Source organism: Setaria italica, chromosome IX (assembly GCF_000263155.2).
Source record: "Setaria italica strain Yugu1 chromosome IX, Setaria_italica_v2.0, whole genome shotgun sequence".
Lineage (NCBI taxonomy): Eukaryota > Viridiplantae > Streptophyta > Magnoliopsida > Poales > Poaceae > Setaria > Setaria italica.
The window spans coordinates 4,608,395-4,676,947 of NC_028458.1; the positions used below are offsets into that span (position 1 = coordinate 4,608,395).

Here is a 68,553-nt window from a genome sequence, read left to right on the forward strand (position 1 = left end):
TTGGCTCTGCCAACGGAGGCCTCGCCACCGCCAGCGCGTCACAAGCAGCGGCTGACGAGGCGGCTGGTGGGCTTATCCCGAGGGAGAGATTCGGCAGGTTCCTTTGCAGCATTGGAGGATCTCAAGCAATGGAAAGTCACAGCCTTGCAGCTACCTCAACGATCAAAATGGAGGACGGAATCAAGCTCCTAGCCAATCCACGACTTCTTGCTTCTTGGGATCAGGCGATCATATACTTGTTGAATCAAGCGGAGGCCATGGAGGGGTAGGAAGTAGTTATATCAGCGGTGGTCCGGCCGGTGATCAAAGAAGAGGAAAGAAGGTAGTAGAAAGAGAGAGGGAGGGAGAGGAAAGGAGATGAGGAGAGAGATGGGCAAAGTCTGGACAGTGGTACAGTCACTGAGAAAGAGAAAGAGAGTGTGGGGAAGGGATGGTGGATTTGAGCAAAGTGGCAAGTGAAAAGGAGCGAGAGAGAGCCACAGAGGGGAAAGGAGATGCTTAGAGCCTGGGGGTAGTGATGAGGGGCAAAAGAAGCTGTGGTGATTAGGTCATGAGTGGTGTATGATTTGGTCCCTTGGGAATGCTGCTTAAAGAAGGGTGTAGCATGTAAGCTTTGGAGGGGCAGGGGCGCAGGGCGCATAAGCTGAAGGCACTGTACTTGAAGGCCATAATGGTGCTACAGTCGCTGTTCCTGGCCGCCTTCATGTGCAATCTGACATTGGAACGTATGTACGGTGGTGGTATGTGGTGAATGTTCAAAACGTAGCTCGTCCCTCGTACCATGATGTTTCAGGTGGGCAAATTACTTTATACTCTACCTGTTGACTGGAGCTGGGAGAAGAGAATATTTTTTTTATCATGAAAAACAGCTTTTTCAAGAAAATTTATTTGGTGCTGCTGATCACTTACCGATGAAAAAACATTTTGTTTGTTCATGATCTATGTCGCCATGTGAGAAGTGAACAAGTGCAACGTCATGGTTTGACCGGGACAGTTCATTCCACTACACTGACCGTTATTTTCCCCCATTATATGCTAGCAATGTATCGGTTTTTTTTTCATGAACTCTCAGAACATATTTCATTAAGGGGTCGGGGAGGAGGAGCGTAATGTTAGGTTAATGATATGTAGGTTATTTTGGATGCCAAGAGGTACTAAAGTAATTTCCATGCAATAAAACACATCGGTGGTCAACAGTCTAAGAGCTGGACACTATGTTAGTAGGACAATAAAGCACAATAGACAAAGTGTGTGGGCTCCAATTCTGGTTTTCACAGTCCTGCCAGCATATATTTAGTGTGGTTTTAGATATCCTATCTAGTAGGAGTGCTACACATAAGGGGCTACCATATATGCTTATTTAGCCAAAACCCAACAGTTGATGAGTGATTTTAGAGCGCTTGTCTAGCGCTTGACTTGAGATGGGTCTTCTTATCTGCTGGTGACCGGTGAGGGAGCGAGTGCAAGCAAGCCACTGAATTGAATAAACATGGTAGGGTCTGAGTGTCTGACACCAATCCAAGCCAGCCAGGGCTACCCATTGTGCTAGCTGCAAAGATAGGTCTCACCTTTTGATCTGAAGGATGGTCTTGGTCTGCAGCTGCAGTGCAGGACCAAGGAAGGTGTGTAAAACGGGCTGACGCCGGCCCCTTTGGGGGTGGACGTTTTCAGCAAAGCAGAAGCATAATGGCCCCCGGGCGAGGCCGCTGGGGATCTTTCCATATTCATGAAAGGGAAAAGGGTTCTCCCGTTCGATCCCGTCCGCCGTGGCCGTGTGGGACGCCGGACGCTGCCCTGCCCGCTGCCCCGGCTGCAGGGCGTAGTGAATGTGGCGGAATGCGACAACACGGTGCGGAGCACTAGCTGCCGCGCGCTCTGCCCTGCTAGCTGGTACGAGCGAGAGCGAGAGGCATGGAGAGTGACACCGGAGAGAAGAGTTGTTGCTTGCATCGTCTAGCTAGCCAGGTAGCAAGATGATGATGATGGTGACAAGGTGTAGCCATCTATCCTTCTTCACTCGCTCACTCAGCAAGAACAAAGGCTGTCCTGTAATGTTTCACATAAACAGGATGCAGTGGTTTGTTGCTGACAGTTGAAAGTGTCAAACATGCCATATTTGGGGAACCTAAACACCGTCCGAGAATCGCAAGCATTTGTGAATTGTGCGCCTGAAGATATCATAGCAGCCGACGAGCAATCCACCCTGCCGAATCAGCACGCACGTGTGTCAGTCACGTGAGCGCGCGCAAGGGATCGCCAATATACTACGGCCGATCGATCGCCCAGGAGAGAGATAGCAGGGGGGCAAAAAGTACGGCTCCTACATTCCGATCTCGTCGTCTTCGCATAACCTAATCGCCCAATCAGCCGCCTAAGCAAGCCCCCCCCGGAAACAACCATCGGAAGAGAACAACAAGGACTCCTCGCGGCACACGAAGGAAAAGGCGCCCGGCGCGGCGCAGTACGGCGACTCCGACCGCCCCGCGCTGGGCCGTAGCGCGGTGGCACGCGCGCCGGGCGCGCGGCCGGGGAGATGGCAACAAGCCGGAGGAACTTCTCGAGGCGGCTAAACAAATGGGGCGAGGGGAATTTTGATCCGCCCCCGGGTCAGCGCCTAACGCGGCGTGTTCCTCGCGCAAAAGGCTCGCGCGGCTTTTCGATAGATCGCCACTGCCGCGCACGGGCCCCCGTGCGCGCGCGTTTAATGGTGGTGGCTCTTAGCCGCATGCATGCGCCTGTGCGCGCGCCGTGTTGGTATGTGCGTGCCGTGATCTTGGTCCGGGGCGCCGCGGGTACGCCGCTTGGCTTTCTTTACTCGGTGACTCGGTGTTGCGAGTCGGTAGCCCTGTCTGCCCCTGGCTGCCTGTATGCATGGCTGTGTGGTCGTGTCTAGTGGAGTAGTTGTAGCGTGTACTGACAGTACTGTACTTTTCCAGTCTACGATGTCACGTTGTGTCGAGGAATACGCTCGTACGTATGTCGCCAAACCGATGTGTATATGTACGTACATGTACTGATACATATGCAGGCCCTACGTGGACCTAGCTACTGCGTGCGAACACATGTCCGGGGCAAATGGCATTATTCCGAGCAGTCAAAAGTCGGTACTGAAAAGCGCTACAGCAGGGAGCCGCGGGGCCGACGACCCTGACTGCCGGCATCTTCTCTTAGGTAAAGGTAAAATCTATGCGTGTGCTACATGCATGTGTTCACCAAGAGGCAACGCAATAGCAAGCGTTGGGTTGGGCACTTGCGGTGTACCAAAAAGGACCTTGGTAGTGGGAGGACCATACTAAAATCAGAGAGCGCCGCTCGCTCGTGTTGACTCCACCGATTAGTTCGAGACTCTCCGTACACACACCCAGATGGCATGGATATCCAGTCCATTGTTTTTTCACTCCTGCACGCATGATGATGGATTATGCGGACCATCGTGCATGGTGATCGTGTGTCCATCGTGCACTGGAGAAGAACCTGAGATCCCAGGTCGCACGCTAACAATGCAAGACTCCTAGGGGAGTAGCACACACGCCCTGCGCTACGTCGCAATCGTCTCCCCCCAATTATTCGCGCTGCGCACCGCTGCACCTGCACGTACTCGATGGCGCGCGTGGACCTCGCCTAGGACTAGGAGCCTTGTGTGGTCTCCCCCTTGCTCTGCGCCCTCTCCTTCCTTTCTTCGAAAGCCGCAGTGGTCGGTGCCGGGCAGTGGGCACGTACTGCTGGTCGAGCGCGACGTGGTGGTGGCCGCCTCCTCCAACCAAAAGCTGCCGCGCCGAGCAGCCCCGCGCGCATGTGCCCAGCCACACACGCAGCGCGGTGGGAGCGCATGATTGATCGGCCAGCTCGTCCGGCCGCGGTTCCCGGCGCGGAGGCGTCCAGCAACGGCCAGCCGGCCGAGGGGACCGTGGCCCCGGGGCGTGGCCGCGTGGGGTGGTTTCGTTTTCCGGCCGTTTCGGTGGGAGGTCGCTGCCTTTCTCCGCGCGATCATTGCGAGTTTCGCTTAGCTTACGTTTTGCCGGCTCGAGGGGTCGCGGCGGTGGGCGGTGGCCTCAGGATGGACGGGCCGGGGTGATTGGGGCGGACCACGACCCGGAAATCCATGATGATTTCCCCACCACTGCTGGTGCTGGTGCCTGGTACCCTGACGGGTTTTGGGGGCACGACTGCGCTAGCCGAACTACGGTGTCAGCTGACTGACGGAAGCCAGGCGAGCAACAGCGGGTGTGAGTGTGTGACAAGGCCACGGAGTTTTGTTGGGTTGGGGTGGTCATGCGTTACGCGACAACAGGCGCGCGTCCAAGGAGTAGCGGCCGAGTTGCAGGAGAGGAGCTGTTCGTCAGGTGTTTCGCAGAAGACACGTACGTTGCCATGGACCGTTCTTCCGAGCCCAGCACTGGCTTTTGTTTTCCCCAGACCCGGGTCAATTGTTACATTCAGTCCCCAGTGCGGGTACGGGTAAGCATTTTTCATCAGGGTAGCCAACTTTTTTGTTTTCGAAGGAGCTCAACACCCGATTGCCCGATTGTACCACAAGAACAAGAACATTGAAGAACAGAAAAAAAGAGAGTAGAATACAACAAAGGAAGTACAAGTTATTTACCTCGATAGCCTTGAAACCTTCTCGATTTGTATCTATCTGATATTCTGATGATCTGATAACACGGTAAGTCTTCGGTGATGTAATGTTGTCGGATGCCCAGTTTCACAAAAGAGGCCTTTGTGCTACGCAAGTTCAGGCCCATTAATTAGCCCATCACAAGTACAAAAGCCCATTAATTCCCCAACATACTTAGCTCGACCTGGTCCGACTCGAGCCCAATTTTACCCCACAGCGCGTCTCCCCCAATCGTCTCGCACGTACGGTCTCAGGCGCCTCGGCCTCGCCGCTGCACAGACGCTGGAGACGACGGCGGCGGCGAGATGACGGTGTTCCACTTCCTCAACTGCGCCTTCCTCACCTTCGGTCCCCACGTCGTCTACTACTCTGCCACCCCCCTGTAACTCCCTTCCCTTACTTCCTTTCTCTCGTGCTCTCTCTCTCTGAGATCCGTATGCTAAACACGCGAGATCTGCGTGTGTTGCGCGATCTGGGAGCTTTGCCGCGTGATCTGCACCGAGGAGCACGAACGCCTGATGGTGCGCGTTCTTGATGTGATCCGGGCCTGTGGGATGTGGTTTTAGTCAGTACAATTGCAGTGAATTTTGCTCAGTTGAGTTGGGTTGGCATGAGACACTGAGACAAGTTCCGTGTGTGCTGGCTTACTTATGTTGCACTGTTCGTTGGGATTCATAGCTTAGCTTGAGTGGATTGTGGTGTTCGAATCGAAACTGGTTAGCTGACCATTTTTACTAGCAGTACCTGTTACGTTAACTTCATGCCTACACTCTTTTGTGTGTTGGGAGGGGAATATTAGGTGGAAGATGCTGGTGAGCTGCACCAATATGAAATGATGCTACTGACTGTATGGAAGAACACTTCAATCTTGTGGAAGTAAATTCTTATTGGATCTATATTGTCAGTAGAGAGTAACCACATGATAATAATATAAATCTGTCAAGTGAATTCTGGAGGGGAATGGATTATTCAAACAACGTAATAACAGGGTGACCAAGTAAATTATATCAAATGGTTGTTAGTATGGCCTTTCTGTCGGTGTTTCGTACCGCCAACTAGTGATTGTACGCCGCTCTCTCCTCACTTCCAATGGCTAGCACACAAGAGACAAGGAGTATATACTGGTTCGGGAAGATCCTTTCGTCCAGTTTCGGCAGGAGTCGTGTTCCTTGGATCAAGCGCACTGGGCTTACAACAGGGTGCTTGCAAGCAAGCGTTCGTGCGATGTGTGGCTGTATGCGTCGAATGCGAGAGAGAGTGAAAGGAGGCCTGGTTCCCTTTATATAGGCTAGGGACCGGGCAACAACGTTGAGAAATGGAGGGGGTCCCCGACCTCAGAGGTTGGGGGTTGTGGCGTGGTCAGGTCTTCCTTGCACCAAGAGGCCTCCTTGTCCTGTCCCGTTGGCTGGTCGTGGGTTTCGCACGCCTTGTACGGTGGCTTCTGCGCCGCGTGGGGTGCTTACGCACGGCCCGACCTACTCCGTGGCGTGCTCCTGTCCTATCCGTCAACTCCGTGGTAGTGAACGGGACGGGTGCTGTTGCTGTCGTCCGTACTGGTGATGAATGGGCGGGCCTTGATTAGTGGCCTGGACGGGGCGTGCCGCTCGTCCCGGCTTTCCTCGACCTCTTTAGTGTGCTCACGGCAGCTCCTCGCCGTAACGTCTGTCACTAGGTCCCACCTCACCTGCGGGACAGTATCGGGCCTGGCGCGGTGGCATGGCCTTGATCTTGACGGGTCTCGTTGACGGCGAAGGCGATGATGACGCCGGGGCGTGTGGGCGCGTACGGCCGCGCGTTGCCTCATCCTGCAGGCGGTCTGAAGGGTGTAGCCTCACCCTCAGACCCCCTGGTTAAAGGTCAGCTCCCCTCGCCTGGTCATGTCTCCGGCGTGGGGCAATGCCTCTTGTATAGCGCAGGTCTTCCTGAGTCAAGGAGTGGGTAAGGCGCCGTGGGCCCCTTGCGGGCCCCGCCCCCGAGCCGGTTGAGCCAGCGAGTCATGGCTCTTGGCTTCCGACCAAGGGAGGTTGGGTGGTGGGCTTCAACGTCGTCTGGGCCATTTCCAGGATGCTTCTAGCTGTTGGTCCTTTGGCTTTTTGGTGCCTGGTTGCCTTAAGCCCCGTTCCTGAGGGTACCCCGAACCTGTCACTTTCTTTCTGTAGTTGCAAGGTTGTGGTGCTGTTCTTTTTTCAGTGGCATTAAGGTCTGAATATCTCATTTCCCATCTAATGCAACGGTCACATCCAGTTCAACTAAACCCTGCTTATTTTTCAACTGTCACCCACTTGAGCAATGAGAGTGTCTACCCATGATCCATGGAACATTTAAATAAGTTAGATGAATTCTTGGCCTAGTTTTATCTGAATGTATACCCTAGTTGACCTAGTTTAATCTGAGCATAGATGAACACACTTCTGTATCCATAGGTCCCTTTTACTACACTTTCTTATCCTTTCATTTGTTTCAGGTCAGAGTATGATACAATCGGCACTTCTGTAAAAGCGGCTGTTGTTTATCTTGGAACTGCACTTGTAAAGGTCAGCAAACAGTCCAGGATTCTTATGTCTTCTGAAACTTAAAATGATAAAGGGTTTACATCTAGTGCACAATCATGGGAAAACAGATCTTTTTATTTGGGCAGCAAATAACATGAAGAATTCCAGAAGGAAAAAACAAAGAGATGTGGATTGTGGATTACTGAGTTATTCTAGAACCTTTCAACATTTTCAACTTCAAACTAAAGATGTCAGATGAAACATAGATAAGGAAAAAAATTTGCAAGTGTACTGTGGACACTGGATATGTAATACCAGCCCCTTTTCCCTTTGATTTATCTTTGTCATATATTCACATTTTTACTACTCTTATGTCTTGATATAGAGTGGCAGAACTCAAAACGTTGTACATATGTAAAATAATTTGAGGGGCCTATGCCTAGTTTTTTGGATTTCTTTTGGTGTTAGTTTGATATACGAGAACTGTTTTTTGTCATTAGTTCACTTAGTCATGCTTTGGCATAGATACCTCACAAAAAGAAAATTTGACTGTACCATGATTCTTAAGCCAACTTATTTACCATTCATGGATATCATGTTCTCCATTTGATTTTTTTTCTAGTTCAAATCATTTATATCATGTTATCTTGCCTCCTTGCATCTACCTTTTCCGATTCATATTTTCCCTGACACTATGTTTTCCTTAGTAATAAGTTTAACATAATTCTGCAACATTTATGCACACTTTTGACTTTCTGAAATAAACTTTTGCGTTGGGGGTTAACATGATGCATAACAAACAGCTTTTTCTTTGACTGCTATTAAAGAAAGTAGTGAACATTTCTTGAATTCAATTCTTTCTGCATGGTATAAACTGGTATTGCTCCCCGTTATACAGTTTTCTTTGTATTGTTATTCTTTGAAGAAAAGTGGGCAAGTTCAAACTTTTCCTGTTCTGATGTATCCAAGATAAATTGTTTGAAGTTTTTGTACTTAATTTCAGTGGATGGCATTACCTATTGTCTTCCTTGCCATGCTATATTTCTATACCTACTACTATCATGATCTACTTGTGACCAAAGTTAGTGAATTGGTTGCTAACATTGCTATATCGTATTGGCAGCTTGTTTGCTTAGCAACATTGCTCAAAGTACCTGAGAATGATAGCTTTGATCCCTATCAGGTATATTTGCTTTTCTTGGCACACAAAATATACTTTGATACCATGTTCTTGGCGTCCTCTAATATATCTTGTTCTTTCAAATTGCAGGAGTTAATGAAAGTTTTTATTGGGTTCATTGATGTAGCTGGACTATATTTTGCTCTGACACAGTTGACTCACAGAAACATCTCTCAGAATCATAAGTTCCAGGCTGTTGGTCTTGGTAAGTACAGAGTTCTCGCTGACATTTGATTCATGTCATCAAACAGCGTCCATGGGGATATTTATTCTTGCATCTCCATTCTGTGCCTTTCCTATTTTTCCTTGCGTACAATGTGCTGAAAAATATCTGCTTAGCCTTTTCTATGTGGCCATCTTGAGTTGCGCTGAATTTAGTTTTCCATGATATGGCTTTGGCTTGGATACAAAAGCGCACTTAGACTTATTGGTTACTGACAGTGGTTACCAGAAATTCAACAGCATGTCCTTTTGTTTGTTGCTCTGCATAATTGTGGAAGAATGTGTGGTTTTGTACTTTTCCCATCTAAGATAACTTTGTTGTGATTTATCATCGATGTGTTGGTGTTTTCAGGTTGGGCTTTTGCTGATTCGGTTCTGCACCGACTGGCACCTCTGTGGATTGGGGCAAGAGGGCTTGAATTTACGTGGGAGTTCATATTTCAAGGAATTGAAGCAAATGCTAATCTTGTATGCCACTCCGTAGTGTCAGATTCCTTGTTTTGAAGAGACCAGCTTCCTAGTGCTACAACTCATCATGTTTATTTAACATAGTTGTTGACAAGAAGACTGCTGATTTGTGTTTCTCTACAGGTGATGACCCTCTCCCTTGCTGCATTGGGATCATTGATGTGGCTTAGGAAGAACAAGCCTAGGACTTTGGTTCCAATAATTTATGCATGTGCTCTGCTCTTGGCAACAATGCCATCTATCACAAGGTAAAGCATCCCTATCATGCTCCACTTTGTTTGTGTTCTTATTTCCCCCTTTTTCTGAAATAAAAATGTTTTATTATGAGAAATAATAAATTTAGATGTGTGTGTCTACTTTTTGCTGTTACCTACGTCTTTATTAAATTATTGTGGCGTTATATGTATTAACTTGAGATAAAGGCTCTGTTGCTGCTGCTACTAATTTGAACTGGGGAAGATTATCTGTTCAATTAACAGCGTGCTTTACACCTGACCAATTAGATAACCATGGTACTTGATGTCCAATTCAGAACAATTTTTATATATTCCTTTTTCAGATTTTCCTTAACCCTTAACTGTTCGCAATTTAGAAGTCCTAATTTTCCTTGTCCGTTGGATGCATAATCATTTTGTGCAAGGTCCCATACTCCCATGAATACCGTGAACCTTTTCTCGCACTAGTTGTGAACCAAACTAAGTGTTTGAATTAAGTATCCAGGCAAATGCTTTGTTTTGAGTTTTCTGTTGAATTCCAGTATACGAGTGTCTAGGTTTGGTAATTGATCTTAGCCTTTGGGGGGTTATGGTATTTCACCAGTGATCGGAACATATCATTCTTTACTCGTACCATTTGATCTGATTATTTAGTTGCTTTGCTGTGACTTGCACGTTCCATGCTTTCTAGATATTTCGCTTATTGTTTACTGGGCTAAACATGCTCACCAATATCGCAGTTACTTGAGAAGATCACTGGAGTGGCAGACACCAAAGGTGGTTGGCTTCGAGCTATTCTCCTCGCTTGTTATGGCTTTCATCAGCTGGCAGCTGTTCTCGGCTTGTCAGAGACCGTTGTAGTGAGTCGACGATAGCAGTCTCAGTTTTACCTACAGTTTGACGCTCTTGAAGGTGCCTCCTGATGTATGTCAAGAATTAGGATGATCCTTGAGCCCTTCCGCTACAAAGCTTTCTTCGTCTTTGATTATAGAACATTTTACTTAGAATCATCTGTTGTGAGTTGCAGAGCAGAAATCCATGCCTCAAATGAGTGGTTATGTAACAGATGCTATTCAAGGCATTTGAGCGGAAAGAGTTTTCTTTTTAATCTTGCTGTGCATTTCATATCCTATGTTTGAGTCGCATCATCTAGCGTATAGATCGTATAATTCAGTTATCTTATCAGAATGCAAGAATAAAAGCATTGGTTGCATCTCTCCCTCCTGCCACTTAGCTGTACATGATTTGATTTGCAAGACGTGGATGTGTATGCACTGTGATTTCAGAGTCGCAGAACTGACTGGAGTCCTTTTATATGTGAACACCTCAAGATCAATTGCGGGCCTCGACCCCAAAAACATGTTTGCACGGTATTCATCAATTGTCATGGATACATACCGAAGTAAATTCAATCAAAAACATACATCGCGTTTTATATATCACGGTTTATATGAGGCAGCGGCGACAGATTGGCTGCTGCTGCTACCAGGGCGGGCGCGCGCGTCCATCCCTACTCGGACTCCTCGACGGCGGCCTCCACCCGGAGCAGCACGAAGCCGACGGCGACGCCGACGAGCACGAGGCCGTTCATGATGGCGGCGATCCTGAAGATCTCCGCCGCGGCGTTCATCTGGGCGCCGAACGCGCTGCCGCGCCGCGTCTTGCCGGCGGGGCTGAGCGAGGCGACGATCTTGGCGAAGGAGTAGTCGGCGGTCTTGCGCATGCCGAGCATGGTGACCTTGTTGAGCCCCTTGAGGCCGCTGTAGGCGTTCATGCCCTCCACGTACGTGACGCCGCCGGACGACCTCTTCTTGGCCGCCGGGGCCGCCAGCGACGGGATCGTTGCCACGGCGAACGACGCCATTCCTGCGCTCTCGGTGGGCTAGAGCCTGCGAGTCGACAGCGGACGAGCAAAGTGAGAATTGCAACGCACGGCAACGTCGTGACGCGCTGTGATGCAGGGAACGGGAAGAATGCGGCATGGACGGAACGACGCTTACCTTTTTCCTGTGGCTCGTGAGCAAGAGTGTGGCGGCTATGGTGGTGGATGGCTTGGGCGGGCGGGTGGGATCGCGCATTTGTACGGGAGATCAGGGGAGGATAAGGCGGGGCGGGGAATGGACGGTTGCCAAAGGGAAGTTTATCCTTGGTGGTGACATGGAGGAGGTCCATTTGGTGGCCAGAGGGATCCTGATTGGCCAGGGATGGTCCACTCGTCTATGTTTTCGTCTTACTTTTTCCGGAGGCGTCCGTGGAATGCACACGCACACGCTGGCTGCTCCTCGTTAACGGCCAGCTATTTTACTATACACGATACTAGCATGTACTACTGTTCGTAAATGATTGATCAAAATTAATTATATACTACTAAAAGTTTTACCTGTGGTATGGTAGTAGTACAAGGGTACGGTACCCAGAAATCTTTTGGACAAAAAAACATTTATCCAAACTGAGTTACTTAGAGTGCTAGAAGAAGAGGAATTATATTGGCATAAAAGATCCAATACAAACTGATTGTTGAAAGGGGATAACAACACTAACTACTTTCACAAAATCGCTAATGGAAAGAAGAGGAAAAAAATCTATATTCTGTTTAAAAAAGGTGGAGTGAACATCGAAGGGGATGAGAATATCCTAAAACATACCACACAATACCATAAAGATCTGTTTGGACCCTCCGAAAGTCCTCATTTAAACTTGATGCTGGCTGAAAAAGTGACTATTGAGGAAAACAACCTCCTCTTTTCGTGAACACGCAGGAAAGCTGCATATCTTTGTATTAAGAAGGAAAGAACATTAGAAATGTTACAACGCGAGCTAACCGGGCACACGCACACGGAATTACAACGCGGGCCAACCGGGCACACGCACACGGAATTACAACGCAGGCTAATCGGGCGCACACACATGGATTCACACTCGAACCCACAAACCTAGACACAACCACTCTCTTGAACTTGCCAAAAGATACAACCTCGTCAAGGGTGCTAAAGGTCTCAGAACTGCAAATGTGGCAAAGCATCCACCCAGACATTAGGATCACGGCGGCAAAGCGTCCGCCCGAACACAACAACGGTGGCAAAGCATCCAGCCAACCAGCACGATCATGGCGGCAAAGCATTCGCTCGAAGCAACCAACGGCGGCAAAGCATCCGCTAGAGAAGAGGGGGCGGCAAAGCATCCGCCAGACGACGATGACCTAAGCAACCCGGGCGAGGTGGACGAATCGAAGCGAAAACAAGCGCAGAAGAAGACACTTCCCAGGGAGAACAGACGACCACCACGAGGACCCTGACCGGCCGGAGACGACTAGGAGCGACGTTCAGCAACGATCCCTTCAGTGACGGCAGCAAGAACCTGCTGAGCTTCCAAGATGACGCCTCAAAGGAGGGAGCGACGCTGCTGGCGCCGTTGTCGTCCGACCAACACGGTCAAGGCTTTCACCCGGAAGCTCATCGTAGGGGAGGGAAAGGGGGAATGAATGACGCCTTCAAGAACGGAAGCGGTGCCCGAGGGTGTCGCCGTCATTGACCCGCAAGCAGGCATAAGGCTTTCACCTACACCCTGTTCCCTCCCCAGAAATCACCGCCGCCACCAGAAGCACGGGGATCACCGGGCGCCAAGGAGTCGAAGGAAGCCGCCACATAGCCGGTTGTCCGGTCCCCCCGCCGGCGGAAGATGGCGCAACCACTAGAGAGGGGTTGGGAGGGAGGGGGGCGGCCACCCGGCCGGTCACACAGCGGCGGCGCATGGAGCCCCGCCCTCGACGGACCCGACAGCCAGGGAGGAACGCGGCCACCCTCGCCACCCGCCCATCGGCAGCGAAAGGGGCGGCAAGGGGAGGGACGCGGATCCGACCGCCGTATAGGCAGCAGCCTCCCGGCCGTGGTCCCCTGTCCTCCAGATGGTGGAATTGGAAGAACGCGGCGGTCATCATCGAGGAAGGGACCCCTACGCCAGGGATGTGTAGATCCGAGCTCAGGGGAGGTGGATCTGCTAACGGCGGTCGACGGTCGGCGGCCGGCGACCGCCGGCGCCTAGGGTTTGCGGAGTGGGAGTGGAGAGGGAGAGAGGAGGAGGGAAGGGGAGGGAGAGAGCGTGACGCGGGGCCGGCTTTGGCGGCAGCCGCCGGAGTTAGGCGGGTAGGCGGGCTGCTGGTGTTGAGCTATCGCCTCTGAGTCGCCCCTTTTGGAGCGCTCAAGAGGCCCTCCTCCTTCCATATCTATCATCCGAAAACAAACTCCTCACAAGACCTTTCTCGGTAGAAGAAATTAAAAAAGTGGTTTTCTTGGAGAAGAATACTGCCCCAGGGCCTGATCACCTGCCGATTGAGTTTTGTCAATCTGGATGGGAGATCATAAAAACAGATTTAATAGACATGTTCTTTGAGGAACACAAGTTAGATGTGGAAAGGTTAAACTATGGAGTTATCACTTTAATCCCGAAATTGAAAGAGGCTAGTAAAATCCAACAATATAGACCAATATGTTTATTAAATGTGAGCTATAAAATTATAACCAAAGCTCTGATGCTTAGATGTGAAGATTGCATGAGTAGAATTATAAATAGATGCCAGACAGCTTTCCTAAAAGGTAGAAATATTATGGATGGAGTGTTGAGTTTACATGAGATTCTGCATGATACTAGAACTAAGAGAAAGGATAGGGTGGTGTTAAAGCTAGATTTTAAAAAAGTATTTGACAAAATAAGCTGGGATTTCTTTTTCAACTGTCTGAAACAAAGGGGTTTTTGCAAAACCTGGTGTAAATGGATCAGAGATGTGGTGTCATGTGGGACCTTGAGTGTTAGAGCCAATGATATGATTGGAAGCTACTTCAAAAGTGGCAAGGGTGAAATAAAGGGGATCCTCTGTCTCCCCTCCTCTTCAACCATGCAGCTGACACCCTAGCTAAAATGATTAACAGAGCACAAGAAAATGGACTGGTGAAAGGACTGGTCCCTGAATATATCCCTCATGGAGTAGCAATATTACAGTATGCTGACGATACAATCCTGTGTATGCAAGATAATGAGGAAACTGCACTAAATATAAAATTACTTTTATACCTATATGAGAAGATGTCAGGCCTTAAGATAAACTTCAGCAAAAGTGAGGTTATCATGGAAGAACAGAAATCGTTAGAGTACTCTGAAATGATGAATTGTGCTACTGGAGCGTGGCCAATTAGATATCTTGGGGTTCCAGTCTGTGGATCCAGATTACATATTATGGACCGGCTCTTATTAGATGAAAAGCTGCTTAAAAGATTAGATGGTTGGCAAGGTAGTTCCCTGACTGTTGGAGGGAGACTAACTCTGATAAATGCCTGTTTAAGTAGTATTCCAATCTATGCAATGTCCATGTACCTTCTTCCAAAAACCATTCTAAAGAGAATGGACTTAACCAGAAAGAGATTATTTTGGCAAGGAGGGGGGACTAAGAAGAAATACCATCTAGTTAAATGGGTTAAAATAGCGAAATCAAAAAGGAAAGGTGTCTTGGGCATACAAGATTTGAGGAAGATGAACTTGAGCTTGCTCTGTAGATGGTGGTGGAAACTTGAAGCAAAAGAGAGCCTGTGGCAGGAAATTGCTAGGAAAAAATATCTAAATGAAGGAGGTATACAACAACTAAAACCAAACCCCTCCAATTCCCCTATGTGGAATGATCTACTAAAAATGAAACACCTCTATCTGAAAGGAAGAACTGTCAAAATAGGAAATGGTTTAGACGCTGATTTCTGGAGAGACCCTTGGTGTGGGGAGATACCGCTAAAAGAAAAATTTCAGGAACTCTTTCAAATTTGTAATGAACAGGTAGAAAGTGTGGCTCAAATGGCCTCCAGAGGATGGAGTTTCACCTTCTGGAGGTGGCTCAATGAGGGAGCTCAAAACTATTTTAGACAGATGAGAGACATTCTTACATCTTGTGCTTTGTCAACCGACAAAGATATACCTAAATGGACTTGGGGAAATCATGAGTGTTTTCGGTGAAAACCATGTACTCCCACTTATGTAACTCTAAAATAGAGAATCCTAATTAAGAGATTTGGAAAACAAAGATTCCTCTCAAAATAAAAAAAAATTATGTGGCTAATACATCAAAACGCTATCTTAACCAAAGACAACTTGATTAAGAGGAACTGGAGCGGGGATAAAAGGTGCAGCTTCTGTAACTTGGATGAATCAGTTGAACACTTATTTTTTGACTGCTCCCTAGCAAGATATATCTGGAGTTTGATTGCAATTACAGTTGATGCTCCCTGTAGACCGACATCCTTTGTACAGTTTTGGATACGGGTCAGAAGATACCTTCCCCGTTCCAAAAAGATCCTTATGGCCAGCAGTATGCTGGGCTTTGTGGAAAACAAGAAATTCAGTTTGTTTTGATATAAAGCATATAAGATCTCCTACTGAGATTATCTGCTTGGCATCCTCTTTTATTTTGTATTGGGCAGGTCTTCAAAAGCCAGAGGACAAACGGGACCTGGAAGCCGGCACAGAAGCTATGAAGGAAACGGCGCTGCACTTTCACTCTCATTCAACACCGCCTGAAGATACATGAGTGATTCTGATCCAGTAGGAGGGGGTGCTGGAAGACTACGTCACAAGGAGATTCTGTTGCTGGATCGTCTCTGGAATGTTATTTTCACTAGTATGGTGTTAGTAATGGCTTCTGTAATAGACTATAACAGTGTCATCTTCAGTGAACAGTCCCTCTGTGTCTAGCTAGCTACTGAAGACCTATGTTCTGGTTTTTTGGTCTGTAGTTGAACTCATAGTACTATGCAAAACTTTGTAATTTCATTGTTCCCAAAGGTAATGAAATTTTGGTGAGGTCCTTGATGAAAAAATAAGAGAGTCATGGTAAAAGAACACAAATGGCATCAGTATAATTTTATTTTTAACACTAGAATGAAGTTTAAAGACCATTCCATTTGAAATATCACTTTTACAATATAATAATTACTAAATTATCCATAATAATGAATAGTTAGATCTTATATATACTATATACCACTAAATAGTAGTATTGCGTACAATAAAAGATCTCTATCTTTTTGTCGTGGCCTTGTGGCTGCGGTTCACTATCGTCTTTGCACAGTAGCACAATACCATTCTAGGATGAAGTTTTGCTACAGACCTACGGTGTTTAGAGCATTCTGTAAGACTGTAACCCTCCACTAGAAATAGAGCCTGTGTGCGTAACCCTTTTCTATTGAGTGAACATAAACACTACGCCATACGACCGATATCCATTGGTGACCTAGCTTTTAAAATGGTGGGATGGAGTGTCTATTCTATGGGCTCCACATGTCAGGATCTTCTTCAACCTTGGATACCGGCCGGATCTGTTTGCCTTTGCCCTTGCTCGACGGCTGGAAGGCAAGACCGACGGGGAGAGGGGAGGGGCGGGGGTGGCTGGAGGTGAGACTGACGGGGGAGGGGACGCCGAGGAGCTCCACGCTCCTATGGCGGTGCAGCGCCGGGTGTCGGAGGGGTCGAGGAGGGGCGGCGGCGGGCGAGATTTTGCGGGGAGGAGGGGTGGTCTTTATTAATTATACTACGTTCTGCATGTATATGCTAATAATTGGCCTCGCTCACTATTGAGAAATCGGCTAGGAGCGAGGGGAGCACCTCTATTTATAGGTGCTCATGATCATTGTGGTGTTGCCACGTGGCAACTTCCACACTCTTCAATACAAAATATCCTAACTCTAGAACCCTCCTCATCCTTATCTAGTTTCTTATATTTCTACCATACTAAAATATCTAGTGCTAGAGTATTCTACACTTCACCATGAAGTATGACAATTATGGCTCATACATTCTCTCCAATTTTTTAGAACCTTCTTACCTTGCCATGATCTTACCCTTATACATGGCAAAGTTAGTCTCTTGAGATCTCCACAATCTTCTAGAATGTTCCAAATATGCATTGCATATTTCAATACTCACCCCATGCACACACTATGTTGAACTAGCTGCATGCAGCAAAAGACTTGTTGGATCGTATATTTATTTCGTGTCCGACTCTACGGCAGCTACAAGCTCCCAACCCGCACCCAAGCTGGCCCTAGCAACACCGTGGCGTCAGTGGCCAGGACACCAAAAGGAGGTATGCAATTGTTTCCGTTCCTGGCCAATAAACAAGATGGAGTGTGTAGGATTGGTATGCGATTGTTCATTATAGTAGTAGTAGTTTATTTTTTTTTTGCCATGGATCAATGAAAGTAGCTAGAGTAGTCAGTCTGCAGTTAGTTGGTTTCATTTGAGTTAACTGTTACCCACAAACACAACACATATATCTAATTAATGTAAATGGTAATGACATGCATGGGCACGAATGATGCCGAAATGCAATGGCTCTACTCTTGTGGCAAGGCTGGCGGAGCAGTGTACACTCTTGACAGCCATTCCTCCTCCAGGCTGCTGCTTGGTGGTGCTAGACACTGTAGACAACCCAGACCGCGGCTGTCTCTGCAGCGTCAGCGAGTACAGCGCCTTCGTCGAAGCCAACCTCGACATCGACTCGGTGTGGATGCTTTACGGCACGTGCGGGGGCCGTAAGGAGGCGGTTCCAACTACCGGCTGATGCCTCTCCTTCCCCTCCGCCGCCATCATCCCCAGCTCCTCCGCCTCGCCAGCCGCCGCCATCTAGCCTCTCGCCGCTCGAGAAGCAGCGGCCTGCTGGATCGTCTGGTGGGGTGTTGGCTGGGATCGTGGTGGGGAGCATCATCAGAGGCACCCTTACGATTGGTGGCGTGATGCGGTTAGTACACAAGTGGCGGGTAGCAGGTGAGGCAATCAATTTTGTTATGCATGCTCTCCTGTATTCGCTTGCATTGCTTTACTTTGTGGTGCGTGCAGGGGAGGTGACACCCACTGTCAGGGGCAAAGCTAGAGCATGGACGACCTGAATGCACACTACAATATGTATATGTATAAAAATCTATGTCTAGCCTATACAATGACAAAACGGTAATAGTAAAAATGCTTACTAAAATGATGTATCTGACCAAATATTGTAGGAAAAAGTGTTAGGATGGGGATGATTAGTGCATCGATATAATAAATTAAGGGATCGATTTGCACCAATTAAAACATGCAGAACACTTCCAACATACTTAAGAGATGAAAAATACATATTTCCAATATTATTACACCAATTCCCCAATTACATGATTTTGTATATTACTCCAATACCCCAAGTCTCAAATATATTGCCTATTTGTCACAATTTGCGAAAGCAAAACCTCTAAATGCAGACCCTAACATTGCAATTTAAATGAATGAATCAGAATTGGTGGCTAAAGAAATTGGAACACTACCTTATTACTTCAAATAAATTGATTTGCACCCGAAACATTCGTAAGGAAATTAGTTGCATACCATTGAAGTTTGGAGCAAAACAACATTCCATAAGGATGTTGTAGCGGAGAGAAATAGAAAAGGAAGCTTACAAGCAGCTTGAGGCCGTGGGCACCGATCTGGCGAGGAGGCGTGCTGCAGCGACCGGTGATGAGCGAATGATGCCTCCCCATCTTTCGCGACATGCAATTTGGAACCTGGAAGATGAAGTTTTTGCATTTTGAGCAACCGCAATTTCGCGAGTGTCATTTTCCCAACCGGAACTAATTAATAAGGACTAAAGGTCTCCATCTTTAGTACCGGGTCTTTCACCTGGGACTAAAAACCTCCTTTTGTCGCGGTTGGTAACACCAATCGTGACTAAAGGTGTCTCCACGGACTACAAAATTTAGACCCAGCACTATCTTTAGTCCCGGTTCCAAAAACAACCGAGATTTTTGTTGAGGATGGAAGGTCATTTTTCTACTAGTGTAACTCTTGCTCGTCATGCGCGCGACACACTTGGCTTGTTAGCAAACGACCACCAAAAACAACCGAGATTTTTGTTGAGGATGGAAGGTCGTTTTTCTACTAGTGCAACTCTTGCTCGTCATGCGCGCGACACACTTGGCTTATTAGCAAACGACCATTGGCCCGTCCATGTGAGCTTTTTCTGATACAATGCTTTGAACTGCCCTATTTGTTTATTGCGCTATCCTATCTGCAAAGAAAGTAAGCAAGCGTAGCAAGCATGGGCTGCTAGGCCGGATGGTGGTGCACGCATCGGAGTTCAGGGAGTGCACACATGGTGGAAATTAAGTTCTAATCTTTGGAATTTTATTTTTTTTGCTGGTGCCTATGCACTCGGCAAGCCTAAGTGCCTAACGTGGCTTCGCCCCTGAGTGAGAGTAGTGTTAAGTGTTGTATCCTGCATCTGCAAAGGCTAGCCGTGAAATTCGTGAGTCAGTTTGCTTCTTTCGTTATTATTTTCTTCTGCTTTCACTAAGGCCACATGTTTCTCACATTAACTTTTTTCGAAGTGGAGTGTTGGTTTCTTCACGGTATTGCATATTGATTTTGATCGCCAGTCAATATTCAGTCTTCTAGTTGAAATTTTATGGTCATGGGCTCTTAATTTGGCGTATGAGATCGATGCTCTTGATTTAATCATTTTTTTATTCAGGAACTGTGTACACTATCTCTATCTGCGTTTACGATACTTTTTGCTTATGCAGAAGATGGGCTATCAGATCGAGGATTTCATGTGACAAGACTGAATACATATACAACCGTAATTTTTTCGCGTATGTGGGATGAACTTTTTCATTTACCTTTTCTAACAATCATCTCCTTTCTCACCACATGCACAAACAAGTCTTTCCACATCCTGTTGAACTTATTCCTGTGGTCTGTGGTACCTGTTTTAAACCTGAATTTTTTTTTTGCTGGTGTTGAGAATTTGCTGTAACGGGCCTTAGTGGATCTTTTTTTAGCCCACGCAGGGGTTGTGTTTGGTTCGGGACCAAGTGGGTTGGGTGGCTCCATCCCTCCTTTTTAGGTTGGGTTTGAGCCACTTCATGTTTGGTTGAATGGGTTAGTTTCATTCCAGTTTTTTATTTGGTAGGAGGTATTAAGAGGGATGTATAGATGTTGTTTTAACACCGTTAGCATCCTGTCAACTGTTGGTCCCGTCTGTCATCCTCTATTTTTTTCCTTATCTTCTTCCTCCAGCAAGAGCAGCCCAGGCCTCCCATGCGCCTTATCTTCTTCCTCCGGCAGGAATAGCCTGGGCCTCTCCCGCCGACTAGTGCCTCCCCAACCCACCTCCAGCCTCACCTCCTGCCCCGTCCTCGCCTCTCCCAGGGTCCAGCACAGTCCTCCCAACGCCACCTCCTCGCCGCGCCCTCCTCCGCGCCGCGTCGGCCGCTGTCCTTCACGTCGCACCGGTCGTCGTTGCCCACGCCATCCTCCCTGCCTCGACGAGCATGCCCGAGCTCGGCTCGGCGGCGGTGGAGCTCAACCTTCTGCCGGCTGGTGATGGAGCTCCTCTTGGGCGCACATTCTCGCGCATTCGTGCTCGCCTCCCTCGCCCACGCCATGCAATCCAGGAGCGGACGGAGCAAGACGGCGTTGAAGTAGGACGAATATTCCCTCTAGGGATGAGCCCAACCCACCTCATTTCTAAACCAAGCATGGGTCTAACTGGGTCGAACCTGTCCCAACCCACCTGGACCCTCAAACCAAACACACCCTAAGAGTTTCAGGACATGGTTACTCTAGAGCCCTTAGGAGTGTCATCATCAGGTTCCTAGGAGTACCGTTGCTAACATCATCATCATCAAGGTCCATGGAAGGTCCATCTCAAAGGAATCAGTGCTCGTAGCCTAAGAGGGAAAGGGGATAAATTAGGCAAAATTATAATCTTAACATATAACTTCCACTATTTTGCATAAAAATATAGACTAGATCATGCTATTTAAATATGCATCTATGGTTCATCTAGTGAAAATTTCTACGCACAAAGAGTTTTGCAACCTAGAGTCAATCATAACAATAACTATTCTATGAAAGTAAAGGCACACAAGTTGCAAGTAAGACATACGAAAATGTAAAGAAGTGAGTTAGGAAGGATGCAAACTTGGCATGGCTATTTATCCCGTAGTATTGGTAGGCAAATGCTACCCCTAGTCTATGTTGGAGCTCCACCAAGGTATGCTCCCGGTCACCAAGTCTCTCCATCTTGAACTCGTCACAAAGACTCTCGCCAAGCCGGATGAGAAGCTTGTCACGAAGGCAAGCGCTCACGGCTCCCTCTCTTCCAGTCACTTTAACGTCGTCTCCACTACGAAGCTTTTCCATGACGAAGGAGGGGGTCTCCTCGTCCCCCGCACACAGTTGTCATCGTCGCTCCACACCACGCTGGAGGGTTGAAGACTTGCCGACGAGCCACCATAACCCCAAGAGGCCGGCGCACCAAGCTTACAATGGCGGTTCACTTCTTGAACCACGCCTTTTTGCACTCACTCTCTCTAAGCCTATCCTAACACTTAATCACTCTTTAAGCTTGTGCTAATTACCTTTGGATGATCACTTTTGCATTTTTGGTGGTATGGATGTATTCTTGATGTGTCTTGCACTCCAATAAACTTTTACACACTCCAACAACTCTAAATGGGGGAGTAGAAGGGGTATAAATAGCCCAACATATCAAAAGAACCGCTACTCCAACGGCTAGTAAAACAGTTGTACCAATTATCATACATACATCTATGGGCCCACCAGAAGGTTTGGATAAGTCCGCATAAAGGGCTGTACACTTAGACGTGTCAGACATGGAGACTACGGTGCAGGAAGCGTAGTCTATGTGGAGGACAGGAACTAATCGAGGATAAGGAAACTACTCGTAGCAGTTAGAGTAGAACTCTCTAGTCAAATCCGACTAGTACTCCTGTAAGATTGCCGACCTGTAACCCTGCTCTCCGATATATAAGGGCGGGCAAGGACCCCCTCAAAACAAGTTCAATCTAATACAAGAAAACAACACACAGGATGTAGGGTATTACGTGATCTAGCGGCCCGAACCTGTCTAAATCGTATGCCTACGTACACCATCGAGCTCCTGATTTCGACGACACCAACCAACCAAAACTCTACCCCGGGTACTCTCTTGGTAGGTTGCCGGGTTAAAACATCGACACCAATTAATCTGACGCATGATCCGCCACCGTATTTTGGCCATAACTTTCAACTTCGAACTTTGATTTCGATGTTCTTGTACTTGTTGGAAAGCTTGTGAAATTCTCTACGACATTATTAAAAAAATCCAGACCATTCAATCACATTTTTAGCACAGCTCAAATTCCGACAGTACCGTCGGACCTTCTGGTCACCACGTCGCTACTCTTCGATTTTGGTCATAACTTTTTACTATGAAATTCGATTTTGATGATCTTGTATTTGTCAAAAAGCTTGTAAAATTCTTCCAAAGATTTTAAAAAAAGTCCATACCTTTTGATCAACTTTTGAGCACAGGGTGAATGCTCAAAAGTTCGATGCACATAATTTTTCAAGCGTTGGATTTTCCTGTGACCTTCTCATACGAAAATATGCTCTCTAGACATTTAGACATTGTAAATATGCAAACTCCAATGGTAGTATCGGATGATTCGGTGCATGTACTTGTATGTTCATCGGTTCATCCTTTGATTGCATTTTTGTAAGTGTTGGTTATTCCCCTGCTTAGTCCGACGGTGCCATCGGATCTTCCGGTGGTCATTTTTCATCACATCATATTTTGATCATAATTTTCTACTCCAGAGTCCGATTTTAATGATCTGAACTCTATGAAAGCTTGTGAAGTATTGTACCAGATTCTATAGAAATTCAAGCCATTTATTTTACCCAAAAATAATTATTCATGTGATAAGTACAATTCATTCCTCTCTTTATCCCGATTTCGATACCTTTCTTTGTATTGCGTCCACGAAACCTATGAAACGATACAAGTGTTCATTTTTGATATGTTAATCCCAATATAATGTTGTGATTCTATCACTAGAATCACAGTTACGACTAGAGGGTCCATTTTTCTTACACCGTCACCGTTGGAGCCTCTGATATACTAGCATCGGGCAGGGGCGGACCCACACGGCATACCCTGGGGCCCAGCTACCTGGTTACCTGACGATTCGCCCGATGATTCGCCTTCGCCCTACGCCGGCCCGACGCCCACGTTGCGCGGCCTGACGACGTGACGGTGCGCGGCCTGCGGATCTGAAGCGGCGCGGAGCGGCTCCCGGCGGAAGTTGGCACAGCGGGGCAGACGGCGGCGCTCCTCCGCAGAGGTGCGCCCTCGCGCGCGACGTCGCTCGGCACTGAGGCCCTCGAGATTGGGCACGGCGGCGCGCGGAGGCCACACGGGTCAGCTGGGGGCGCGGCCGCGCGAGTCAATGGCAGCGGAGCGGCGGCGAAGCAGCTGCAACGTAGGCTGGCGGTGATGGTTCCATTACTTTTCCTTTCTTCGTTCCCAGATTTACTTCTCTCCTCTTCACCTTTCTCTCTATTTCACAGACTGGGAGGAGACGACACACGGCCAGGCGCGCATCGCCGGCGAGCCAATGCATGATTTTCTTAGTTAATTTGGTGCAAGGTGTGTGAATAATTACCCTAGATATTGAAAAATGGCTGGTTAGCACAAGTATATAGGCTGTGTCTTTTTATGTTGTTTATACTACTGAGTGAAGTATACTAGGCATGGGTATTGTATGCTTTGCTTATCAGTCTTGTTCAGTATATTTTTGCTCATCTCGGTAGCTATAATTCTAATGGATTCAAGTATGAATAATTAACTTGTGTTTATCTTCCATTGCGCAATGTTGTCCGGGATATTTTCTTCTAAGTAAATGAAAAATATATAACCAAGACATTCATGTCATTCAAAAAGCGGCGGGTAAACAAAGTATACAAGTATTGTAAATTTCTTTTATGCTATATTTCAAACTATTTGTATTTCATTTGAACTATTTATATTGTGATTTATTATTGTTTCTAACTTAATCTTTGAATTTAAGACTTATCATGTTATTTAGTGCATGTGGTTTACCGAATTAGAATATAGTTTTACCAAATTGTAAATGATTTTACCGAATTGCATAAGATTTTTTTCAATGTACCCTATGGTAAAATCCTAAGTCCGCCACTGGCATCGAGCCCCTGAAAGGATTAAAGTAGTCAAGGGGCTTGAGCTTCTCGATTGCTTGAGGAGTTGAGAGGCTCCCTGATGGATTGAGAAGTCGAGGGAGGAGGGGTAGAGAAGGTTTTAGATAGTCGTAGTCGTAGAGTTTGGGAGTACGCTGAGTTCCAAACTTAGGCCCTGTTTGTTTGGGCTTTCAGCCCCCAGAAGCCGAAAGCCCAAACAAACAGCTAGCTTTCGACCCTAGTTTTTCATGGGTCAGAAGTTATGGAAAGCCACGCTACAATGGAAAGCTGGAAAGGAGGAAGAAAGGAGCTTCTGGCGAGCTTTCCGAGCTATTTACCCGCCTGCTATCGGTAAAGTATCGAATCGGTACGTTTCTTTTTTCCCATCCGCCTCCTCCTCCACGTCGCGCCGCCCTCCGCATCCCGCACCGCCGTCCCTCCACTCCTGCTCGCTCCCGTCGTGCCGCCCTCCCTCCGTCCTATTGCCAGCCCGCCTGCCCGCCCCTCATTCCACCCCTGCTCGCGCCGCCCGCCGCCCCCAACTCGCGTCGCCCGCCGCCCTCCCGCTGCCCCTGCTCGCGCCGCCGGTTGCCCCTGCTCGCGCCGCCCGCCGCCTTCCCTCCACCCCAGGTCGCGTTGCCCGCCGCCGCCAGCTCGCGCCGCCCGCTGCCTTCCCTCCACCCCAGGTCGCGCCGCCCGCCGCCCTCACCTTTCTCATCCTGGGAGCCTGCTCATGTCAGAGCATAGCGGCCTCGGAGATCTAGGGCCTCCCCAAGCAGCCGCCACTGCTCGTGCCCCTGGAGGCCACTTCGGCGACGGCGCCGGCGAAGCAACTCTTGCCGCCGCGCGGCACGAGCACTGGGCACCATGATGGATGGTAGGTCGACGCTTCCCTCACCGTCGTTGTAGCCGCAGTTCTCGGGGCCACGGGACGAGCGGGTGCGTGGGGACTGCTACGGCAAAGTCGCCGATTGCTGCTTCTTCTTGCCCTTGGAAGTAGGCATGGCCGCGACGGGAGGTTTGGAGGTCTTTGTGCTTTCTAATTTTGGCTGGGAAAAAACACATGGATGTGTGTGCCGGCGAGGCCGCTGGTGGAGGAAGACGGCAGCCGCCGGCGTTGGGTGGATGCGATTGCGAGGCTTCCGCTTTCAGAAAGCTGGGTTGCCAAACAGATCTCAGCTTTCAGAAAGCTAGCTTTCGGAAAGCCACCATTCCACGACGAGAAGCTAAAGATCAGCTTTCAGAAAGCAAAAGCTCAAACAAACGGGCCTTAGCTTCCTGAAGCTTTTGTCTATATTCAAAGATTGCTTGGAGACGTATATCTTCAACAGATAGACCTACTAGTGAAACGCCGGAACTACCTACCATGACTATATATGAGATGGCTTGCGAACTGATGGCACTTTGTTGTGTGCAATCTCGAGAAAAAAATGATGTGAAGCCACCTGCATATTTAAATAGATGTGAAGCCAGTTCAAATTTTCACCAGTCTCGACATTGCAACATCTCCTTACCTTCGCTACAAGTAGAAGGTGCAGCTAATCGGACTTAGTTCCTCGATCCGTTCATCAGTGCTCGCGAGTTTTCCCACCCAAATATGGCGCAGCCTTCGCATAGCTACATCAACGATGGGACCCCACGGAACGGTATCGTCCTCCTCCCTGTGGAAACGGGAACTGTGCCACCACAATGCTCCCACCTGCTCAACCCCGAGGAGTTCCGGCGGCAGGGCCACCGGGTCATCGACTTCATCGCCGACTACTATGCCAGCAATCAGTATGGGCGACTACAGGGTGTTTGGATCTTTAGTTCGGACTAAAATTCATGTCACATCAAATATTCGGAAGCTAATTAGGATAAGCTAATTATAAAACTAATTACACAGACGGAGGCTAATTCGCGGGATGAATCTATTAAACCTAATTAATTCATCATTAGCACATATTTATTGTAGCATCACATTGTTACATCATGAAGTAATTAGGCTTAATAGATTCGTCTCGCAAATTAGGCTCCAGTACAATTGATTTTATAATTTAATGTGACCGGAACTTTAGGAGGTTATAAAGAAACAAAAATCCCTGCCCCGTGCATCCCAGTGTCAACCCCTGCTTCCTACGCCGCCAGCTACCTGCGGACGCGCCGTCGCTTCCGGAGGGCGACGCGTTCGACGCCTCGCTGCGGGGAAGAAAATTCAGTGCAGCCCGGATGCAAAGCGCATCCGGTGCGCACCCGTCCGCTCGGTCGACGCGTGGAGGCGGAAGAAAATCGGACGGTCGCGCGTCTGGGAAGGCTCCTCGCGGCTTGGCTGCCTGGCTCCTCGCGCGACTGCATGGCTCGGCTGGGAATTGGAATAGGCGCGGCGCGCGGAGTACATGCATGCAGCATGCTGCCGTGCCTTGCCTATGATTGGCCCATGCATCTGGGCCGCCTAGCGTGGTGTGATTGGCCCAAAGATCACGAAGGGGCAGTACACGTACAGAACTACAGATCCCTTTACGCCTGAATAATTGACAGCGCGCAAGGTAACTGACGCCTGAAGGATTATGGTAGCTACAGGTAAGCGTGAACAATAATGGAGACCGAAATATAAAAGATAAAAGAGGGTTCAACTGCAAACAAAAATCATATGGCGGTAGCATCACAGTTAAAAGATTAAATTCATTATTACACCATAATAAAATCTAGGGCAAATAACAAAATCCCACATGTAAAGTGGAAACTTTAACAGCTTAGCACATTTACATGTTTTCATGATTGGATCCTCCAGCGAAATGTAATTTCCTAACTGTTGACTGCAATGTGGCGTCTTGATCAACTCCAAGTAGCAAACTTGTATATCCTCCTTGTATATATGGGGCAGACATGGTAGAAGAATTCCCAATCATATTAAAGTGTGGCATTGTCGCATTACCATATCCACCTTGGATCAACGGAGCAGACACGATAGAGGAATTAAGATCCTGTATCATATTAAATGTGAGTATAAGTAAATAAATTGTGAAAAGGGTATAATTAGTCTGAATCATGTCTTACAGTTAATTGCTTTGGATCAGCACCTCCATCTCCATTTTCTGCAGCAGTATTTGGATCCTCTCCTGCAGATGACAAAAATGAACATAAAAAATTTATTATAGAAGGCTGCATCTGGAATGGGTAGGATCAATACCTTTCTTCTTAGCACTTTTCTTCTTTGACTTTACTGTCTTCTTTTCAACCACATTTTTGAACCGTGCATTCTTTGGGCCTTTTACCACCTGAGGAACTCTAAAAGATATTACACCATTCAATGAGCCTGTGTCACATTCATGGCGAATTGGAGGAACCTCATTTGATTTTTCTTGCATCTTGCTAAGAGAAGTATCTGCTTCCAAGTCCAACTTCTCTATGGCTTTCTCCAAATCATCAATAAGTTCTCTTGACACTGAACACTTCAATGCAATGGTTGTAGCTTTTCGAGAGATAAGTGCAGCACGTGCTTTCAAATCTTCCTCCTCACTTCCTTGTTTGTCGATATAAAATCCCCTTTTCGCATATTTTGTCCATCTGTTTAGAATATATTCCGATGGCAAACTATACACTCCATTTATATTGAGGACTCTAAGGGCATGCTTGCACAATATACCTATACAATATGGATACCATTTTCAGCAAATTGTATAAAAAAATATAATGGCTTTAAACTTTTTGTACGTACCTATAGCTTCAAACTTTCTGCAAGAACATGTAATGGTAGAATCTGCACTATTGAACACTACAGTTGCTCCATGATCGGATTGCATGTATGTGATAAAGAATGTTAGGTTGGTCCCTTCAGTTTGTAGCAATTTATGAGACAATGATAATTGTTTTTTAAATTCACCCTCAAACTCAGAATACATCCTTCTTGTGTATGATTCCGCTGCAGTCTTCAGCATAGGTAAATTTGGGGTGTAAGTAACCGCGTCCTTTCGGCGTGAATTAAAGTCTTCATCTAACTCATTTTCACGAAGACTAACTGAAACCTTCTCACATTCTACAAGAAGTTCTGAAAGACCGAGTTTCCTACGAAATCTTTTCTTAAACACATTGTTCATGCCTTCACTCCTTTGAGTCGAGGTCATATCCGCTGTAAAAGCATCACGGTACACAGCTGCCCACTTTGCCCTCAAATCATATAGGTTTCTCATCCAAGAGTTATCCTCCAGATTATATTCAGATAACAACTCATTCCACTTCTCAATGAAGTAAGCCTCCGATCTATCTTCATACACACATCTCTTAAAATCAGGTAGAAACTTGTTATCTGACTCGTGAATTACATGCCCGAGATGTTTAGCAGCATTTAAGTAAATGTGCCACAAACAAAGGCGATGGCTTGTATTTGGGAATACATAAGCAATTGCTCCAGCCATGGCCGCGTCTTGATCAGTGAAAATTGTCCTTGGATGCTTGCCTGACATTGCTGTTAGGAAGGTTTCAAAGAGCCAAACAAATGATTCAATAGATTCATTAAATATCAATGCAGCCCCAAATATTATCGTCTGCTTGTGATGGTTTGTTCCAAGGATCGGAGCAAAAGGCATCTCAAACTTATTAGTCTGAAATGTAGTGTCAAATGACACAGCATCACCAAAGCATTTGTAGTCCATAATAGATTGACCATCTGCCCAGAAAAAATTTGCTATCCGACCATCTTTCTCATCTACCTGAACGGCATAAAAAAATGTAGGATCCTGTGACTGTTTGTTTCTCAGGTATTCTACCAGTGTCTGTACATCATTGGCTTCTAAGTACTTTCTGCGCTCACGTCCAATCTCGTTATTGCAATCCATTTTTGCAAAAGGCACTTTGTCAGCTCCTCCGTAAAACTGCTTCATGAACTCATACACCTGGGCTGGCTTCATCCCGGCATCTCGTATCTGGCCAATTAGCATCCTGTCTGCTTCAGTGACACGTCGTTGGGATCTCAGCTTGTGCGACTTATTTGGACTAGCAAGGTAATGATTATGTTCAGTTACAATCTTTTGCACTGTCCAAATCCCCTCTCTGCTGACACTAAACTGAACACGAGCATCACAACCTGTCCTTGTAGTGTCTTTTGATGACTCGGTTTGCCGATGTCCTTGGCTACTGCAAACTATATATTTCTGAGATATACTACCATCCACTCGACGCTTTGTATTGCTCTTTCTAACACTGAACCCAACCTTACCGGCATATGTGTTATACATCTCAAAGGCTTGTTCTTCTGATTCAAAATTCATTCCAACTTCAGGAGTGATCCCAACTTTATCTGCCACCTATTGTAAAATGAGATGATGATTAATTATTCAATCATGTTATGCATGATCGTACCAAAATAGATGAGTAATAACATGTGATGTATCTGTATTATCGTATAAATAAACATACAATGACCCTACCTGTGATGGCTGCTCTCTATCGACTCCATGACCACCGTCAGCGATTGCATCATCCTCATGCGCATCTGAGGTTGTCTGCTGTGAGCCTGTATCATGCGCTTTGTTAATTTATTTCTTCTTTGCATTGATAGTTTGGAAGGAGCAGGAGAACAGGGAGTTCTTCAAGACGTACAAGAAGGATCGGCCGGGAGAAGAGTCGGCGCAAAAAAATCCATCTGACAAGAAGCCTTCCGCTCCCAAGAGCTCAGAGCTTCAAACGAGGACAGGCAGATGGAGTTCCGCCGGTGATGCGTCACGAAACTGTCTCCAGTGGTGCGATCAGTCCTTTGGGTACTCTGCAGGTGATTTAGTAGCTCGTGTAAATCAGAAATTCAGAATGAATTGCACAACGCTGATGATTGCAAAGATAAATATTTTTTTAACCATAACAAAGACTTACTTTCGTCGAGGCAGGAGGCTGTTCTTGGGTGCGTCGCCGGTCCGCCGGCCAGATGAAGGAGGTGGCGCGCCGGGCCAGATGGAGGTGGCGGCGTCGCCGATCCGCCGGCCAGATGGACGGCAGCAACCCAAATGCAAGCGGCGGCGGCGGCGGCGCGTTGCCAGGCGTCAAAGGGCAAAAACAGAGACTTACGAGAGGGATCTGTAGTTCTGTACATGTACTGCCCCTTCGTGATCTTTGGGCCAATCACACCACGCTAGGCGGCCCAGATGCATGGGCCAATCATAGGCAAGGCACGGCAGCATGCTGCATGCATGTACTCCGCGCGCCGCGCCTATTCCAATTCCCAGCCGAGCCATGCAGTCGCGCGAGGAGCCAGGCAGCCAAGCCGCGAGGAGCCTTCCCAGACGCGCGACCGTCCGATTTTCTTCCGCCTCCACGCGTCGACCGAGCGGACGGGTGCGCACCGGATGCGCTTTGCATCCGGGCTGCACTGAATTTTCTTCCCGCTGCGGGAGGTCCGCGACCTCATCATCTTGCCCGGCCTAACGCACTGGCAGAGCCCTCGCCACTTCGCGCACTTCCCGGCGTCCAGCAGCACTGTCGGTGCCCTCGGCGAGGCCCTCACGGCCGGCATCAACGTCGTTCCCTTCACATGGGCCGCCTCGCCGGCCGCCACGGAGCTCGAGATGGTCGTCATCGACTGGCTCGGCAAGGCGCTCCACTTGCCCGAGAGCCTAATGTTATGCGGCGGCAGCGGAGGCATGACTTCACTGTTAGCCAACTGACCTTCCATCCATCTTTTTATCCCGATTAATATTGGATCCGTGATTAAAATAGCTTTAGTCCCGAGTTAAAAAAATGTCACCGAAGGCTACCGTGGGAGGAGCTTTAGTGCCGATTGTAAATAACTTTGTAATGATTAGAAAAAATCGCACCGATGGCCGCACCCTTTTGTCCCGGTTGAAAACACCAACCGGGACACAACATAGGCAAGCACACAGGTCTCCTCTCCTCCTCCCCTCTCTTTCTTATCTTCTCCACACAGATAGCAGCTCCTCCTCTCCCTTTCTTCCTCCTCCTCCTCCTCTCCCTCCGGTGCGGGCGGGCAGCTCCTCTCCCTCCTCTCCTTCTCTTCCTCTCCCGCCCCCTCCCCTCCCCTCCCCTCCTTCTCTTCCTCTCCCGTCCCATCCCCTTCTGCTGCCCCTTCCCTTCCCCCTCTGCTCGCCCCCTCACTGGCGGTGAGGAGCGGGAGGCGAGGGCGGGCGGCGGCTGGGCGTCGCGCAGGCGGGCGGCGGGCGGCGGGCGGCGTGGTGGTTTTTTTTTTAAAACTACCTCGGGATTAAAGAAACCCCCTTTTATCTTGAAAATTTAATCCCGATTGGGTATTGAAGAGATATGGTCCTTATCAATCGGGACTAATGCTCAATTTTCTACCAGTGTTTATAGCTCGAAGACAAAACAAAGAAGAAGATGGTACATTTTATTTTTTAAAAAAAAGAATGAGTAAATTTCGTGAGGATGTATATGCAACTATAGTTCTCATAGATTTAAGATAAAATGATTAGTTAAAAACTGCTCGCTCCGGAATCTTTATTTTTACGCAACTTTCTATTTTAAAAATGATATAAGCTTATGTACATAACTTTTCTGTACAATGTTACTAAAAAACTTTTCATGATTCTTTTTTAGTACAATTTTCGACAATAGCATTGTCGTCACTTGACTTTAACGCTTAATATCTCTATTCAACTTGTCTAGATAACTTTTTCATGATAATTTTTTTAGAAAACCATTCACGAGAATATTGCCAGAAAAACTTTTTTCATACAACTTTTATGCATAAGTTCTGCAGTTAATTTCTCAGTACAACAGCTCCTGAATGATAAGTTGATAACCTTTCAGCATAAATTCCATGATAACATTGTTAGGATTGCTTAACTTCGTTTTTTAACTTTTCTAGACAACTTATACACATGATTTTTTCGCCACATCACTTTTGCAAAAAAGAAATGTTTGGAATAAGTCTCAGAACAACTCGTTCAACTAAGTTTTTTGCAAAAACTTGTTATAAAGACCTGGCAAGTTCTTTAATTCTGGATTCTCGGTTCTAGAAACCAGAACCAAGTTCGGTTGTTTTACAACATAACACAAGTATGCTTTTTATCTGATAGGCGCCACCTCGGCATGCCATTCGTTGAAAGCTTGGTGCGGGACGAGGGCGCCAACACCCCGCCGGCGCCGGGCAGCTGTTCCCTTGCAGCCTTACCACTGGGCTACATCTACATGCCCATCCGCTAACACTTTTACGCTTATTCAAACTAAAATAAATTGACACGTTGACAATGCATAATTCATTTCAACTTATTCGGCAACTACGCTGTAATTGATCTCCATTTTACGGAGGAGGGAAGCAGCTTGATCCTGCACGACCTTCCACGCTTCACGGACGTGCCGCTCCTCCGTAAGCGTGCTCCCGACGGCGCACCTGAGCATGTAGATGCCACCCACCATGGCGGAGCTCATGTACGGCCCGGAGCCGGTCGAGTTCACCTCCTCCAGGAGCCTCCGGTTGAGCTCGTTGGCCGTCTTCTCGCCGCCCAGCTTTTCCGGCGACCGGAGCCGGAAGCACACCAGCGCGAACTGCGTCGCCACGGTCACCTCAAACCGCGCGTCGGCCCTGACCATGCTCTCGAACGACGCGGCTATGCGCAGGTGGGAGCGGACGTGGGCGCGCAGGCCCTCGACGCCGTAGCAGCGGAGCACGAGCCACAGCTTGAGCGCGCGGAACCGGCGTGTCAGCGTCACGGACCAGTCCTTGTAGTCCACGACGTCGTGCCCCTCCGCCGCCGCGTCCTTGAGGATGTACTCCTGCTCCGTGCCGAGCGCCGCCACGAGCAGTGACGGCTTCCTCACCCACAGCGCGCAGCAGTCGGTGTTGGCCAGAAGCCACTTGTGGGCGTTCATGCTGAATGAGTCCACGGCCTCAACGCCGTCAATGACGTGGCGGAACTCCGGGCAGACGAGCGCCGAGCCAGCATAGGCCGCGTCCACGTGGACCCAGGCGCCGTGCGCCGCCGCGACGGCGCTGAGCTCGCGGATGGGGTCCACGGCGGTGGTCTGGGTGGTCCCCACCGTCGCGCACAGGAAGAGCGGGACCAGCCCGGCGTCCACGTCGGCTTGCGTGGCGGCATGCAGCTCGGCTGGCGAGAGCGCGAACACGTCATCGCGGCACGTCGCGATCTCGCGGCAGTTGTCACGGTGGATACCAGCGATGTGGGCAGCCTTGCGGAATGCAAAGTGGGTCTGGTCGGAGCAGTAGACGACGAGGTCTCCGATCCTCCTGCTCCCAATGTCTGCGAGCTTCCGGTCCCTCGCGGCAACAAGGGCGCAGAGGATGGCCTCGCACGTGGTGCCTAGAAGCGTGCCTCCGCCACCGCCGCAGAACATGAGCCTCTCGGGCAGGTGGAGCGCTTTGCCGAGCCAGTCCACGACGACCATCTCGAGTTCGGTGGCGGCCGGCGAGGCGGCCCACGTGAAGGGAACGATGTTGATGCCTGCCGTAAGAGCCTCGCCGAGGGCACCGACAGTGCTGCTGGACGCCGGGAAGTGCGCGAAGTGGCGAGGGCTCTGCCAGTGCGTCAGGCCGGGCAGGATGAGGTCGCGGACGTCCCGCAGCGCCGCGTCGAATGCGTCGCGCTCCGGACGCGACGGCGCGTCCGCGGGGAGCTCGCGTCGTAGGAAGCCGGGGTTGACGCTGGGGTGCACGGGGTACTCGCCCATGCGGGCGTAGTAGTCGGCGATGAAGTCGATGACCTGGTGGCCCTGCCGCCGGAACTCGTCGGGGTCGAGCAGGTGGGAGTCCTGCGGCGGCAGAGTTCCTGTTTCCATAGGGACGACAACGCCGTTCTGTGGGGCGCCATTGCTGATGTAGCAGTGCGAAGGCGGTGCCATATATGCGTGGTGGGGAGGTGCAGAGACAAGTGATTAATGAACTGACGGTCCAATTAGCTGCACCTTCCACTTGTAGTAGTGAGAGAAAGAAGATGATGCAGTATCGAGGCAGATGAAAACATGAATCGCCTTCTCTAGCTATTTATAAGCTGGTGGAAGGTGCAAACGTGCGCAAAAAAAGGAAGAGTTAAACGAAACCAAAAGAGCTCGAATGCAAAGAAGTACGGAGCAGCAGGTAGCCAGGTACGAACTACGAAGTACTCCCTCCGTTCCAAATTATAAGTCATTCCAACTTTCTTGGAGAGTCAAACATTTTTATATTTGACCAAAATTATAGAGAAAATTACAAAAGTTTATGGCACCGAATAGATATACTATGAAAATATATTTAATGAAGAAACTAATGGTACCTATTTGATATCATGAATGTTAGCATTTTATTGTATAAATTTGGTCAAACTTAAGATGTTTTGACTCTCCAAGAAAGTTAGAATAACTTATAATTTGGAACGGAGGGAGTAGTGAAGTACGGAGCAGCAGGTAGCCAGGTACGAACTACGAAGTAGTTGCGTAGTACTGTACTCGAGTAGTTGCTTCGAAAAGGGGCAGGTGGAGCGCCTTGCCGAGCCAGTCGACGACGACCATCTCGAGCTCCGTGGCGGCCGGCGAGGCGGCCCACGTGAAGGGAACGAGGTTGATGCCGACCGTGAGGACCTCGCCGAGGCACCGACAGTGCTGCTGCCTGCTGGCGAGGGCTCTGCCAGTGCCAGGAATAATAATGGCGATCTTGACATGTTATGGAGATCATGCAAAATAATGGATTATAAGAATAAGAAATGGCTTAGGTTATATGCGCGACGTGGCGAGCTCGTCATCACACGCAGACCATACCTTAGCTTGGTCGAGATTGCATGCATGGTATGTACAAGAGCCACACGACCGGTGAGGACCCCGCGCGCGCAATGCGTGGTTTGCGTGCAGTCCGAAACCAACGACCGGCGAGCAGCGTTTGTGGCTAAGCTTCCAGGAATAATATATCCACGATCGCACAACAATTCATCTAGGTGGCTTCCAATTCTTGAGTCGATCTTGACACGTTGTGGAGATCACGACGGCAAACCGCACGATGGAAAACCGCGTCTACTCCACCGGGCACCCGCTCGCCGGCGAGGAGGTCCCGCACACGTGGGGGAAGAAGATCGCGGCGGCGCGGGACCTCAAGCCGGAGGAGTTCACCCAGGTGAGGGCGGTGGCGGTGAACTGCAGGAGCAGAGCCAGCCCTGCCGTGCCATTGGACTTCTTCGGCAACATGGTGCTCTGGGCGTTCCCATGGCTCCAGGTCACGGACCTACTGAACTCGATCGAGCTACGGCCAAGTGTTCCACGCGATCCGCGACACCGTGGCGCGCGTCGACGGCGAGTACATCCAGTCCCTCGTCGACTTCGGGGCCGTGGCGGACGCAAGCGGGGAGGAGCTCGTCGCGGCGACGGCGACGGCGGTCGCGGCCGGCACGATTGATCAACCGTCGACGCACAGCTTGGATTCTCTCATGCATGCATGATTTGTGGCTGATTAATCGCGATTTGTGATGGAGTATATGAATGAACGTGTTTCTGAAAGAAAAAAAGAGGAGCACACGTTTCACGGCCCACAAGTCACCCACTGACCCACCAAATAACGCTCAGCCCAAACGGCCCGCTATCAACGCCGAGTGAAACGGACTGGGAGCGACCGCAGAATCGCAGACCCAAATCCAGGCGTGGGGCCCGTGTCCAGAGCGTCTTCCTCTCCAGTCTCCTCTCCACCCACGAGCTCCATGCGGCCATGGCCTTCTCTTCTTCGCTGGCGTTCCCCTTCCCTTCCCCACCTTCTGGCCAAGCCCGACCCGCAGGAAGGCTCCGAGCCGGCGCCACCGGTAGGTTGCTGGGGTGCTCCTCGCCACCGCCCGACGTCGTGGTGACCCGCGAGCGGGGGAAGAACGCCAAGCTCATCGCCGCGCTGGTGAGTCCCCCCAATGGGTACTTATTTCTCCCATTGTGCTTTCGTCTTCAAATATGTAGCTAGAGATACGGAGGAGGTGGCAGTACGAACAGTTTGCGAAATTGAAGGAGTATTGCAGGTTAATTGCCTTTCTCGGCGTGCTAGACATGCGGCCTGTTGTTCTAGCTTGGGGAATTATACTGGTTTCCTTCACCTGTTAGGGGAATTATACTGGTTTCCTTCACCGGAGAGTTAACATGGGGCGTGATATGGAGGACCTCATTGCAAAATTTGTACATTAGCGTACTGATTGCTAATGGAGCTGACTACTACATCGTCCTTCTGAAACTGCCATCAGGAGTTCAGATTTAGTAGGCATTTCCACTTTTCTGTGATGTGTGATTTCAAATTTATGGTTCCATCTTGGAAGCTATTTTATCTTCCATCTTAGTCCTTGCTCCCATATTTTTTTAAAAAAATATGGAGCCTAGTGTCAATACTGCATTGTCGATTCTGATCAATTTGGCTTCGAATGGTAGGGAGCTGCCGTGGGGGGCAGTAGGCAATATCACCAATTGCGATGGTTACAGCCTTACAGGCCATGTTTCGATCTTTGGCACCCACAATCACAAACCCTTCAAAAATGCCAGGGCAAAATAAAATAGAATAAAACTCTCACGCAGACTTGAACCATTGTGCTTAGTGAAGACAATACCTGGGAGTCTGCTGAAAATTTCTCAGGGTGACTTGAATCATGAATATACTTAGTTCTGATAATAATTAAGTTACTTGTGGGATAACCATGTAAATATCGTCTTACAAAAGACTAATATTGTTTAAATTACTGCTGGTCTCCATAAGTTCAGAGATTAGTCTTTCTTTCTAGTTATTCTGTTGATTGCAGCCTAGCATTTACATCAATTTTCTAATTGGATTCTGTAGGAAAAGCACAATATACAGTCTCTGGAACTTCCTCTTATTAAGCATGTTGATGGCCCTGATACATATAGGCTTCCAGATGTCTTACGTAGTAAGTGTTAGTCTTTCTTTTGTCACTATGTACACTGTTCGCCCACTCAATTTCATTTTCAGAGTTTCATTCTTTGGATACACAGCACTTAACATATCCATTCTTTCCTCTTAGCCTTTTTATATGTTTTCTCCAGAAGATATTATAGTATTTCATTTCATGATATTCTCCTCTTCATACTAGCTCTAAAACAAATGCAATTGGAAAGTCATGGTTTAGTCTCAATGGAATTCTGTATTTACAGACGACAAGTTTGACTGGATTACTATAAGCTCTCCTGAGGCAGCTGCAGTGTTCCTTCAGGGATGGAAGTAAGCTTCAAGCATATTGCAGTTATGTGCTATTGTGCTCAATGTTGCTGTACAAGTATTAATTATGCCTCAATTTTGCTTCATTCCTTGTAACTTGTCACAAATATTTGTGCCAGTATTTCATTAGCTAACAGACTACATGGTATATCTTTTTTCTATAGTTCTACAGACTTAATTCCTTAATTTCAAATAATTGTTGCATCACCAGATCAAACATAACCTAAGACTGCCATTTTTTACGCGAGCTGCACAATAATTCAATGCCAGGGCAGCTGCAAGTCCTAAGGTGCGAGTAGCGGTTGTTGGAGCAGGAACTGCAAAGGTTTTTGATGAAGTATCACAGTCTGATGATCAATCTCTTGAGGTTGCATTTTCACCTTCCAAAGGTATATTCTCTTGTGGTTTCTATGATGTCCTTGCTACGTCTGTATTTTCAAGATTTATTGCTCTTTTGTTCATCCTCAATTATTTATCAGATTTAATGAATTTTCCTTCTTCATCAGCTATGGGTAAAGTTTTGGCCTCAGAGCTTCCCAGGGGCAGTGAGAGTACATGTAAAGTGTTGTATCCTGCATCTGCAAAGGCTAGCCGTGAAATTCGTGAGTCAGTTTGCTTCTTTCGTTATTATTTTCTTCTGCTTTCACTAAGGCCACATGTTTCTCACATTAACTTTTTTCGAAGTGGAGTGTTGGTTTCTTCACGGTATTGCATATTGATTTTGATCTCCAGTCAATATTCAGTCTTCTAGTTGAAATTTTATGGTTATGAGCTCTTAATTTGGCGTATGAGATCAATGCTCTTGATTTAATCATTTTTTTTATTCAGGAACTGTGTACACTATCTCTATCTGCATTTACGATACTTTTTTCTAATGCAGAAGATGGGCTATCAGATCGAGGATTTCATGTGACAAGACTGAATACATATACAACCGTAATTTTTTCACTTATGTGGGATGAACTTTTTCATTTACCTTTTCTAACAATCATCTCCTTTCTCACCACATGCACAAACAAGTCTTTCCACATCCTGTTGAACTTATTCCTGTGGTCTGTGGTACCTGTTTTAAACATGAATATTTTTTGTTGTTGTTGAGAATTTGCTATATCAATTTCATTTGTGCTTAGGCATGGATCTTCATACGAACTGAACTTTTACGACAACGTAAGCTGAACTATTGTTGTTTGTCTATTTATTTCTTGTTGGTTAAAATTTTGGTTAGCTGTTGAACTCAATCTCTTGCTCAACTATTCACTCTGCAGATGCTTAATCTAATGACAAACTCTGGACCTGAGATATAAATGTCTAGCATTCTTTAATTTAATAGTGTCATTTACTTCTGTACTTTTGCATGCATCACTAGACTACCAGAGTAGAGATTTCTACCGTAAGAACCAGAAAATAATTGGCATCGGTGTTATATCACATTCCTGTGCATGGATTTTGGACATCTGTTAATAATATTAAGGTGTTGTGTATGCATGCACATGCAGGTACCTGTTGAAGATGTCGAACCACTAACTTTAAAGCTTGCTATTTCAGCTCCAGTTGTTGCAGTAGCTTCTCCTTCCGCATTGAAGTAATTATAGCAAGCATATTTGGATAAAGTTTTCACAAATCATCTTGGTTCGTGCAAAGTAAAGCTGTTGTTGAATTGATCATGAGATACTAACATTTAAACATCAAATACTTTTGGGGAAGCTCAGTTTAACCTTATAAAAGGGGAGCATGCCATGCCAGTTAACCATCCATATACACAAGTAAAAACTTGAAATATGCTATTTGCCTGGATTGACTTTCCTTGAACCGTCAGCCTCCCAATATTTACTTCCATTTTGCCATAGCTTGCTTTTATATGTGGTTCCGTTGTTCAGTCTTTTTTGTCATCATTGTGATGCAGGGCTTGGTTAAAGCTGATCTCAAAAGTCGATAACTGGAATAATTCCATCGCTTGCATTGGTGAGACCACTGGCTCTGCAGCGAAGAAATTGGGTCTGAAGAGCATATATTATCCAACAACCCCTGGACTTGAAGGGTATGCACACATCATATTGCCCTTTGAACAACATCATCCAATTTTCATGCACACGTCAGGGATGTTGAACATTTCAAACTGCTGTTCTCACCAAATATTGCGCAGCCCTTGACTACTGCCTAATCTGTACGCCTGACTTGTCATGTTGCTTTTCATAGGTGGGTTGAAAGCATTCTTGAAGCGCTCAGAGTCCACAGGCAATTAAAAGAGGTTTCTTATCTTATCCTTGCGTCCTATCCTGATTTTTCTTGGTTTCTTCCGTTATAGCCTTCCCTGTTTCTGCTTTAGGCCCCAAAATGTTGAACACGGACAGCCCCTTGTACTGGATGACGCATGACGGAGCTTCTTGACGTTGGTGGCCGCTTGTAGACTCAGGAATTCTTTGCTTCTTTGGCCTTATAACGCCTGATGTACAGCCTATTGTTGTTTCGTCAGTGAAACTTGATCATCTGTTGTGATTAAACTAGCTGTAAATTGTGTGAGCTGTACAGGGTAGCATGTGAACAAGTTCTGAATCGCGGTTCAGCGTTGTGGTGTGGCGCCAAGTTGGACTGTTTCTACTAATTTTCATAAGAAGATGAGAGAATCCTTGTTACCTGTACATGTCAATTGTCGAGGAAGTCGATGCATGAATAAAGCTGCAAATGTTTTTGCCTTTCCATAGGGGGGTGGGGCGGGTGGCGCTCAGTTGGGCCATATAGGTGTTTCCCGGGCTGAAAGGCCCATATCTGTACTTGTACTGTACCTTTTGTTTTTCTGTGGTAGCCTCTGAACCTGTATGGCTGTATAGGGCGTGCGTGCACCATCTCTTCTCTCTCTCCATTCGTCTTTTTCAACGAGGTTAGCAGTGCCGTCTTTGTTTGGCTAACTGCGTCTTGTCGTCACGTTAAGTGGTGCTTGTGTGCGTTGAGGCACTACATCTTTCGCTGTTGGAGTAATGATAGAAGATTCTGAACACCGCGAAGCTACGGAATCTCCGTCCCCCCGACCTCACACCAAAGATTCCGTCTCGCCTTTGAATCTAACACGAGGAAGCCAATCATAGCTTGCAAACCGTCATGAGATTGTTAGCCCATACGTTAGTGACACCTCCCAACGATAAGCCCATCACGTTAGAGTTTGTTTTCCCGTTTTACCCTCTGTAAATCCGGCACATACGGCCGGTGTGTCAGCGTCACGAGTCACCGCAAGTCTACGGCACCTTTTTTACTGCAGCTGGTTAATTAGTAGTTAGCAGCCGAGGTTCATTGGTGGCAGAAATTTCCGAGCCCAACGATGCAACCAATCGTCATCAACGTCTCCGTGTCATATGTTGCAGGTAGGGGAGCTATGAGTTCGTGTCACATCGAATATTCGGAAGCTAATTAAAATGATTAAATATAAATTAATTATAAAACTAAGGCAGCTAATTAAAATGATTAAATATAAATTAATTATAAAACTAAGGCTAAACGACGAGACGAATCTATTAAGCCTAATTAATCCATCATTAGTAAATGGTTACTATAGCAGCACATTGTCAAATCATGGACTAATTAGGTTTAATAGATTCGTCTCGTCGTTTAGCCTCCGTCTGTGTAATGGGTTTTGTAAATAGTCTATATTTAATACTCCTAATTAGTATCTAAACATTCGATATGACAGAGACTAAAGTTTAGCCCGGAGATCCAAACATCCCCTAAATAACCTACCCCCTCCGCTCGGTTAATTTTAACCTAGGCCCTGTTTGTGAACCGGTGCTAAAGTTTAGCCCATGGCTAAAGTTTAGCCCCTCAAATGGAGTACTAAAGTTTAGCCCCTTGGGATGTTTGGATACAGTGCTAAACTTTAGCACCTTGGTTTGCAAAAGACATATTTACCCCTCCATTCAACTGCACTGTTCTCTCTCCTTCCAATTCGCTTTCTCCTCCTCTCTTGTTCTTGCCGCACAAATCTCCAGAGCCAGAACGTGGGGGCCGCCGCTCCACCGCCGCCTTCCCTGCTGTGTTCGGCCCGCGTCAGCCGCCGCTCCCTGGCTGCCGGACTGCTGGCCCTTGCCTCTGCTCGGTATCGGGGCTAGAGCTCCTCGTCGCGGTGCCTAGCGTGGATCAAGCCCGAGATCTCAACCAAAACCAACACGGCGGGGCATTTGTTGGAGGCGGACCCCACGACCTCCCGTCAACCCCTCCCCGGAGGCTCACGAGCAGCGGGAGCAAGAGACCCTCGCCTCTGCCGCTCTCGCTCCTCCGCGCCGCCTTCACCCACCGCGTGCCTCCTTCCGCCTGCCTGGATCCCTGCTGCTGCCCCACTTCCACAACCTCCTCGCGCGGCTCAGCCCCACTGTCGCCTCCCTCTTCTCCGCCGACGGAGCCGCTGCGGGGGACGCCGGAGAGCGAGAGGCAATGATGCCAAAGTGGGTATGGAGGGAGGGAGGGATGGAGGGGTGGGGATTTGCGGCTGGGTGCGAAGGCGGCGTGGCCGGTGGAGGCAGCGGGGCTGGGCGGAGGCGGCGTGGCTGGCGGAGGGTGGCGGGGGTGTGGCAGGGAGGAGAGAGAGGGAGTGCGGGGAGGGGGGCCACTAGGGGAAAAAATAGGATCAGGAACCACTTTTAGCCCCTTTAGCACCCTTTAGCACCTCTTGGAGGGGCTAAGAGCAACTTCAAGAGGCTTCTAATCTTACCCCAATACCTTCTTTAGGGGGAAAAAAGAAAAATTGAATTCCAACAGCCCACCCAACCCAAAAAAAAAATTAGCTACCCGAAAAAGCGATCCCTCGCCCCACATATTTTCGCGAGGCGCGGTCTTCCCCAATCCGACGAGCTCCGGTACCGCGCTCATTTTTTTTCTCCACGCCTCACATCCGTCGGGGACTACGCCGGGATGCTCTTCCGGGATTTCGTGCTAGGAAGGGAGGGCTGCGCCGCCGGGTCCCTGCTCCGCGCCATCCTCCACTCCGGCCACGTCTCGACGCCATCCTCCTCCTGGATCCGGCGGCGGCCACCAACGCTGTCCGCGCCGCGAGGAGCAGCTCTAGCGCGAGGCCGAGCGCCGCTGTGAGTCGGACCTCCGCGTCGCCGCAACCTCGGCCTCGTCCAGGTGAAGCCACCCTCCACAACTCCCCTCCTCCCGACAGCGCCGCCGGTGGAGCTGCTGGCGGACGCCCTTCCGTCCCCGGCCTCTGATAGAGACCATATCGGCCTGCTCCGGCCACCACCGGGGGCTCAAATCCTAAAGGCAGGCCAGTTCACCGAGCTTCTACAATGGTCGTGGCCTATATGTCATTGAGGGAATTACCAACGGGAGCTTACATTAGGCAATCTGACATTTTAGTGTCCGTATATATCATGTACATATAGGTGGATCAACAGGATAGATGTTCTGTTTCTTCATTGCCTTTCAGTTTTGTTCCAGATTGTATTGAACAAGGCCACATTTTTGTGGGGTGTTTCTGTGCTGTTGATTTGTGGCCATTTGGGTACGGTTGATTTGTGGCCTTGTGGGAGATGGCCGGAGGAGAGTGGAGTTGGCTGGCGTGCGAGGAGCCATGGCGGCAGAGCCGGCGGCAAGCTCTTCTCGAAGGAGTGATGGAAGGTAGAGGAGGTCTAATCTGGAGGTAGGTCCAATTACAATGACGTGGCAAATACTGGGAAACAATTTTTAGCGTTTTTTTTGGCTTGATATGTTTTTAGGGAAAAAAATTGTAGCATAACTCCCAATACCTCGTTTATAGCATAGCTCCCGATACCACATTTTGGGGAAGAATTTTTTAGGAAACTTTTGGAGTTGCTCTAAGGAAAGGGGGTGTTAGAGTTGCTCTAAGGAAAGAGGGTGTTAAAGTGAACTTTAGAGTGCCTTTGATTGGACTTCCAACCTGTTTTTACTTTTGCAAAAGCCAAAAGGCAATCAAAGGACCTAAAAGCTATAGTTACTTTTGCTCAAAAGCTGTTGTCTCTCGTACAAATTTAAAAGCACCCTCCACCTAATTTCAAATGCTTTTGGGGTAAAAAAATTACCCAACTACCCCTGGTCACGAGGGTACCGGTTCATTTTGCTCCCCCCGTTCTATTTTCTCCCCCACGCGCAGTACCGTCCGCCTCCGCTAGCCCCGTCGCAAAGCATCCGCGCTCATCTCCGTCGGGGGTAGCAGCAAAGACCAACGGAGTGAAGCATCAACTCGGAGTGGAGAATGCAGCCCGGGCCGGTGTACGGCGGCACCGCCGACGCTCCGTTTTGCGCGCGGCGGAAGATAGGGGCGGGATGAGCGAGATAACTCGATTCAGGCAGGGTGGACTCTGTCCGAGGCGGAGGAGTTCAATCCGATGATGTGAAAGGAGCTCGATTTGCTGATCTCCCCGGCAAGGTTCGATTTGATGGCTCGCCGTTGCCGGCGTCAATCTTCACCTCCAGGTACTCGTCCATACTCTGTAAACTGCAATCATCTCTTGGTTTGCCCCAAGCTGTCGATTCCAATCTGAAGAGCAATTCTGCCTTCCCTTGTGTAATAATCTACACAACCGTTAATTCCTTTTCATCCCATCTAATTTCAGTGAAATGGGATTCGCTAGTTGCAAAGAAATCTAACTGCAGTTGAGATGTCAGAAATTTTGCTGGTGACTGGTTGATTTTTCTGCAAAGGGGCATCTGTTGCCTATAATAAAGTTTCCATTACAATTTGCAAGCTGTCACAAACTTCTGATAAACTCTATCTGCGGGTGCCAGGATGCATGGGAATTTTGGAGGCAGTAGCATGGAAATCTAAAAATCCCTCCACTATTTTCTCGAAAAAATGCCTCTGTACTGTCGGAGTAGAGGTACTTGTTTTGCTGTCAGATACAAATGGCTGCTTCACTTCAGTTAGTCTTCTTGTCAAGTATTTATGTCCAAAGATCCATATTTTCATGCTAGAACAGGTACAACGAAAAGGCTATGCAAAAGACCCTTCTCTTGTTGTTCATATAATTCTACGTAGCTCTCCTTTGATGGTTAGTGCGAGAGTATTTATGTCAAAGATCCATATTTTCATGCTAGAACAGGTAAGCTATGTAAAAGACCCTTCTGTTGTTGTTCTGTTGTTGTTCATGTAATTCTACGTAGCTCTCCTTTGATGGTTAGTGCGAGAGGAGGATAGAAATGCTGAGGAATGGCATTGTATAAACCTTTTGATAGATATTGACCAATCACTTTGACGGACGATGGACGAAGAACATATAAAATTTATTTTTTTTCTTTCTAAAATAGTCATTTACATGCGAATTAGTGAACACATTATTTTATTACGAGCAATTTACATATAAACACACCCACATACCTTTAGAGTCATTACAGGTATTTCTTACATAGCGTACAGTTTCACAGTTGCTCTAACCAAACGGTCTTCTGCTTTTCCTACGGTTGCTTTCTCACAGCTGCTTTTCCATAGCTCACAGCTCACAACAGCTTTTTAAAAAGCCACAACTTAACCAAACACACCCTTAGCACCCTACTTTTAGCATCCCTGTTTGGCAGGACAAGTGCTAAAATGAGGCTAAAAGTGAGGTGCCTTCCAAATAGGGCTTAAACTAAGCACGGCTGGTCAAAAGATGCGTGACGACGGCGAACGCTTCGCCGCCGGCAAGCGGACGCACTTGCATAATCGGACTGCACGGGTGGCGCCACCAACGTCGCCGTCGCGAACGTACGCCAAGGTAACGAGCGGCCGACACCGAGCCGAGAGACCGAGAGCGCCCCGCCGCTGTCTAAAAGATATGCCCGGATGTCCGATGAAAAATCCGTTGATGTAACATTGAAAATCTATAGTTGAAACATTAAAATATATACGGAAAAAATGACTATGTCGTTCAACTCTGGGATAAAAAATTCCCGCCGCAACATAAACATTATGTTTCATACAACATTTATTGTTAAATATGCGAAAATAATATACTTAACTATAGCAACATGCGTCGGAGCATCCAATTTTTTTAAAGATTCCAGTCGTCCTGCCCTTAGCGTTACCGAAAAAATAATTGGGAAAAAAGCCTGCAACTTTGTGAATATGCGCCTCGAAATCTATGGCGAATTTTGCCAACGTCCTTTCGGCAATGGACGGATTATTCCATTCCACTTCCGGCCGACTTTTTACCTCGGGAAAAGGCAGAGGATAAAGAGAGGCTTTGGCAACTTGGCGTAAAGCTGTGGACTAGAGTTGGAGTTGTTAAACTGCGAATATAGTACAGCAACCAGTACTTAATTAGGAAGGAGAAAAAGGAGAGTATCAATCAGTGGCGGTGGTGCTGCTAGATTACTAGGGCCATGTTTAGTTACTCCCAACTCCCAACTTTGACACTATGCAAAAAGAAGATTCCCCATCACATCAAACTTGCGGTACATGCATGGAGTACTAAATGTAGATGAAATTAAAAACTAATTGCACAGTTTTGTTGTACTTTGCGAGACGAATCTTTTGAGCCTAATTAGTCAATATTTGGACAATAATTCACAAATACAAACGAAACGCTACAGTGTGCTACAGTGCTGTAACAGTAATTTGGCACCTCCCAAATTCCCTAACTAAACAAGGCCTAGATTTGCAAGCCTGACCAATGCAAGTCACTGCGTTTATTTTACTAGCGTTTTAGGAACAGTACTCGTCAGGCTCGAGAAGAGCGATGGGTTTCGATTCTCTGGCCCGCTGATCACTTCGTGGTTCGGGTATGGTGGAGCCTGGCAGCTGCTACCTGACGCCGGTTGCAACTGAAGCTCACTCTCGGAGACATCAACCAGCTCCCTGTCTGCCGTTTCTTCCTCCCCCAATCCATAATTCATTCTCATCGCAACCTTGTATGCACCTCGCACCGTGTCCAGTCTAGACACGACAATCTTGAAAGCTTAATTTTTAGGATTTCAGCTACGTCGCAGGTGTAAAAATACCTCCTAACGAGCTTCATCCTAGCAATTTGAATTTTGATCAATAAGATGCGCTACCCTCCGGATCCGGCAGGTTCTAGTGCTTCCAATAGAGCACAAACCATGCGACCTTGGTAACTAGTTATCACGCCATATACGAATGGTTTGGCCGTCCCCGACTCGCCAAACTATACCTTTTTTCAGAAGTACCACACCATGCTCGATTGCTCTCCACGTTTGAGATGCTTCGCCTGCCGTCGCCATATCTAGAAGGTTACCAGTGGGAAAGTATTTAGCACGTACAACCCGCGCGCAAAGGCTATCGGGGAGGGTAATTAATCTCTAAGCCTGTCTCGCCAACAGTGCATGGTTGAATAAGTTGAGATTTTTAAAGCCCATGCCTCCATAACCCTTTGGTAGGATCATCGTTTTCCAGGGTACCCACTATACCTTCCATTTCCCTTATCCGAACCCCACCAAAAGGTATGGATACTTTTTATTATATCTTCACACAAACCTCCCGTGATTTTGAAAATGCTCATAATATAATTTGGTAGCGCTTGGGCAACTGACTTGATTAGGACCTTCTTACCGACAGCTGATAGGGCTTTCTCCTTGCCTGCGACCATACGCTTCATAAATCTCACTTCAAGAGGTTGGAATGTCCCTCGCTTTAACCTTCCATTTGGTGTGGGCAGACCCAAGTGTTTCTCTTCGAAATTCAGGCGTTCAACCCCTAAAATAGTCCTGACTGCCTATCAGGGGGAAATATTAACGACCCTTCGAAGCCCATGGAAACAACAAAGACGCAAAGGCCCAGGCCCGCCTAAGGGAACAACGACTGCCGTCGGCCCAACATGGGAGGCGAGAGCCACGCTCCGCCTCGCCCAACCTCATGCCCCGGGGTCGGGCGCCCCCGACCTCCGGAGGAACGAGCTCCGCCTCGCCCGACCACGGGCCTAGGGTTGGGAGCGTCCGACCCCCCGCCGAAGGTCTCCGCCTCGCCCGACTCCAGGTGTAAGGGGTCGGGCTACCTCGGGCTCTCCAGACCAGAACCCGCCTCGGGCGCAGATCCCATGGGTCCCCATGTCGATCTCGCCATAAATGCACCGCAAAGCTGTCAGGGAGAAGGATATCTACGCCCCCACGCAACCCGCCGCAAGTACCCATGCGCGGCCGCACAGTACTTGCTACATTAGCTGCTACCCCCTCCGATTGGCCACAGGGCACTCATGGCCTGCACCGCCCAGAGCAGGAGGAAGCCTCGCCCGCTCTTGTGCCCCGCGCGCCCGGCAGCAAAGATGCGACGTCCGCTCTCCGCAGGCCGTCAGCAGGATGGCGGGATCCGCCGCCTCCCAACGGACACGGGGGTCACGACGAAACGCCATCATCACGCCCGGCGGCTACAATCGCCGAGGAAGCCATCGACAGGACGCAACGGCGGCCACCTTCTTCCAGCAAACACGCCGGTGGAGGCCGAAGGCCGGCAAGGACGCCGGCGACCTAGGAACTTGGTTCCCCCTTTGTGCTGTATTTTTACCTAGCCATGTTTATCTCTTTACCGCTCCCCACACTCGATCTTGCCTGTAATCCCGGAGGTCTCCCTACGCTATAAAAGGAGAATCGGGGGCCTGAGACAGGACAGAGGCTCCACGCACAACTCAAGGTACCGTGACGCCTCCAAACCAACAGAACGCACCCACGCACCCTCCTAGAGCATCAGTGCACACCCAAGAGATCTGGGACCGGATCCCTCTCTCGCCTTACTGTAACCCTACTACAGTACCCCGCGTGGGCAACACGAGCAGCTCCCGACATTGGACGTAGGGCGTTCATTTGCCCGAACCAATCTAAATCCCGTGTTTCTCATGCCACCATCTCAAGCCTTACGCGCATAAAAGAAATTTACTAGTCTAAGTCTTGACCCACTAATCTTGACAACGACACTGTCTGGACTCTCGCCTCATCTCCTCCCTCACGCACCAGTAAGGAACGTTTTACTTGTGCTCAGGAGCTGACCCGTGCACTTCTCAAAAGTTGATATGGCCGAGCGTACATTATGAGCCTGTTCTTCGGTAGCACGAAAGAAAAGTAGACTATCATCAGCAAATAATAAGTGTAAAACGCTAGGCACTCTCCTACATACCTTTAGGCCCTCCAGCCGATTCAATCTTTCATATTGTTTCAACAGGGATGACAAACCATCAGCAACAAGAAGGAAAAGATAAGACGAAAGCAGATCACCTTGCTGTAAACGCGCGACGGTGCGAAGGGTACCAGGGGTACCCCATTGAAGCGGACAGAATAGCACATTGTGGTCACACACGTCATAACCCAATGCAACCATTGACTTTGAAAGCCCAGTTTCATCAACAACCTTTTCAGATAACCCCAATCCACACGATCATACACCTTTGATAGATCCAACCTATACGCACAAAACTCCCCTCTATCACCCGTGTGCCCTTTTGGATGGCATGTATGCATTCAAATGCTATCAAGGCATTATCAGTTATCATCCTCCCTGGAACAAAGGCGCTATGTTCCTGCAGCACAATCTCACCTAACAGGGGCCTTAATCTATTCACCATGCATTTAGAGAATACTTTGTAGATAACATTGCATAGACTTATGGGCCAAAAATCTTTTAATTCCTCAGGGTTGCTGCTCTTCGAAATCAGTACAATGGCCGTCTCATTGATACCCGATAGCATGACGCCGTCAGAGAAAAACTTCTTAACAACATTAATCACATCCTCCTTCAGAATGTCCCGGTGTCTCTGAAAGAAGCGCGCCGGAAAACCATCCGATCCTGATGCTTTAAGCGAGCCCATCTGAAATAGCACGTCTGAAATTTCCTGATTAGAGAACTCCTTACATAGGTGGTTGTTCATCTCATCATTGATCTTTGGCTCAACTAGCTGCAGCAGCTCATCAGGAATGACTCCCTGATCGGCCCTGTATAACTCTTGGAAGAAGGAAGATGCCATCTCCTTCACCTCCTGCACATTCTCACACCACTCAACATTACTCTGCCTGAGCCTCTTAATCTTGTTCTTCTGCCACACAGCCTGCCTAGTATTTTCTATCACCTTCCTTGAGCCATGCAATACGCGAGCATTGAAGTTGCATCATTTCCTCCTTGTATAGCAGCTCGGCCATCCTGTCTGTCACTCTCCGAAGATCACAACATTCTATCCCTGGATCCGCCCTGAGCACCTCCAACTTGGCCCTTAACACGTCTAGCTCTACCGTGACTGAGCCAAAGTTCTTTGTGCTCCAGGTGCACAGCGCTGATTGTACCTATCGCAAAGCAACAGCTACACCTCCCAGTCCTTCTCTACTTGGTGCCGTGCACCAAGCTTCCTTTACTTCTTGCGCTAGTGACTCCAGACGTTTCCACATAATCTCATAGCGAAAGATTCGAGTTTTATGCCATTCCCAGTTCTCCTTTCTAATTTCAAGACATAGCGGGCAGTGGTCTGACCGTGAGGACACAAGGTGATGCAAGGTAGCGTTGCCAAACAAATCATGCCAGCTAGAATCCGCAACAGCTCGATCAAGATGTACCTTAACATTTGTGTCTCCTGAGAGCCCATTATCATAGGTGTAGGGGAGGCCCACGAACCCCAGATCAATCAGATCGCAGTCACTCAAGACTTCTCGAAACACCGCCATCTGCCTTTCCGATCTTGCACAAACAGAGAAGTGCTCGAAGCCCCACATGGTTTCGTTGAAATCATCAACTACAAACCATGGGAGATCAGATACCCCCCACGAAGTCGACGACGAGCATCCCACATAATATGGTGATTTTCTGTTCTCGACTCCCCATAAACAAATGTGATTCTAAACCATGGATCATTCACGCTCACGTGTGTGGAGACATCAATATAACGGCAATTATTTTCTATTAAAATAACTTCAACTGACTCATGTCAAAAAAGAACTAAACCTCCACTCAACAGACACTATCCATACCAATGCAATGCTTTAAACCTAATCTCCAACGTAAATGTCCTACTCTATTTTTTGAATTATGAGTTTCACAAAGAAAAACAAAAGACGGGCTTTTGGCTCTCACAAGAGTCGTCAATTCCTGAACTGTGCTAGAGAGCCCAATCCCTCAACAATTCCATACCAAGGCATTCATTGTGCCTGGCGGGGCTTGCCGTGAGCTCCTGCTAGGGACTTGCACTCTCCTCGTGCACAGACATCCTTCTCCACCACCTGATCATTGCCCCGAGGGGTGTTACCAGCACCTGCGCCTTTGTTGACAGTTGTCGTTGTCACCGTAACACCTTCATCCAAAAGATCGTTGTCCTGCAGCTCTTGCATAGATTTTATGATTGCCCCTGGCTTTAAGACCTGTTTATTCTTCTTCTATTTGTCAATGTCCTTCACAGCACCTGGGCTTCTTGGGTGGGTTTTCCTCTCTTGCAGATTATCGTTCTTCGCTTTAGCCTTCTGCAGCCTGTCATGAATGCTCAGCGGCATAGCAGGCGCCGTACCGGCAGCACCCGTTTGTGCAGACAGAGATCCCTCACTGGAGTCGACAAAGGAATTTAACCTAGAGACTATTCCCTGCTCATCCGCCAATGGAGCCTTTGGATGGTTTTGGGCGGGAGCACAAGCAAATACATTGGGGTCGAGGAGCCCCTCATCCACTGCCATCTTCTGCACATCTTGTGCTAGCTAGCTTTCCACCTCCAGATCGACCGTCGCCTCTCCAATTGGTGATTCATCCATCTTTTCCACGGACATTCCTTCTTTCACACGTGTGTCCTTGCTTGCACTTTGGTGAACGCCGCCGTTGAACACTGAGTTGCTATGGGCCCCTCCACTCATCCATGGCTTAAGGGAAGCAATCACCCTATCTCTCTGACCACCACTAAAATTCAGACCCCTTTTGGCAGCTGGGGGCGACGCTCGAAAGGATATGATCCTCCCCACCTCCTTCTTGTGCGGCGAAGTCCACAGCTCCGTACCATATCTGACGCCCCCATCACCATGTACTTCATCCGGGCACTCCACTAGATATTTGGACGCACTGTTGCAAATCCGACAACAGCACCCGTCGGGTGATGGTCGAGGAAAGCAGAAGGTCTGTAATGAGAGGAGGGTTGTGTGGTTGCAACAAGAGAAATCTCCCAAGAAGTGGTCTCCACCACCAGGCAAAACACTCAAAATAAATGTGGATGGGGTTTTCATCATCGAGACAGGAGCAGCAGCTGTGGGGGGCTGTTATACGTGATAGCACGGGCAAACCCCTACTGATAGCTTGGAGATGGTTACGGCACTGCAGAAATGTTGAAGAAGCAGAAGCGCTAGCATGCTTAGAGGGAATCAGGTTAGCTGCATGGTGGGCGGACCGGGTTATGGTTTTGGAAGCAGACTGCTCCACTGTAATTGATAAGCTCACGAAGGGAGGCATGGACAGGTCCCGGGTGGTGCCTGTAATTATGGATGCCAGCTGCGTAGTTTAATTTTCATGAAGATAGGGAGAGAGTAGAATAAGGTAGCTCATGAGCTTGCTCATCTGGCCATCAGATCGAAGCAGTGTTGCGTTTCTTTTCTTTCGTTTCCTGAGTGTGGTCATGCACTCCTCTGTAATGATACTCCTTAAGTAATGATACCCCTTTTCTATTGTGTAAACATAAACACTACGCCATACGACCGATATCCGTGTATACATGATAGAGAATTCGCTTACCATCTGGACGAGCGTTAGCTGTACGATGTACTGCACTGCACGAGCACGACCAAGATCTGCGAGAAATGCACGACGAAGCTCTCGACATATCCTCTCCGCGTCACCGTTTTCTTCTTCTTCAGTCTTCAATTTCCTAGCTGACTGCCGAAACGAGCCCAACCATAAACGACAGGACAACACTACCGAATCCCGCAACGGCGAACGGGCCTAACAACTGACACATGTCAGGAAGCTCATAAAAGGCCGAAATCAGCCCGTCTTCCTGTGAGGCCGCAACCCAGCACACAGGATCAAACCCACCGACGACGCGCCGAGGCCCGTCTCGGTCACACGCCCCCGACCGTTGCCGGCGTTGCGTTTCGCCTGCGCCGCCCAGACGCCCACCGTGGTCTGTGGACTGTGGGTCACACGCTGACACGCCCACCGTTGCGTTATCTCTCAGGCAGATGCGCAACACGCTCCAGCGCTTAACCAACCGAGGCGCGCAAAATTTTGCAAACGCACAGGACCATGTACGCGCGCTAGCTGTACAACGTACTGCATGCGCATCGCCATGATACATAGGCCAGTCCACCTTTCCCCCCACAGGGCGCGCTCCCCGGTCGGCCGGCGTCGCAAACGGCTCCGGTGTCGCCTCCCCGGCGCGGGGCCCGGCGTCTCCTGACATCGTATTTACGAGCGCCGGCAGCAAGTCGAGGAACGGACACGGTGGACCTGGCGACGCCATGAGTACGGTACGGGTTGCTGGGGATGACCGGGATATTTGGATCGGCCGTCGGCGTATACGATATCATGACTTGGTGAGCATGCAGTAGCCGGGATGAAATGAAAGCAAGTAATTCTTGGTTCGGTGCACGGGTGCTTTTACAAAGGAGCCAACAGCCAAGGAGGAGATGTGATTCATGGTGGCTGAGACCTGAGAGACTGCTCCAGGCTCCAGCAGTCAGCACGGACGCACAGTGGCCGGCGATCGAGACTTGGCATGGGGAAGGAAGGTTACATCGGATGGAACAGTGCCACAGTGGTTGTCACCACGGCCTTCCACAGGAATTTGGATCCTTCCCTTTGTATTTGACTAGAGTTTAGAAAGGTGAATGTGCATTTTAAGAGTTCGAGGACCCAGATAACATTCGTTGCCAAGTTCAAGAGTCGGCCGTACATTTACTTTTATTTTCATGACACGACGTAGGATTCTAGGCTGATTCAGCAGTTGTCAGTTGAGTCGTTCATTTGACTTGGATTGCCGGATGCCAGGACGAGAGGATTTCATGGCGTCACGCATGGTTTGACTTTTCCGAAAGAGGACATTTCAGTTATGAAAACGAAAGTCAGAATTCTGGACCAAGTTTAGGCTGTAGTAGTCAATGCCAGAGTCACTCCTTACAAGTGTAAGCACAAGAGACAATTTGACACCATCAATGTATTGTTACAAAAAACAAAGTCAAAATTCTGGACACAGGTTTTTTTTAGTCAATGCCCGATTCATTCCATACAAGCCCAGGTCACTCCATACAAGTGTAAGCACAGGAGACAATTTGACACCATCATTGTATTGTTACAAAAACGAGGTCAGAATTCTGGACAAAAGAGTCTAGGCCGTAGTCAATGGCAGATTCACTCCATACAAGTGTACAAAGCACCAGAGACAAATGACACCATCGTCGAGGTCTGCCTGAACAATCGTCGACTTCTTGGTTTGACGGGAAAAGGAAACACTCCTACCACGGTAGAGATCTGGCAACCCCTTCGATGGAAATGTCTGTTCACCTCGTATTCGCTCTCAACCGGTGCTGTCAGATTCAGCAGGGTTGACCAGAAAAGTAGGTGCTCGTGCCAAGAAACTCCCTCCACGTTTTCGTACCACTACTACACACATGGCCACGTGGCCTTGGCAGTACTTGTTGGTCACATGGTCAAATCCCTCTCGCTGGAGCTCGCATCGCCTTGAAGCAGCAGCTTTTTGCATCAGCGCGTGCTACAGCGCCTGGATCTTGCATTCTTGCTGGCAGGAAGGGGATCGGAGGACGCTGTTGTTGCCGTTGCTGGCTGCCGCCCGGCTGCCCGCGTGCCGTCGCTCTCGCGAAGTCGCGAGCCGCCTCCCCCACCACGGCACCACCACCGTCCGCGCCCCTGATTGATCAGGAAGGGAAAGCAAAGCAAAGAGCGCGGCGGGCGGCGGCCCAAAACCAAAAGCGAGCGGCTCGCCTTTCCGCTGCCGGGTGCGCGCGATTTCCACCGGGGCCAGCGTGTTGGCAGGCACCAACCAACCCGGCACCGGTTGACGGGCACCAACGCGACGAGACGGGGCGGACGTCGGAGTCGCCGAACGGAATCAGAGCGCGCGCGAAAGGCGGCCGGGGGACGGGCGGCTGCGGCTTGGTTGGTGACCACCAGACTGCCGGCCCGGCCGGGCCGGCAAGCAGCATGCATAGCCCGGTTTGTGCTTGGTGGCCGCCCAAGCTGGACGCTGATCGCCCTCAACTACTGCACAACTTAGGTTCTAGACAAACGTGTGGGAGGCATAAGCCTGACTAACGAGTCCTCTGAAGTCTCAACTTCACCAAAAACTTGACTTGATTTTCACACGTGGAAACAACTGTAGACCTTGGAGAACACAGGATGAACTAGAATAGTAGAGAATGAAACAAATAGTTCTGGGTACGATATGCACTATGGCATGTCTTCCATTTTCTTATGGTTTGCATGCAGGCGACTCCGAATATTCAGAGAACGGCAGGGCAACTCAAAAGAACAGCCACGCCACCTGCTGCCTGATAACTAATCCAACTCTACTCCCGCAAGGCAACAACAGTGCTTCGAGATTAAGCAAATGGACAAAGCCAGCAGATAGAACAATTACCTTTCCAGATACAGCACAGCGAAATGCACCCAAAAACTACCAGCTCAACAACCCTGTCTGTCGATAAGCTTTGATCACCACAATACAAAATTTGCAACTAACAGCAGCGCCCAGAAAAAAAGGTCAGCATATGTTAGGAAGCAGGCAATTTCAGTCAGAGCAGGATTCGCTTCCTTAACCAATTGTCACATGATTAACTGTCCTACTTTGCCGCTTAGTGCTAGCAGTAAAGCTAAAAGAGGCAAAGGATTAAAAAAATGTTATCATCTGGAATGATAGCTCAAAGAAAACTGTAGCTAGTAGACCATTATTCTCAATGCCATCTGAAAACGACGTGATTGAAATCACCATGTACTTGCTCGCTGAATTCATCACAACACTAAAGTAGAGGATTTAACAACAAAACTGAAAAGGGTAGAATCACCTATCATCATGCTATTCATGTTGCAAGAATCATACAAGCGAGCTGAGTGTACTTCATGGCCAATGGAGCCAATTTACAAACAAGTACATGGAAAGGATGCTCCTCAAAATAATTAGGTGGTACATATAGATCTCCAACAAAATCTACAGACGAAAAAGTCGCATGCCTAGAAAAGGGGAAAAAGAAGAATGAAGAAATATACCAGCCAAACTGCCAAGTATTGCCCCTTGATGCCAAGCAGAGATATTCGGATGCAAAAGCAATACACAGAAGCACCTTGACATCTCTTCTTCTATCCTCCTCTCAATTACACTGTCGCCTCCTTCCCTCTATATTTATGAAGTAGCTGCGATAGCCATAAACTTGAATCCTCTAATACTACCTTTCTGCATCCTCAGGAATAGATGATAGCCTCTCTTGCTCAAGAAATGACGAATCCAGAAATTTTGCAACAAATGCCCACAACCTGTAGACATCCTCAAAATTTGTAAGGAACCCAAGAGAAGCAGTGACCACTTCAGTACCAATAATAGCATTTTTGCTAGTTTTCTTTTCACGGCGACCGTTTGCTGCTGGTGTGGAAGAGCTAAGACCCACATCAGCCGCACCATGTTTCTGGTTGTCTGTGAGTCGTATATGACTTAGAAACCCAACGCCCAAAGAGAGGCCTTCTTTTTCTGCCAGTTTCTGTACAATTTCGGGATTGATCAGTGAGGTTCCAGTGTTGCAGTCCTTTATGTTGAATGCAACTGCTGCTCCTCGATCATATTTGATCTTTGGACCATATATATAGACAAGGGATACCCCCTCGCCATCCCCTGAATCAGGTAGCCGGAGCTGCAATAGTGAGGTCACCAACCAATTGATCAGGTATCGCAACCGAAGTGTGGTCTTACTAAGTCCAAGCATGTTCACATGATCAAGATGTTTGCAGATAATTTCAGGTTCTTTCCTGCCATCCTGAGGTTCATCATAGTCACTGTATGCTTCGTCATCATCATCTGCCATTGCATACCCAGATGTTTCCCCAGCATCAGAATTACGACAGAGCCTACTATCATCCATAGTGAATGATACCTTGCGCCCCATACTTGAAACTCGTTCCGATTCTTCTACTCCAAAGAATCTTCCACCATTGAATCTGCCATTGTGTGCTTCCCTCCTTCCCAGTAGACGAAAGTCACCTTCATTTTCCCTTCTGATTGCACTCTCTTTGGTTTCTGCCTGACTTTCTGAGCAAATCTCTGAAGTGGAGCCATTCTCATGGGTGGTGTAACTCCCAAATACAGAGGTTGCACTGCCTTCAGCAGGGCCATTGGCACAAGAAAACTTTACGAACCTCTTGTTTCCTTTGGCATCCTTATCTTCTTCAATCTCACTAACAGGAATGGCATTCTTTATGTCATTATGTGAATGATCTTCATCTGGAACCACCTTCACAGGCCCTGAATCTTGTGATACTGACCTCACAGCTGCATCGAATGACATAACATGGTTGTCATGAATAGGACTCTTTGCCAGTTTTGATGGCACCTTTGGCGATGCCTTCTTCGCATTCCTCCTACCAGAAAACCAGGACGCTGGCAATGGAGATCCCAATTTCCCCTTGCCTGATTGCTCTGAGTGGTCTGAACCAAGTGGACTCTGGCCCAAATCAACCCAGAAGGAGTTCTCGGATGACTCATCCTCACTGAACACAGGGCTCTTCATCACCTCCCCAACAGAAACACTCTCACTCTCTTCATATATTGTGCTGGCACCATCCCTATCTGAACTGTCCTGGTCCATTTCACTCTCAATCACCTCCCTCACCTGAGCTGATGAATATGCGCCCGAGAATGCAGGTAACTGGGATGCATGGTGATTGTTTGACACTGACCCCTCCTCAATTGGAATGATAGTATCATCCTCCAGCCCATCCAGGACACCATCAAGACCATCAACTGAGTCACTAAGATACTGTGGAAAGACCGGCACAATCCGCACCATTCCTGCCCCCGTCCCGCCGCTCGGACTCTGCAAGCACGCCATTACCGACTTCTTGATCAGCAAGCAGCCAAAACCCGTTGGGTCAGCCCCAAACACCCTATAAAATGACGTGATGATGAAGTCTGGCCGGAACAGCGACAGCCCCAGCGAGTCCATGTCCTTAGGCCCCAGAGCCCCAGCATCGAGCAGGACATGCCAGTGATTCTGCTGAGCCAATGCCATCCACTGATAAGAGTACTTTGCCCCCGTCACCCTCGACTGCACGGGGAACACGAACAGGCCAGTGGCGGAGTCCTTGCGCCGCCGCTTCTTGGTGGAGATCAGCTTCCGGAGCTCGGTGGTGCAGATCTTGAGCGTGGGCCACTTAAACCAGGCGGAGTATGCCTTGGCTCCCTTGTCGCGCGCGGCCTGCATCATCCAATTCACGGATTGGGACTCGTGGTCGAACATGGTGAGCAGCCGCTTGTTGGTGCCGAAGGGGTAGCACTCTGCGAGCAGCCGGAACGCCGAGCCACGGCTGACCGTGAAGACGAGGCAGTACTCGGACTCGGGGATGTTGAGGTAATCCATGATGCGGTTCTTGATGTCGTGCTCGGCGGTGCCCTTCTCGGCGGAGCCGTAGAGCGCATGGTTGCTGAGGTTGGCGGTGATCTCCGAGAGCGTGAACGCCGCCGACGGGTCGGCAGGGTTGCAGCTCTGGAGGTAGGAGAAGAGACCGAAGCCGCAGTAGTCAAGGCATACCTTGTCCAGGTGCGGGTACTCGTCGGCGCGGAGGCGGTCCACGTCCGCGGCGGACGCGTACTTGGGATACATGGCGAGGAACGTGGCGAGCGCCTCCTCCAGCACCGGGAGCGCGTCCGGCGACTGGAACGCGCGCTCCGCGGCCACCGCCGTCGCGCGCAGGAACTCCCGCTGCGCGTGGAGCCTCGCCAGCGACCGCGAACGCCCCACCGACCCCTCCTCCGCGCCGTCCCCTCCATCGAAGAGCGCCTCGTCGCGGGACTTGGCGAGGCATCCGTCCTCCGAAGCCTCCTCCAGCGCCTCCCGCAGCTTGCTCTCCTGCAGGCGCCGCCCGCCGCCGGACCCCGCGCCGGCCCCGCCCGGCGGCGGCCGCGGCGGACGGTGCTTCTTGTCCAGGAGCAGCGCGGCGCAGTGGGACAGCGGCTTCCACAGCGACAGATGCATGCCGCCCGCCCACAAAGCCGAGACCTTTCTTCCTCCCTCCCTCCCTCCTACACCATCCGATTCCCCGGCGCCGGCGTCCCCCCGCGAATTCTCGGGATCAAATCAACCCGCGATCGAATTCGACTCGGAGCAGGGTTCCCCCTAGGGCTTGGGGGATCGACGGAAACAGACAATCGGGCTGGGGCCCCTCTCCGCTGTGGAATCTAGATCAAGGAACGGAGCCGAGCAAGGGGGGGCGACGGAGGAGTGAGGGAGGAAGGGCCGAAGGGGAGAGGACAGAGGAGGAGGAGGCGGAGGGGAGTAAATTGGAGCACACCAACTCGCCTGCACGGAATTAAAAGCAAGGGGTCCCACCGGAGCATTTAATGGCGACTCCACATATTTTTGCTGTATTTTGCGCATCAGTAAATTTCCATCGTCATTTATGAACTAAAATTAGTGTACAGATATCCCAGATTTGCCTTTTCACAGGAAATGAAATCTGTACTGGATCCAAGCAATCTCTGAAGATAAATGAGGCTGGATGCTTCACAGTTGTTGCAGATTTGCAGTTGCTGGTGAGCTCATTAATTACCTCTAGCACTACAGTCTGCAGGGTACCCTCCTGGTCCTGGTGATCCTGTATTTGTGTTTGTTTCACATGGCTCGTGGCATTTTCTACTATTTTCCCAAGCAAAAAGGAGGGAGGGTCAAATGCATTTGATTTCCTTTTCTTTTTCTCACTAGATGTTTACTCTTGGGGTTTGAATATTCTGTTATGCTGAAAGGAAGTTTGGGGGAGAAGATAGGAGTGGAAATGTGATGGATCGTGTCCATTGACTTTGTCGTAAAGATATTCTCCTTGGGGGATGGATTTCACTACAAACCCTCTGGAATTACTGAATTTCCATCCTATGGTCAATTGCCCATGGTTCAGAAGAGTCCACATCAGCTAAAGCTTCTCCCCCGTCGCATCTTACATGGGAAGTATGGGACCCTGCCTGATTATGATGGTCATACAGGAACTTCACGTCCTAATCCCCGCATGTTTATTGTCAAACCTAACGATGCCCTGATTTCTTTTCTCCCACGGTACCGTACAGCCTATGGATGGCCATCGTACAAGTGCATGTGCTTGCCACGGTTTGCACCAGGAATTCGCAATGCAAAAATTAGCAAACCGATCCGATAATTTTTCTTGCATTCAGCAAAAATTCTTGGGATGTCAACAAAAAAACTCAATAATGCAGCAGTACAACAAAAGGGTATTACCAGCCACAAACTAAAACATGATGATCGCTTCCAACTCGTTATCAGAAGGTGAAAGGAACGAGCTGGTTTCCGATCGAGGCTAAACATGATCTCTCGTTTTCAGCACCAAGAATTGCAAGCTCTGTCGATCGATAAGCTGTTCAGATTCCAGCTTGCATTGCACGAGATTACTGTAGGAACACACGTTTCCCAAACGATCAAGCAAGCATGTTCCTGAAGTCACGCACTCCTGACAGTTGGCGGACGGCGTTCAGGATCAAACGCTTAACTGACGACGAGCATTGCGATTCACACCAGTGATAAGAACAGGTTAACAAATGGATGTCCTGTAGCAAACGTACATGGCAGCAAGCCCAAATGGAGTAGCTCCAGGGAGGTGGGAGGAGAGTGCTGTTAGTACACTGTTACTTGTTAGTTCATGCGGTTTCTTGCAGGGGCAACAAATGAACAGCTGAAGAACACCACCCGAGTTGTTTTCAGCTGCAAGAGACATGCGGCATGCGTGGCCGTCAGCTTTATGTACAAGCATCCAAACTACACCTTTTTTTTTGGGGCAAATGCATAGTATAAGTGTAGATTATTGATATGATACCTAGCCGTACTATTAAAGTAGTTTGGCCCAGTCTCTTGTGGAATGTCAGCAATCAGCGTAGTCTAAGCCCTTTTAGGAATTTGCGCACAGTTACCAATGACTTGGTATAGCGTGACCTTGAACTATTGTGGGACGGTGAACCTCAACTGTCCATGGTTTCGGCCAGGGAACTAGAGAAGTCATCGGGCTGATTTCAAATGCATGGGCATCGTGGGGATTTACGGAGATTTTAGATGACGCAATATGATTCAGTAATTCTCATTGCTCAGTCTTTTCTTTAGCAAGATAAAGGGATCTCCACCTTATTTTTTTCGTAATTAAGGGGGTATTTGGTACCCCTACTAAATTTTAGCACCTGTTACATCAGATGTTTGATACTAATTAGGAGTATTAAATATAGTCTAATTACAAAACTAATTGCACAGATGGAGTCTAATTCGCGAGACGAATCTATTAAGGTTATTAAAGTTTTATAATTAGCTCATATTTAGTCCTCCTGATATCCGAACATCCGATGTGACCCTGATAAAATTTAGCATCTTGTAGCCAAACACCCAAATGTAAAATGTAAGAGGATACAATTTTTAGCACGCAACACCCCCCACCCCCCCCCCCCAGGCTTTGATTTCCGAGGCGAAGGACGCGTCCGTTCCACAATCCACCCGAGTCCGGGCAGATCTTGCTCGTGTGTCGTCCCGGGATACTCATACAGGGCACGTACGGTACGAAGACTACGAACAAAGCGAGTCCGTCGAACCGTGCGATCTCGTAGGACGTACGCCGATCGCGAAGAAAACGACCACGCGATCGCGTCGCCGGTCGATTGCTGCGCATCTAGATGCAGAAAAGAAGCAGCGTCTGTCGGTCAGTGAGTGATCGGCAGAAGATCCATGTCGGTGTTCGTGTGTTCTGCGCTCAGATCGTCCAAACCGTGGGCTTGGTTTTTCCAATTTCCAGCCCTGCCTGACTGACAGTCTCAAGTCCCATCGACCATGCGTGTCAACACGGAGGGCCCACGCATGCAATGCAAGCACACGCACCCCTGTCAAAAAGACTACGCGCTGGAGCTGGACTTTCCGCTGCCAAACAACACTCGGCCTGTCAGGGCGAGATTTGGACGGATGAAATATTCCCTGTTTTTCCCGTCCGAAACTGAACCGAATTCGTGTGAAATTCGTAGCTTTCGCGTAGAGCTCCAAACGAGCTCCTTTCACATGCGAGGCGGGGAATATTTGTTCATGCCTTTGTCGGTAGCGGCGCTGGCGGCCCCGGTTGCCGTCAGCCTCCTCGCCGCAGCCATGCAAAAATCGGCGCTACCCGACGCGCCCGAGCTCTGGATTTTTGACCGATTCGCGCGCAGTACGGGGGTCGGATCAGCACCGGGACATCACCGATCTCTGTCGCCGTCCATGGACGACCGAAACCAACTGAGGGGATGTTTAGTCACCCAAAACTCCCAACTTTAACACTATGCAAAAAGAAGATTTCCAGTCACATTAAACTTGCGATACATGCATGGAGTATTAAATATAGACGAAATCAAAAACTAATTGCACAGTTTTGTTATACTTTGCAAGACGAATCTTTTGAGCCTAATTAGTCAATATTTGGATAATACTTCATAAATACAAACAAAACACTACAGTGTGCTACAGTGCTAGAGGCCTGAGCTGCCTTGCGTAAGCACGAATAGTTTTGTGCAGAAGGTTTTCTTCAACCGACGAATAGTTTTGTGCAGAAGGTTTTCTTCAACCGGTTTGATGATAATGTCAACCTGAAACCCCGGTTGCAAGCCAACGCCGTGCCGCCATCAGCCGTGCTTAAACAAGAACAGGGGGGGGTTGTCTGTCTTGCTGGAGTTCCTTTTCATTGAACTGTGTGGCCCTTGGTTTCCTCTGTGGCCATGTTCAGGAGGGCCTCCAACTTGCGTTCCGTACATGATCCTCCGATCCATGTTCAGACTTCAGACATCACCTATATGAATCAGCTTCAGAGAAGAAGCAGAATTTGCATCTGATAGACTCTGTCCGGATTGGTACAGGATGTAAAGGAAACTGATCAGCTAGAACTCCTTGGTCTATTTGTCAGTCGTCAGCTACCTGCTCATCCACGAATCCCGTCGAGATCGGGGAAATGTTTTAATATGCACGGCGTCAACGTTGGTGACCATGGCTGCTCGATCTCCATATTATACTAGTGCTCGATGTTGATGCATCAGGGGGTCATCCTCAGGCTTCTAAAGCATACTCCGATATGATGTCCAGGATCATGCATGATGTTTGGAAATTGGATTGGAACATCTATTGGGCCAGTCCGATATTGTGTCTCGACGTCTCGTAGACTTCATTAATCGGCTACTACCTTTCCATTTATTTATTAAATTTCAATGAATCATTTGTAGTAGTTCTTTTGGTTGTCCTTTTGAGTTTGTTTCAAGGATTGATGAATACTTAAGGAACTTTTGTAGGAAGATTTCTTACCTCTTTTGGAGTATTTTTTAAGAACAATAAGCACGACTACTAGGCACAATTATACATAATTTCGGTGCCTTTTATTCCCAGATTTTCTTGATTTTTTAATTCAAAACGGTCATAATGCCAGCATAATTCTTCCTCTTGTGGTATGACTTTATTAAACCCAATTGTGCCTACACAGCGGATGCTGCGTCAAATTGACTGCCGGAGCAGAAATATATGCATACTACTACAAGACATTGGTGAGTGGTATGACTTTATTAAACCCAATCATGGCGTGATGACTCGGTTGATGCACAAGATAGCAACATTATTGGACGGCCAAAGGCCACCAATGTGACCATATCCTTAAAAAACCGAAGGATTATGGACTAAGATAAACAAAGGTAGAGGACAAATCCAACTAATTCAGGTCAATGCCCATGGATGGCAATCTTTCCCTTATCTTTTTTTCTTCTCCATGTGGAGCATCCATGATACTAGTTTAAAGCCTGGCATGACCATAGGACACACATAGCTTTCTTTTCTAGAAGATGTGTTTAGACTCATTCCTCTTGATAGCACAAGCTCACAACTCAATTATAGATGTTGTTCAGTCTATTCATCAGAATTCAAGGCGGAGACTTACCTGCAGGGAAGCTTTGACAGTTGATGAAGAGATTAGGAGGAACCATCTGGTTTTCCATCGTTCTTTCTCCCTCTCCCTCCTCTGAGTGGCAAAGTGTTGGAAAAAAAGGAGGAAGGGTCAAAAGCCAAATCTATCTCACAACTGGCCCATGCCATAATGCTGTTTTCCTCTTGAATCCCCTTTGCCACAGCTCAGAGAAAGCTTTTGGCTAAAGGCCAAAGCATATACACCTAACTTTTCAAGCCTTTTGATATACAGCCAGGACCAGTTCCAATTGGAGATAAGATTGTACTCGTATCCATACAGGTACAGGTACAGCTGCAATTGCACAGCTTTGTAAAAAAAAAAAAGAGAACAGTTGCGATAATGTGCCACTTTTATTGTTTACCTGTCCATTATGGTACATGGCGACTGCCTTCTCTACTTCCAATTAGAGTAGCAGGTAGGCTATCTTGTTGTCTTTGGGCAAAGCTTCTAGCCTCCTTGTGTTTGTCTCCTTTCTCCTTTGATGCAGAATAATTAAAAGCAGACACTTCTTTTTCGGTAAGCACATCTGGAAACTGTTGTTGCAGGCTGCACTGCACACATGTCCTTACCTTGCAAGTATTTGTGCTGTACTGGCAGTACTGTACATACTACTGTCTTGTAGGAACGATATAGAGTGGCTGCCCGTGGTGTACAAAACACACCTGGACAGTTTGGTTGGGCAATTAAATAAGCCCATCACTTCATCTTTTTTTACCTAAAAATTTTAGATGAGTTATTCATGTTCAGGTGCAGGGAAGGTACGATTGATGACTTTCCATCGCATTATGGTTGCCTTTGCAGATATGAATCAATCATTCCTCTTACATTTGCTAATCATGCCACCATGTCAAACAGATTGACGAGCCAAGGACGATCCAACCAAACATCTAGTCAAACGTAGGCCCAAGGATTACCCACAAGTCCACAACACACACCCAGGGCTCGGAAAAGGGTTGGTGTGCCTAATCCCTGGGCAGCCAGGAGGTCCAGGTCACGACAGCATGGAGTAGAACTTGCTATGCGATGAATCAGCTCGTGGAGGGGAGCAGCATGTGTTGCGTACTCGCGTGCCTCCCCAAATTTCAGTAGAGTATTGGTGCCAATGGCTTTCCGGTGACGACAAGGGCAGTTGGATACTTGGATCCAAGTCCACCTTTTTTTTTTATTAATTTCAGAAACCCGAGTCCTGCACCTGATTTGCCTGCCCTTCCAGCTGCACCCGGCCCGCGGATGCAAGCCCACCTGCGACCTGCGCAACGACGGACGACGCCGCGCGCGGGGAGAAATGGCCTAAGGGCTGACAGTGAGAAATGGCCGCGGGCCCGTGGAGTGATTTCGGCCTATTTCATCTTTTGGCCTGCGCGCGAAGAAAAACTTCGATCTAGGTGCGGCCCGTAAGGTCGTTAATTAATAGATTAAATCTAAAAAATAATTTCTAGATTTAATCTAAAAACTGAGAGCCAGGTTTCACTTATAAAATAATACTGTAAATACTAACTAAGCAATAATATTCAGTTTGGTGCAATTTAGTCTTTTCCACTGCATAGCCGGTACTCCGTAAAACGAAGGAAAGGCAGCTGCTGATACAAAGTTACGAACGGGGCCAAAACCGACGGCTCACATGCAACAAGCAAGCCCATGGAACAGTCCCAGAAAGTCCAATACCGGGTGCACGAAACTGGAATTATCTCTCAAAAGTATCTCAAGATATTTCTTATCGTTCCAGAACATTGTTTTGTACTCTCGCTACCAGACCATTTCGCTGATTGCGACTCGCCACACTCTTAAGCATTCTAGCCCCCACAAATTTACGTGCGCGTGCATTCTTCTTCTGCATATACAGCCTTTGAATGGAAGACGAAGATACAAGGTTGTTTTAGAAAATAATATATACATGAAGGATCATTCTGCAAAAGAGGAAAAAGTGTTCAATGATGCGCTCCGATCCTTATCCGTTCTATACTGACACTTGCCGGTCCCGCTGCTTTATATAGCTCTCCCGAGCCAATCCACTCGCAATTCTGCTGCGCGAAATCCACCGAAAATTCACCGCAAATGATGCCTTCCACTACACTCCGGCCGCTGGTGCCAGCGGCGGCTTCGCCGGCGGCGGCGTTGACGGTGCGCGCGGTGCGGAACTACGACTCGATCCCGAAGCGGAAGCCCTTCAGTTCCAGCCGCAGCATCCTCGACGAGTTCCTCAGGCAGGAGAAGCCCCTCGTCCAGCGCACCAAGGACCAGATCACAGGTACGATGCTCCGCTGCCGCAGTACACTCGCTGTCTCACGTCGTTGCTCCATGATCTATTTTTCTGAGTTTTCTATGCGTGTGATGCGGCATCCTGCCGATGTCTTTTTTTTAGTTTAGCTTTGTTTCTGATTTTGTTGTTTTCCTGATTAAACCGTACTTTTGGATGGTACTAAGATGTTATGTTGGCGTAAAATTAGGTAGATCGTGATACTAACTCCTGTTGTAGTTCAAAGTTCAAACGTATTTTCCCATGTCTTTTTGTAGTTGTAGATTTGTAGAACTAGATAACTAGCGCGTATTGAATCGAATTGCTCACTGGTTAGAATGTGGTGGTGAACAAGCACAAGGAGGGAAACGTTCTAGTAAGAAGTTAAGAACGTTGTCCATTATTCAGAGGCACGTATCATTTGCAGAGAACTCAGTTTTCAGTATATTTATATTAGGGAATGATCTCTGAACTGTTTTAGTGGGATATGCTTTCTAAATGCACAGTCTTGCTGTAAGATGGAATTTGTGTCGCCAAGGTCTGTAAATAGGCATACTCTTCTGTCTTCATTATCAATGGAGCTACACTTCAAATATAATTGCGGAGTTGTTTCATGGGATACATGATCTGAATCATGATGACCTACTGTAAAATTATGAGTGGTATCTCAAATTAGGCAGAGATAGTGCTACTGAAGAAAGATAGATAAAATTTTACTGAACTAAAGCTTTTTTTCCTGACTTGTGTAAATCAGGTAGGAAACTTCTCAATTGAGGTTGTGCCTTCGATAACTGGATAGTCGTGTGCAACTAGTTAACAGTGCTTCTTCTTGTTTGAAATGGATACAGATTATTGCACGACCATAGAAGGTGATGAATGTTGCAGCTGTTGGGATGCATACTTTGAACTGAATAAACTTGAGGTACGTGCTAATTAATCCATCATCAACAGATATCTGTAATCCCGTGCTTGGACTCATCTAAATCTCCACCTGTTCATTGTTCAACAGCACGAGCTACCCAAAGATGAAATCGCAAGGATGGTGAAGGATTCAGAGGGAGATGTGAGATACCTGATTGATAGCATCCATCACCGTTCAAATCTACGGAAGAAGATGGCTGAGAAAACTCGTGCTACCGTCTCATCAAGCTCCCTGGGGCAATCAGCGAAGCCGAGGCCTTTCCCTGTGCCTGATGGGTTGCCGAAAACGCAGGAAGAGCTTGCTGAAGAAGAGGAAGCCCTGATGCCTGAGTCTTCTTACACCAGGTTACTCAGAAGGATGGGGAGATACCCTGATTGGTACACCCCACGCCCTGATCATGAGACTGACTGAATCAAGTCATCCACCATCATCCAACTGTCCGTTTTCGAAATTTTGCGGCGTGATAATCTGAACCTCTGTGGCCTCTGATATAGATTAGTGTTGATGTTGCACCTATGCAGATTAAGCTTGTTCTTCCCTGCTTTTGCTATATGAACTGTATGATGGTGTCTGCTTTGTGCTGTACAGCTCCTACGTCCAGAATAGCTTTTATTCCACTCTTTATCCCCCTTCGAGGTTCTGTGTAATGATGCATCATTTTATATATACTGGAATAAAATCTCTGGGTTTCATCAGAGTTCGTGGACATCATAGTTTCTTTTTCTTTGGGGAAAATTCTGGACATCACAGTTAGGATTTAAGAATGGCGTTTTGAACTGATGTGCTGATGGCAGTTCTGCTGACCTCTCGTGAGCCATGACTGCCACTTTTCACTTGTTCCGTGTGTTGCAAAATGGGTCGTTTCTTTGGGGCACATGCTAAAATCTGTGTTCATCTTCGTACTCGCCGATTGCCTGGGGCAACGGCACAACGCAACGCCACCACCGGCCGGCCAAGGTGGCCTCGCCGTCGCCGCAGGCCGCACCACAGGCCGTTGGCGCTTGCCGTCTTGGAGCGGCCGGTTCCGGCAACTCCACCTGCCAAGGCAATAAATACCCCTGCCCTTGCGCGAAACCCCACCCACCCGGCCACTCCACGCCACCTGCAAGGGCCGCAACCCCGCCCGGCCGCGCGCCCTCTCGGTTTCCCCTTCCGGGAACGAACCGCCATGCCTGGCCTCCACCATTGGTTGGACCTGAACCTGCGCCCCGACCTGCTGGCCACGTCCAAGCGCCTCAGCTTCTCCGATGCCGACTTCCCCTCCCCCGGTCGCGGGGGCTCGGTGCAGCCGAAGCCGGGTCTCGAGACGATCGGAGAGGAGGGCGATGATCTGGCGCAGGCACTCGCCCTCTCGCAATCCAACACGCCTCCGCCATCGCCGGGGACGACCGGGCCACTGTACCCGACGCCGGGAGGGACGCCGACGACGACACCCAGTGCGCCCGTGGCGACTTCGCTTTCCCTTGCGCCTCCTGGGCCGTCGCAGTCTCAGCAATCGCAGGAGGCGGTAGCGGCGACGAGGATGTCGGAGCAGCGGCGCCAGGCGGAATTATTTGGGGAGTATCAGCAGCAGCAGCACCACCACCAGCAGGCGTTGGCCGCGCAGAAGGGTTTGCAGCAGGCGTGGGCGTCGGCGGCAGCGGGGCGGCTGCAGTCGCAGGAGCTGATGCTGTACACCGTGGATGGGGGTGCCGCCGGGTACGAGACCAGGTGGGAGGAGCTGCACCCTGTCTCCCAGGGGCTGCTTCTTCGAATCGAGTACGGCTTGCTCTGCACTCTTGCTTGATGTTCTACGGTTGAGTGATTGGTGATAGAGGCGTTTATTTCCGGTCAGGATTGGGGTTCTTCTCCGAGGTTTGGCTGCATTGCATTAATGGAGAGCGCGTTATGTTGTTGATATCGAATTGTAGATTTCTCGGTCACATTGTGTTCTAGATTGATTTCTTTAGTACGGTGAGTGGAGGGCGCATTCTGTTTTTGAGATCAGAGTT

General features: G+C 48.4%; 9 protein-coding genes and 2 long non-coding RNA genes across 13 annotated transcripts in view; 6 read left to right on the plus strand and 5 right to left on the minus strand.

Annotated features, from left to right (window-relative positions):
- The window catches only part of LOC101782113 (probable transcription factor RL9), a 5,082-nt gene extending 4,534 nt beyond the window's left edge, over positions 1–548 (minus strand). The window contains exon 1 of the mRNA XM_004981586.2: positions 1–548. This exon is cut by the window's left edge and continues 297 nt beyond it. Within this exon, the coding sequence (XP_004981643.1) occupies positions 1–112 (112 nt within the window). The 5' untranslated portion in view covers positions 113–548.
- A 4,265-nt stretch (positions 549–4,813) lies between these two features.
- LOC101782936 (transmembrane protein 147) lies at positions 4,814–10,380 on the plus strand. The gene is made up of 7 exons (XM_004981588.3): positions 4,814–5,000; positions 7,083–7,152; positions 8,234–8,293; positions 8,381–8,495; positions 8,865–8,980; positions 9,104–9,228; positions 9,936–10,380. The coding sequence occupies exons 1-7, from the start codon at positions 4,924–4,926 to the stop codon at positions 10,054–10,056; spliced, it is 684 nt and encodes a 227-aa protein (XP_004981645.1). The 5' UTR covers positions 4,814–4,923; the 3' UTR covers positions 10,057–10,380.
- A 144-nt stretch (positions 10,381–10,524) lies between these two features.
- LOC101782522 lies at positions 10,525–11,309 on the minus strand. The gene is made up of 2 exons (XM_004981587.4): positions 11,196–11,309; positions 10,525–11,084 (listed from the first exon to the last, which is right to left on the minus strand). The coding sequence occupies exon 2, from the start codon at positions 11,057–11,059 to the stop codon at positions 10,706–10,708; it is 354 nt and encodes a 117-aa protein (XP_004981644.1). The 5' UTR covers positions 11,060–11,084; positions 11,196–11,309; the 3' UTR covers positions 10,525–10,705.
- An 11,925-nt stretch (positions 11,310–23,234) lies between these two features.
- On the plus strand, positions 23,235–23,911 carry LOC111255899. Its single transcript, XR_002676044.1, has 2 exons — positions 23,235–23,539; positions 23,617–23,911. It is a non-coding gene; the product is annotated as an uncharacterized LOC111255899 (long non-coding RNA).
- A 3,347-nt stretch (positions 23,912–27,258) lies between these two features.
- On the minus strand, positions 27,259–29,129 carry LOC101777584 (protein FAR1-RELATED SEQUENCE 5-like). Its single transcript, XM_012848898.1, has 3 exons — positions 28,106–29,129; positions 27,413–27,667; positions 27,259–27,341 (listed from the first exon to the last, which is right to left on the minus strand). The coding sequence occupies exons 1-3, from the start codon at positions 29,127–29,129 to the stop codon at positions 27,259–27,261; spliced, it is 1,362 nt and encodes a 453-aa protein (XP_012704352.1).
- A 2,999-nt stretch (positions 29,130–32,128) lies between these two features.
- On the minus strand, positions 32,129–34,301 carry LOC101783343 (tyrosine decarboxylase 1). The gene has a single exon (XM_004981589.3). It carries the CDS (start codon positions 34,039–34,041, stop codon positions 32,452–32,454), a length of 1,590 nt encoding a protein of 529 aa, XP_004981646.1. The 5' UTR covers positions 34,042–34,301; the 3' UTR covers positions 32,129–32,451.
- A 1,469-nt stretch (positions 34,302–35,770) lies between these two features.
- Positions 35,771–40,052, plus strand: LOC101783745 (uroporphyrinogen-III synthase, chloroplastic). 2 transcript variants are annotated; one of them, XM_022823426.1, is made up of 10 exons: positions 35,771–36,043; positions 36,965–37,052; positions 37,297–37,363; positions 37,631–37,749; positions 37,867–37,962; positions 38,244–38,296; positions 38,857–38,942; positions 39,264–39,398; positions 39,557–39,608; positions 39,687–40,052. In XM_022823426.1, the coding sequence occupies exons 1-10, from the start codon at positions 35,867–35,869 to the stop codon at positions 39,699–39,701; spliced, it is 888 nt and encodes a 295-aa protein (XP_022679161.1). In that variant the 5' UTR covers positions 35,771–35,866; the 3' UTR covers positions 39,702–40,052. The 2 variants fall into 2 exon arrangements, with proteins under 2 accessions (XP_022679161.1, XP_004981647.1); XM_004981590.3 differs by having other exon boundaries at positions 35,773–36,043; positions 38,241–38,296.
- Positions 40,053–43,446: 3,394 nt separating this feature from the next.
- On the plus strand, positions 43,447–44,566 carry LOC111255781. The gene is made up of 2 exons (XR_002675735.1): positions 43,447–43,783; positions 43,924–44,566. It is a non-coding gene; the product is annotated as an uncharacterized LOC111255781 (long non-coding RNA).
- Positions 44,567–55,201: 10,635 nt separating this feature from the next.
- On the minus strand, positions 55,202–58,732 carry LOC101784159. Its single transcript, XM_004981591.3, has one exon. It carries the CDS (start codon positions 58,430–58,432, stop codon positions 55,637–55,639), a length of 2,796 nt encoding a protein of 931 aa, XP_004981648.1. The 5' UTR covers positions 58,433–58,732; the 3' UTR covers positions 55,202–55,636.
- Positions 58,733–65,410: 6,678 nt separating this feature from the next.
- LOC101784560 (CCG-binding protein 1) lies at positions 65,411–67,268 on the plus strand. Its single transcript, XM_004981592.3, has 3 exons — positions 65,411–65,652; positions 66,489–66,562; positions 66,650–67,268. Exons 1-3 carry the CDS (start codon positions 65,460–65,462, stop codon positions 66,971–66,973), a joined length of 591 nt encoding a protein of 196 aa, XP_004981649.1. The 5' UTR covers positions 65,411–65,459; the 3' UTR covers positions 66,974–67,268.
- A 211-nt stretch (positions 67,269–67,479) lies between these two features.
- Positions 67,480–68,553, plus strand: part of LOC101784961 (nuclear pore complex protein NUP58) — a 6,027-nt gene continuing 4,953 nt past the window's right edge. For both annotated transcript variants that reach the window (XM_004981593.3, XM_022829893.1), the window contains exon 1: positions 67,480–68,320. In XM_004981593.3, coding sequence (XP_004981650.1) covers positions 67,731–68,320 — 590 coding nt within the window. In that variant the 5' untranslated portion in view covers positions 67,480–67,730. The remainder of the gene's footprint in view (positions 68,321–68,553) is intronic.

Excerpts from the sequence above, each read along its gene's own strand:
- LOC101784560 (XM_004981592.3), top strand. The coding sequence starts at position 65,460 with ATGATGCCTTCCACTACACTCCGGCCGCTGGTGCCAGCGGCGGCTTCG. Across the intron at positions 65,653-66,488 it reads CACCAAGGACCAGATCACAG|ATTATTGCACGACCATAGAA; the intron begins GTACGATGCTCC and ends AAATGGATACAG. Across the intron at positions 66,563-66,649 it reads TTGAACTGAATAAACTTGAG|CACGAGCTACCCAAAGATGA; the intron begins GTACGTGCTAAT and ends ATTGTTCAACAG.
- LOC101777584 (XM_012848898.1), bottom strand. The coding sequence starts at position 29,129 with ATGAAGCCAGCCCAGGTGTATGAGTTCATGAAGCAGTTTTACGGAGGA. Across the intron at positions 27,668-28,105 it reads GATGTATTCTGAGTTTGAGG|TGTCAAGAGAACTTATTGAT; the intron begins GTGAATTTAAAA and ends TGAAGTGTTCAG. Across the intron at positions 27,342-27,412 it reads GAAAAGTGCTAAGAAGAAAG|GAGAGGATCCAAATACTGCT; the intron begins GTATTGATCCTA and ends TGTCATCTGCAG.
- LOC101782522 (XM_004981587.4), bottom strand. The coding sequence starts at position 11,059 with ATGGCGTCGTTCGCCGTGGCAACGATCCCGTCGCTGGCGGCCCCGGCG.
- LOC101783343 (XM_004981589.3), bottom strand. The coding sequence starts at position 34,041 with ATGGCACCGCCTTCGCACTGCTACATCAGCAATGGCGCCCCACAGAAC.
- LOC101782936 (XM_004981588.3), top strand. The coding sequence starts at position 4,924 with ATGACGGTGTTCCACTTCCTCAACTGCGCCTTCCTCACCTTCGGTCCC. Across the intron at positions 5,001-7,082 it reads TACTACTCTGCCACCCCCCT|GTCAGAGTATGATACAATCG; the intron begins GTAACTCCCTTC and ends CATTTGTTTCAG. Across the intron at positions 8,981-9,103 it reads TTGAAGCAAATGCTAATCTT|GTGATGACCCTCTCCCTTGC; the intron begins GTATGCCACTCC and ends GTTTCTCTACAG.
- LOC101784159 (XM_004981591.3), bottom strand. The coding sequence starts at position 58,432 with ATGCATCTGTCGCTGTGGAAGCCGCTGTCCCACTGCGCCGCGCTGCTC.
- LOC101783745 (XM_004981590.3), top strand. The coding sequence starts at position 35,867 with ATGGCCTTCTCTTCTTCGCTGGCGTTCCCCTTCCCTTCCCCACCTTCT. Across the intron at positions 36,044-36,964 it reads CCAAGCTCATCGCCGCGCTG|GAAAAGCACAATATACAGTC; the intron begins GTGAGTCCCCCC and ends TGGATTCTGTAG. Across the intron at positions 37,053-37,296 it reads GCTTCCAGATGTCTTACGTA|ACGACAAGTTTGACTGGATT; the intron begins GTAAGTGTTAGT and ends CTGTATTTACAG.